Source organism: Arachis hypogaea, chromosome 3 (genome assembly GCF_003086295.3).
Source record: "Arachis hypogaea cultivar Tifrunner chromosome 3, arahy.Tifrunner.gnm2.J5K5, whole genome shotgun sequence".
Taxonomy (NCBI): Eukaryota; Viridiplantae; Streptophyta; class Magnoliopsida; order Fabales; family Fabaceae; genus Arachis; species Arachis hypogaea.
The window spans coordinates 135710904-135781350 of record NC_092038.1 but is presented as its reverse complement, the minus strand read 5'-3'; the positions used below and the strand labels follow the sequence as shown (position 1 = coordinate 135781350).

At 33.5% G+C, this 70447-nt stretch overlaps 9 protein-coding genes across 14 annotated transcripts; 2 read left to right on the top strand and 7 right to left on the bottom strand.

Annotated features, from left to right (window-relative positions):
* Window positions 1-2046: 2046 nt before the first annotated feature.
* LOC112734142 (2-alkenal reductase (NADP(+)-dependent)-like) lies at window positions 2047-4292 on the bottom strand. The gene is made up of 4 exons (XM_025783356.3): window positions 3945-4292; window positions 3319-3496; window positions 2747-2996; window positions 2047-2602 (listed from the first exon to the last, which is right to left on the bottom strand). The coding sequence occupies exons 1-4, from the start codon at window positions 4254-4256 to the stop codon at window positions 2224-2226; spliced, it is 1119 nt and encodes a 372-aa protein (XP_025639141.1). The 5' UTR covers window positions 4257-4292; the 3' UTR covers window positions 2047-2223.
* Window positions 4293-12608: 8316 nt separating this feature from the next.
* On the bottom strand, window positions 12609-17210 carry LOC112734141 (probable WRKY transcription factor 57). Of its 2 annotated transcripts, none has more exons than XM_072228098.1 (4): window positions 16697-17210; window positions 14727-14867; window positions 13030-13471; window positions 12609-12932 (listed from the first exon to the last, which is right to left on the bottom strand). In XM_072228098.1, exons 1-3 carry the CDS (start codon window positions 16948-16950, stop codon window positions 13048-13050), a joined length of 819 nt encoding a protein of 272 aa, XP_072084199.1. In that variant the 5' UTR covers window positions 16951-17210; the 3' UTR covers window positions 12609-12932; window positions 13030-13047. The 2 variants fall into 2 exon arrangements, with proteins under 2 accessions (XP_072084199.1, XP_072084200.1); XM_072228099.1 differs by having other exon boundaries at window positions 12609-12919; window positions 16697-17182.
* An 8985-nt stretch (window positions 17211-26195) lies between these two features.
* LOC112734140 (alpha-1,4 glucan phosphorylase L-2 isozyme, chloroplastic/amyloplastic) lies at window positions 26196-32274 on the bottom strand. Its single transcript, XM_029291785.2, has 15 exons — window positions 31753-32274; window positions 31177-31406; window positions 30987-31088; window positions 30365-30541; window positions 29918-30193; window positions 29385-29622; window positions 29195-29337; window positions 28586-29053; window positions 28350-28502; window positions 28044-28172; window positions 27592-27828; window positions 27408-27484; window positions 27142-27328; window positions 26856-27056; window positions 26196-26773 (listed from the first exon to the last, which is right to left on the bottom strand). The coding sequence occupies exons 1-15, from the start codon at window positions 31967-31969 to the stop codon at window positions 26657-26659; spliced, it is 2952 nt and encodes a 983-aa protein (XP_029147618.1). The 5' UTR covers window positions 31970-32274; the 3' UTR covers window positions 26196-26656.
* Window positions 32275-32639: 365 nt separating this feature from the next.
* Window positions 32640-35671, bottom strand: LOC112734138 (probable inactive purple acid phosphatase 9). Its single transcript, XM_025783353.3, has 2 exons — window positions 34702-35671; window positions 32640-34183 (listed from the first exon to the last, which is right to left on the bottom strand). The coding sequence occupies exons 1-2, from the start codon at window positions 35455-35457 to the stop codon at window positions 32906-32908; spliced, it is 2034 nt and encodes a 677-aa protein (XP_025639138.1). The 5' UTR covers window positions 35458-35671; the 3' UTR covers window positions 32640-32905.
* Window positions 35672-39878: 4207 nt separating this feature from the next.
* On the top strand, window positions 39879-42545 carry LOC112734136 (uncharacterized). 2 transcript variants are annotated; one of them, XM_025783349.3, is made up of 6 exons: window positions 39879-40015; window positions 40285-40373; window positions 40496-40747; window positions 40860-41166; window positions 41249-41330; window positions 41411-42545. In XM_025783349.3, exons 1-6 carry the CDS (start codon window positions 39990-39992, stop codon window positions 41603-41605), a joined length of 951 nt encoding a protein of 316 aa, XP_025639134.1. In that variant the 5' UTR covers window positions 39879-39989; the 3' UTR covers window positions 41606-42545. The 2 variants fall into 2 exon arrangements, with proteins under 2 accessions (XP_025639134.1, XP_025639135.1); XM_025783350.3 differs by having other exon boundaries at window positions 39885-40015; window positions 40305-40373.
* Window positions 41655-42488, bottom strand: LOC112734137 (nodulin-related protein 1). Its single transcript, XM_025783351.3, has one exon. The coding sequence runs from the start codon at window positions 42486-42488 to the stop codon at window positions 42114-42116; it is 375 nt and encodes a 124-aa protein (XP_025639136.1). The 3' UTR covers window positions 41655-42113.
* Window positions 42546-44310: 1765 nt separating the features above from the next.
* Window positions 44311-50888, top strand: LOC112734135 (uncharacterized). 2 transcript variants are annotated; one of them, XM_025783348.3, is made up of 15 exons: window positions 44311-45037; window positions 45289-45656; window positions 45742-45819; window positions 46229-46284; window positions 46774-46893; window positions 47008-47078; window positions 47372-47465; window positions 47626-47829; window positions 48375-48626; window positions 48723-48831; window positions 48993-49060; window positions 49670-49739; window positions 49815-49889; window positions 49965-50056; window positions 50527-50888. In XM_025783348.3, exons 2-15 carry the CDS (start codon window positions 45342-45344, stop codon window positions 50603-50605), a joined length of 1683 nt encoding a protein of 560 aa, XP_025639133.1. In that variant the 5' UTR covers window positions 44311-45037; window positions 45289-45341; the 3' UTR covers window positions 50606-50888. The 2 variants fall into 2 exon arrangements, with proteins under 2 accessions (XP_025639133.1, XP_072084185.1); XM_072228084.1 differs by having other exon boundaries at window positions 44634-45037; window positions 45204-45656.
* A 499-nt stretch (window positions 50889-51387) lies between these two features.
* On the bottom strand, window positions 51388-54072 carry LOC112734133 (pentatricopeptide repeat-containing protein At2g03380, mitochondrial-like). Its single transcript, XM_025783346.3, has one exon. It carries the CDS (start codon window positions 54004-54006, stop codon window positions 51907-51909), a length of 2100 nt encoding a protein of 699 aa, XP_025639131.1. The 5' UTR covers window positions 54007-54072; the 3' UTR covers window positions 51388-51906.
* Window positions 54073-61773: 7701 nt separating this feature from the next.
* LOC112734132 (uncharacterized) lies at window positions 61774-68326 on the bottom strand. 3 transcript variants are annotated; one of them, XM_072233602.1, is made up of 6 exons: window positions 67981-68307; window positions 67814-67885; window positions 65983-66212; window positions 65577-65685; window positions 64866-65477; window positions 61774-64440 (listed from the first exon to the last, which is right to left on the bottom strand). In XM_072233602.1, the coding sequence occupies exons 3-6, from the start codon at window positions 66208-66210 to the stop codon at window positions 62204-62206; spliced, it is 3186 nt and encodes a 1061-aa protein (XP_072089703.1). In that variant the 5' UTR covers window positions 66211-66212; window positions 67814-67885; window positions 67981-68307; the 3' UTR covers window positions 61774-62203. The 3 variants fall into 3 exon arrangements, with proteins under 3 accessions (XP_072089703.1, XP_025639129.1, XP_025639130.1); XM_025783344.3 differs by having other exon boundaries at window positions 64866-65685; window positions 67981-68326; XM_025783345.3 differs by having other exon boundaries at window positions 67814-68267.
* Window positions 68327-70447: the final 2121 nt, after the last annotated feature.

The window sequence follows — 70447 nt, the reverse complement described above, 5'->3', positions numbered from 1 at the left end:
TTCCTATATGGGACAAATCCAGATTCTATTCCCAAATCTGAACTTGACTTGGTCACCTACCAAGCTTTCAACCGCAAAGTGCTAACCCAACTTGTAAGGGAATCCCCACAAGATCATGAAACACAACATACAGATGTACAAAGGAACTCTTAGACATCTATGACTTTTTCTTTAATTTTACTCTCTCTACCTTTTTCCTCTCACTGGCTTTTTCTTACAAACCTCACTCTGTTTGTCTTTTACCATGAGTCTCAGACAGACAAAATTAAAGAAAAGAAAACAGAATGTAACCCATTGAAGGAGAAGAAATCTGTTAGCTTAGGGTAGCTATGAGAACTCTGTGCTTACTCTCCTTGCTTCAACCCTTGGCCGTTCACCCTTATTATAGAAGGGAAAGCTTCCAAGGTTGAAACCGGTTCAACCATGCCACCAACATCTTCTCCAACACAAGGCCGGTTCGGACAGAGAGAAGAGAGAGGAAAAACTGAAAACAAATCAAACGCATGTACCTCTCTCTCATCCCTTCTCATTAAGCTTCATCAATCTGAGCCTTTCATCTTGACTTTGGCCTCAAGAATGAATTCTGACCCTTGATGACTCCTTGATCCTTGACAGCTCCTTTCTTTCCATATTTGCTTCTTCCTCCACGTAACTCCAATAGCTACCTTCTGTCTTGGATGAACAAAAATAGAAACTAACTTTACCACAGAGATCTTCTTCTCTGATCGAGGCCGATTGCTTCTATTCTTGGCATAAAGATCTTGAAGCTTCTTCTTGAATATCTTACCTTTAGTAGCAAAAATCTTAGCAACTCCATGCTTCGGATCTTCCTTTTGCAAAGGCCATCATCCTAGCCTTTTGCTTCTTCATAGCTTCACTGTTTTTCTCTGATAACTTCTTCAATCTTCTTTCTCTGATGGAAGTGATAACCAAAAACAAGAGAGAGAAGAGAGAAAAGAAAGAAAGAAACTTTCAAAGGAAGTAATGAATGATATTAAAACAAATTAATTTTTCACTTCCATTCCTCTATGCATAAAGTAACGTGTGGAGTCATTTAATGCAATCAAATCAATTTTAATTTTTCTTTTCGGTTACCAATGCATGAATTTAATTGAATTAAAATTTGAATTCCATTTCACAATTGGGAGTAGATAATCGAACCAAGCATGCTCTATTTTCTTTCTTTCTTCAATTTCGGACCAAGGCTTGTTGGTCTCTCAACAAAAATTAATTTGGGCTATTCACATGAAACTTGACCTAAATAGTTTTGATGTCCATTTAACTGATTCAGCCATATAGTTTAGAATTATTTTTGCAAAGGCTGAATACTTTCTCATAATATTGGGCTTATGTGACTTTTGGCCCAATGCAAATCTGCACACTAAACAAAATCATTAGACAAACAATTGGAAGCAAAAATTAAATTAACAATTTTTCTTTAATTAATAATGTTTGATCATCATCATATTTCAAGTTTTCCAAATTCAACAATGGTGATTATCGTGATTCAGTCACGACATTAATGTGATAAAAGTTGCGGTAATTCCATATCTAATATATGAGACGGACCAAATTGTTAAAATAATAAGGGAAATAGCATTCAGATGCGCGTATAAAGTTTATAAGATGTGATTATCTCAAGAAATAATATATGTATAGCCCAAGTGGGAGATTGTTAGGAAATTATTTAATTTTCTAATTTGTTTTTGGATAATACATATATTAATTATAATCACAAATTATGCTATTTCAAATTAAATGACTTATATAATTGTTATTTCATTTATTATTATAAATGCTAAATTAAATAAGTCATAATTACTTTTGTTTGGAATTAAATGAGAATAAAACCAGATATTATCTTTGTGGACTTTAGATACTATTTCTATTTGGACGATTTAATGGGTGCTATACTCAAATATAAATAATGACTTTAGAGTTTCGGTTTCCAATATACCAAAGCCGCCTCAACAACTCTTTTTCCATCAGAGGAGTTGCAATTCAGCCAACCTATTAGGAATACAGTAGGTTTTGGTTGAGAAAGACTGAGACAACTCTTCCATTAATTTTTAATTTCTATGAGTAAAGATACATTTCTACACTGTAATATATAATTTTTAGTGATTCAATATGGATGATGTGGATTATAAAACAATTTATTCCAAAAAAAATTAACTTGTATTTAATTTTTTTAACCCTACTATGATGCATGATTATGATTGATCATTGAGGAGGAAGGGCAACAATTTGCTTTCCGAAGTTGCGACCAGTGAATAGTCCAACAAGAGCAGCGGGTCCATTTTCAAGTCCTTCAACAATGTCTTCAACATAGAAAATCTTCTTGTCCCTAATGTAAGGCAATACAAGCTCCAAGATCTTAGGATATAGATGATGGTAATCTCTGTGTGTGAATCCTTTCACAGTAAGTCTCTTCAATGCCAGCAGCATCACATTCCTTAGGAGTTCAGGCTCATCAAGATTGTATTGCGAAATCATTCCACATATCGCGATTCGGCCATGGACCTTCATGTTAAGCAGAACTGCATCAAGCATTTTCCCCCCAACATGATCAAGGTAGAAATCAATGCCTTCAGGGCAGCACCTAATTCATCCCACAAAATTATAATCAAATTTATAAACTCATCTGAAGACGCACCATTATTTAGTAAGTTTGAAACTTATAATCATAAAAATTCTGATACTATGTCATAAAGATATTAATTTTAAATAGTTAATTTAGCACTACCTTTTTAAAGCTGCATCTAAATCAGGCTCTTGCTTGTAATTGAAGGCATCATCAAAACCAAACTTGTTCTTTAGAAGATTAATCTTTTGTTGGGTGCCAGCACTTCCAACCACATAACAACCAAGCAATTTGGCAAACTGTCCAGCTATTTGACCAACAGCACCTGATGCTGCTGAGATGAACACACATTCTCCCTTTTTTGGAAGACCAACTTCATAGATTGCAGCATATGCAGTAATTCCAGGCATCCCTATTCAAATAACTCAAAAGAACTAAGTAAACATCATCAAGTCTTGAACTAGATCGTATACAAATGGTTACTAAACTTAGCCAGTGTTATTATAGGTAAATGGGTCGGAACTAATTAAACCTTAATTGGATCGATCCTTAAATTTGTCAAACTAGATATATAAAGACAGATTCTTTAAAATTTATTTTCTATAAAGACTAGTAAAACGGTTCGAATGTGTTTGGTTTGACATTTTGAAACATTAAAAACACGTTTAAATTTTTTGAACATTTCAATTTCTTGAATATAACCGTTAAAGTTAATGCATAGAGAGATCAATTACCAAGAATTCCAGTGTAATGTGTGAGGGGCACATCAGTGTGGTGAATTTTCTTGAGCTGCTCTGGATTTTGAATGAGACTATATTCTTCCCAACTAGTTGTTCCCCAAACTAAGTCACCAGCACTAAACTCAGCATGCCCTGAATCCAGAACCTTAGCCACTCCAAACCCATTAATCGGCTGCAACAATTAAAATTAAAATAAACATAAAATTTATAAATAAATGTTTTATATTTGTATCAAATATATTTCTGACAACTAATTTTTTAAAAAAAACTAGGACTAATCTAATAATAATACATGATAAATATATTTGATTTACTTGTATTAATGATTATTCTTGTGAAGTTATTCTTAAATTGGTCATTTTTTCTTTTTTTAAAACATTAGTTATTAGAGATAAATTTGATGCAAATTAAAAATTTTAATTCTATGATAAAATTGAAAATTTTTAAAATTTTTAACAAATTTTAAAGATAAAAAATATACTTCTCTCGCTTTTAATAATTTTCGCTTTTATGATTTATAAACAAAATAAAAAAAAAACAGTACTTTCAATTTCATAAATTTCTAAAATAAAAAGAAAAATAAAAACCAACCGATAATTAAAGTCGTTTATAATACTTACAGATCCAGGGACATAAGACTCGGATTGGTGGGAAGGGGAATGGGGATTTTTCCTCATGCGGAATTGCATGGTTGGATCGCATGAAAGGTACAAGTTCTTCACCAACACACCATTTGAGCCTTCTGGAACCTTCAGTTTATTAATGGTACTTGTTACTATGTACATGTCAGATTCTTTGGGATATCCACTCACATAATCTCTCAGTATAACTTGTTTGTTCTTTACTTCCTCTGCTCTCCAATCATTTCTACTCTTCTCACCCATGATCGATAGATACATGATGGTTAATGATATGTAATTTCTAGTTTTCATTTCTATTTATAGGTTAGCACACCCAAAAGCTCCATCTCTAATAAAATTTAGGTATCAAATTAGTCATATCTAATTATATATATTTATACATATTAATTTATATATTTTTTAATTAAATAATCCATCACTAAAATAATAAAATCTATCACAATAAAATAATATAATTAAATTTATTTATAATAATATAATAAAAATTTATCAAATATAAAAAATATATTTTTATACATAATATGATTAATTACTAACTTATTTTTATAGGCATAAAATAATTGGTTAGAAGTTAAAACAAAATACGAGTTATTTTATAATCTCTTTTATCGTGTTTAACTGTTCGACATAGTCTAGGGGCCATCAATTTTTGTATTTTGTGGCCAGCACTTAACCATAAAAAAAAAATGAGTAATCTCTTATCATTAGATGTAATCTCACATCATTAAAAAGATTATTAATAATTAATTGATGATTACAAAATATAAAAGTTGCTGCCTTAACACTCCTCAAAACAAAAAGTAAAAAATTTTACTTCTCATTCTCTCGATAAATTAAACACAAATACCTTACATATCGTAGAATATTCCTTTGTTTTATTAATAAAATAAGGTGCCGCAAGAGCTTACGCTTCTTATCCCTTGACTTCGATTTATAGCTTAATTATCAAAGTTGACGTCAGTGCTTACAACGTAACAGAGAGATAATTAAATTTCTTGATTTTACTTTTATATATATAGAAGCCTGTTGGCAGTCCTAATATGATTTTTCGTTAATTAATTAAGGTCTCAACTTTCAAGTATCCACTTTCAAATGAGACTCGGTTCCGTTGCCAATTTTGTTTGTTAGTTATAAAGAATCAATCATTCAAAGAAAAAAAAATGATACTGTTTCAGTAAAAACCGAAAAAAAAAAGTGAGTTTATTGTACAATCGTTAAACACTACAAGAAATAAAGGGATTTAGCTATGAAAAAAACTGTAGCTAAACTCTAAGATAGGTAGTAATCATATATTGACTATATAAGAATATTTGTGACCAATCAGAAGATTATATTTTTAATTTGTCACGATTTTAGAGTTATTAGCCATATTTTTAAATATTGTGGAGACCTTTGAATAATCACCATTTATATAGGTCAGATTTTTTAACCACAATTTTTTTCGTGGCTAACATCAGGTTATTTAATCACATTATTTTTGTGACTATCTCACACTGTTTTTTAAATATAATCTGTGACTAATTTGTGCTAATTTTTTCTAATTGAACAATTTTATTAAATTAAAATTATATTTATATATAACATTAATAACAAAAATCAAACTTTTTAAATATATAATATTTAATATTTTTTATTAAATAATAATAATAATAATAATAATAATAATAATAATAATAATAATAATAATAATACAAGTCTAAACTTGTATATAATAAAAAATAAAAAAAAATTATCATAAATAAAAAAATTATTATCTTCTAAAATAAATATATTTAAAATTTTAACTATTATTTATTCAATACACCAATTAAATGTTTAGTATATCATTGGATAAATTAGACATTTTATCACCATATTTTGATAACAAAAATTTGTGCAGGCTGCTAACTGGATTTTAGTTTCTTCATATCCATAACTTTTTCTCTAAAGTTTCAATCAGCTTCACTAAATTTATCACATGTTACTGAGATACGTTACTGGAGACTCCACCGGTTACAAACTCAAAAATACGTTGGACTTGCCAAAATTTACCGGACATACAACACTACCAAAACAACGTATACGCCCTATATTTTCAGCACCAAAGACCTTTTCAATTTACAGCGTTGCTGTATGGGCCATTACACCCAAAAATCGTACCAATAAATTCGCGCTATTATCTCGACCTTGTCCATGACCATTAAATTCTGTCATGACTTTTTTATCATTTTTCAAATGCCAAACTTAAATTGCTGTTATTTTACGAGTTGTGATTTATTTCTTAGAAGTGTCTACAACCGAATGCAAAATTGAATAAAAGATTTAAACCAGATATTAGAACTAAAAAAATCACTTAAAAAATTTGAAATTTCATATACATTTGACATTTACAACTAAAGGGTCATTATAATCTTCCTGGTAGGTGCAGTTGGTTGAGACTTATTTCATCTAAACCTTCTCTAAATTCTTCATTGTTGTTGATATTTTGTGGTTGTGGTTGTCGTAATTCTGCTAAGAGGGCCTCTCCTGAATTATTACGTTTTTGCTTCATGAAAAAATTTGCTAAAAAAACTAACAAATATATAACACAAAAATGAAGAAAGAAAAAGTTGGTATTTTAAGTTTGGAGTAGGAGTGGCAAGCGGAGAAGCCCGCCCCATCCCGCCCCGCCTAGTAAGGCGGTCCTAAAATCCCATCCCATCCTGCCTAACTGCAGGCTGGTTGGCTAAGCCCGCAAATTTTTTTTTTTACTATTAATTATTAAATAATATATATAATTTTATAATTATTTTAATAAATTTATAATTTCTAAAAGTATAAAAAATTATAATTTTTATATTCACAAATATTAAAGTATTTGTAATTATAAATATCTAATAAACATAATTATAAACTAAGTTTTCATTCAAAATATAATTATAAATATTGTCTCTAAAACAAAATAAATATAATCTAAAACACAATTATAAATATTGTCTTTAAAACAAAATAAATATAATTTAAAACATTTAATTTTGATCTTCATTCTCTTGTAAGTTGGGTTTGGGGAAGTTAGGTTTTGACAAAAAAATTACAAAAATATCCCCTTGCAAAAGAAAAAAACTAATCCCGGCGAAAAATCCGTCCTGACCCGCCAAAGCCCGCTGTTTAAGCAGTCTGGGTTAGATGGGTTTTTACTATTTAGCGATTCTAATTTTTCGCCCCGACTCGCATTTTTTGACGGGTTACGCGGGCCGATCCAGCGAAATTAGGCCCGTTTGCCACCCCTAGTTTAGAGAATACTAGATCATGATAAAGCTCGTATAGTGTGGTTAAAGAAAGTGCGTGCTGCAAAAAATAGGGCTCATATATAAATAAAGACTAATTTTTTGACTTATTCTCATTTTTTAAAATTCATTAAATGATAAAATAATTTATTTTTAGTAAAAGATTTACTAAAAGCTTTTTTCTACTTAAAAGTTATTGAATTTTTTATTATTTATCCAAATTATATTATTTTAACTAAATAAAATTTATCTTTATAGTTAACTTAAATATTAGAATATTTTTTTATTTTTTTATTTTTTTAATTTTTATTTTTTTATATTTTTTAATTTAATTTCATAAATTTATGTTAATATCAGAATATATAAAAAAATAATATTATAAATTAATAAATTTATTTAAAAAATAAATTTATTCAAGAATCATGACATGTGAGTGTGAGACTAATGAGTACACAGAGAAAATAGAATTAGAAGGGTATAAATTTTGAATTTAAATACTACAAAAATATTATTTATAGTAAAAGGTCAAATTTTAGTCACTGTAACAATATTTTATGATAAATAGAAGACACAACTAATTTATTCTTATCACGATTTAATATTTATAGTTAAAATTTAGTGATTAAACCTCATTTTTGTAGTAGTAAAATGTGCATGCATGCATACATGATGCATAAACATCCATCGCTGCGAATTAATATTACGAATACTTGTCAGCAAACTATGACGAACTGAAACTGAAATGTATGAATAAAGACGAATGAATGAAGTGTTAGGATTTGGTTGAATTAGTCCTACATTGCTTAGGATAGCAAATGGAGTGGGTGGCCTAGGCTATAAATATGAGGCTAAGTTCTTCATTTGTTTTTGCACCAGTCAGAAACACTTTAAGCTTGTATCTGATTTTTCTTTTCCTCTGTACTCTTTGATTAGAGAGTGTTGTGAGGTGTAGTTAGATATTTGCTTTGAAAGAGTGTGGGTGTACTGGGGTGCCGGTGAGAGAAAGAAGTCTATGTGTTGTAACAATTTTCACATAGTGATATTCTCTAGTTGTCATTTGACAACGGCCGTGGTTTTTTCTCCGGTAATTGGAGTTTCCACGTTAAATTCTTGTGTTGTGATTGTGTCTATTTTATTTCTCTGTCAAAGGTGTTTTCTCAAGGGGGAATTGTGTCTTATTCCCAACAAGTGGTATCAGAGCTTCGGTTCGGTGGGATTTATTCTTAGTATGCTCTGTGGTTGCAGCCTAGTCTGACCTTCCACATCAGAAAAGAATTTTGTCCTGTGGCTTGAGGTTGATCTTTGGTTGCTGTTGTTGTTGCTGGAAGGCAGTGTGACTCTGTGAGAGTGCAGTTTGGAAAAGGTTCTGGCTAAGGAAAGACTTGGTATTTAAGTGTGTCCATTGTGACCCACCTCTCTTTCCTGGGGACCCTTCCTAGTGCACGGTCTACAGTTGAGTTATAATATTCCAGTATACGGTTGCAACAATGTCAGGATATTCAAGTGCTGTGAAGCTTGAAATAGAGAAATTTGATGGAAGAATCAATTTTGGCTTGTGGCAAGTACAAGTCAAGGATGTGTTGATACAATCAGGTTTGCACAAGGCGTTGAAGGAGAAGATCTCTGGTTGCTCTCTCTATGAGAGAAGATGATGTTCTCTAGAAGACAAGAAGTATTCTCATGGTATTACCGCACTGCCATGGATAAGGATAAGTTGTGGCAATCGGGTCCACAATTGCACACGGGCATTGGTTGGCGTTGAGATGCAAGGTGTGTGGCGGAGTTAGGTCGATGGCTGAAGAACTTCCAGGAAAAGCCAATTTGGAAGTTGCACCATGAATTTTCAGCAAGGTTTCGATCTGTACCAAGGCGAAATTCTTGGAGTGGTCTAATTCCAAGTGAGTATACTTTCATGGTGGAGTATGATAGTTCTCTGAACTATGATTGTCGGTATAGACAATGGCAGCAAAGAATTGTCGGTGTTGACAATGGAAGCTGAAGATGTGTGACTATTTCAATCAAGGTGGAGATTGTTAGGATTTGGTTGAATTAGTCCTACATTGCTTAGGATAGCAAATGGAGTGGGTGGCCTAGGCTATAAATATGAGGCTAAGTTCTTCATTTGTTTTTGCACCAGTCAGAAACACTTTAAGCTTGTATCTGATTTTTCTTTTCCTCTGTACTCTTTGATTAGAGAGTGTTGTGAGGTGTAGTTAGATATTTGCTTTGAAAGAGTGTGGGTGTACTGGGGTGCCGGTGAGAGAAAGAAGTCTATGTGTTGTAACAATTTTCACATAGTGATATTCTCTAGTTGTCATTTGACAACGGCCGTGGTTTTTTCTCCGGTAATTGGAGTTTCCACGTTAAATTCTTGTGTTGTGATTGTGTCTATTTTATTTCTCTGTCAAAGGTGTTTTCTCAAGGGGGAATTGTGTCTTATTCCCAACATGAAGTACAAAAACGATGGAGATTTCTCGTCATGACGAAGATTCATCATGAGCTAATTAATATTATAAACCAACAATAAAATTGTTAAAAGCGATGTAGCATAAAACCTAACGAACACATATGTTATATGTATGTGTAACGAGGCTAGGTAGCTGTCTTATCAAATTATTCAGAGGAAGGTAGCACTTCAAATCATAATTATTTATGGTTCAGATTAGGCCTAAGTCTATCTATCTTTAATCCACATGTTAGGTGTATTTTAAAATAGGTTTAATTATTTTATTAATTTTTATGATTTTATTAAATTTATAATTAAATTTTTATATTTTTAATTAAAATTTAATATTATTTTATGATTTTATAATTAAGTATTTTTTATGTCAAAAATATTTAAATTAATAAAATATTTTTTTCAAAAAAATATATGATCAAATATTTAATTAGATTTTTAATTGTGTGTATCTTTAATTTGTTAAAAAATATTATGTTAATTCTAACATTTTTTACAATGATAAGAACCTAATTACAAAATTAAAAGTAGTGTAGAGATTCAATTGAAAACGAAAAGAGTATAAAGATCTAATTATAAATCCGGTGAAATTATAAGGATTAGCAGATTAATTAACCTTTAAAATAGTTATTAAAATTAATTATAAGTATAAAATAGGGCAATTTACATAAATAAATTGTTTGTCCTTCAAATTTACGCAATTGTATTGTTTCAAAAATGAAGACGCAAATACATTATTTCATATATCTATAGAAACCGCTACTGCCAGTAGCGGTCCGCTATAGCCAGCAGCAGCGGTTTACACGCAAATGGGGGAACACAGAAACCGCTAGAAGCTATCGCAGTTTCTGTTTGTTGATGTTTGGCCATAAACCGCTACTGGCAGTAGCGGTTTATGTGTATTGGGACATGTGCGTAAACCGCTAGAGGCAGCAGCGGTTTACGTTGATTAGAAAAAATATTTGTTTATGCTATATTAAGTTACAAAAAGATTGAGAGAAAGAAAAATGGAGTATATATTTTTTGCAATCATATGATTTATATGGATAAAAAATGAAGTAATTTTTAAAGAAAAAGTGTATGCTTTAATAAATTTTTTACTAAAAATAAATTATTTTATCATTCATGAGTTTTAGAAGGGATGAAGATAAAAAAAATTAGTCTTAGTTTATATATTTTAGTATTCTGTGAGTACTCACTCTTTGATTTGCTATTTAGTCTCATTTTAATAATAAATACAAATAAAAAATTATTACATGCATATTTATATTTTTTATTTTATTCATCAAAATTATGATGCTATCACTATTATTTATCCAAGAGTGAGTACTCACAGAGTACTAAAATATATAAACTAAGACTAAATTTTTTTTTATCTTCATCCCTTCTAAAACTCATAAATGATAAAATAATTTATTTTTAGTAAAAAATTCACTAAAGCATACACTTTTTTTTAAAAAATTACTTCATTTTTTATCCATATAAATCATATGATTGCAAAAAATATATACTCCGTTTTTCTTTCTCTCAATCTTTTTGTAACTTAATATAGCATAAACAAACATTTTTTTTAATCAACGTAAACCGGCTGCTGCATCTAGCGGTTTACGCACATGTCCCAATACACATAAACCGCTACTGCCAGTAGCGATTTATGGCCAAGCATCAACAAACAGAAACCGCGACAGCCTCTAGCGGTTTCTGTGTTCCCCATTCGCGTGTAAACCGCTGCTGGTTATAGCGGATTACGTGTTTTGATAAACCGCTACTGACAGTAGCAGTTTCTATAGATATATGAAACAATGTATTTGCGTCTTCATTTTTGAAACAATGCAATTGCGTAAATTTGAGGGACAAACAATTTATTTATGTAAATTGCCCTATAAAATATACATTAAAATATAAAATATATAAAAAAAAGTTAAATTATATATATATGAATGACTAATTTTTAGCATGTACATAATTTTTATTTTTAATATTGTGGCAACTTGACCATGTATTATAACTAAAAAAAATTATGTGCACATTAAAAATTGGTTATCAAATTAATTATTATATATTTATTTTTAAATGTATATATAATTTAACTTAATTTTAATATATATATTTCATGTTTTTATTGGTGACTAATTTTTTGTATACATTTAATATGGTTTGTATAATAATAATAATAATAATAATAATAATAATAATAATAATAATAATAATAATAATAATAATAATAATAATAATAATCTATCACTCTTAACTTTGATCATTAACATATAGTAATGGTGCATGCACGTTAATCGTATTTTCATGAGTAAACTCGGCTAGGTAAAATTTACTCTGAAAAAAACTGAGATAGCTAAAAAAGAATGAACAGTGAATACACAGAGTTTAATTTTTTGGGTCATGCATGACTTTTATTGGTCTGTTAGACTGTTACTTACTTGAAGGGAAACCATACATCTAACCATATAACTCATTCTTGGATCATGACTTTTATGGTAGCATGTCATTTAATGTATTTTCTCTTTGAAAGGGACTAGTCTTTTATATTTTTAATTTGTAATGTAAAAAGCAATTATAAGCACTCCATCTCGGTTCATATTATTTCTCATGTAAAAGATTTTATTTTGAATGCATATATATAAATTAGGCGTCTTAAAAATATAGGAATACTTTTCAATAGAATATCTTCATAAAGATTTTACATCCATTAAATAACAATAATTCCAATTAACTTCGATCTAATACAATGATAGAACTATATATTGGTCAAATGAATGCAGGTTTTGTTGTAAACGATCACTTAAAACACACGCTACTTGGCATCAAATCATACTTTCGGCTAAGATGTTTTAAGTGAATGGGTGGTTAGCATCATGAAGTGGGTTCCAGTCAAGATAAGGTTGCTAGGCCAATCGCTTAGATTAGATATTAAAAGAGCGCTAATTATGTCTTCAATAATCTCAATAATATAATTAATCACCCCAATAATTAAGATTGAACTACCATCAATTATATGGTGCCTATCCAAGTATCCCCATATATATAACATATTATGAAAGCCTTTATTACCATCATTATTTGGAATATATTGGTCTTTTGTCTAATATATATATATATAATCTATATATATATCTACCATTATCTACTTATAAAGTTTAGAGATTCTACTTACTTTCTCTTCAAGTTGCATTGAAATCTTAAAGCCATGTTGTCGATCTCCCGAAATTAAACCCACCTATCCGGCCCCCAACTAGCTAGTAATAACAACTAACACGCACAATTAAAAATTGTAAAATATAGATAATGTGAAATATATACTCTATAGGATATATAATAATGTATATATAATATAATATATAAATACCATTCTATATTAGCCTCCTCATCCGTTACGCATTTGCCTAGGCAGAAGAATATCTCCAAGTAGTCCATCATCTGTGGGTAGCTCTTCTGGGGTTGATGAATCTGCCAATGTAATGCTGCGTCTTCCATTGTAATTATCATTATTGTGTGATTGACAATAAGGATCATCAGAAACACTACTACTAATAAGTGTGTTTTCTTCAGGTAATTGATCAATTGGATAATAGAAGTGTGACATATTTCCAAGAGAAAATTGAGTTGCAAATGTGGATTTTTGATTACTACTAAGCATGCCACTTAGTTGTCGGTGGTGGTGGAATGTCCCTACGGAGTGGTGGCAGTGTTGGCCTTCATATGTGGTTATCACAATAGTTGGGTCCTCCGAGGAGCGTTCCACCCTTTTCTTCACACTGCAGTTGTTGTTTGTGCAACGATAGTAGCTCCTGTATAGGATAGTTGTTCATCTTCAAGTACATTGTTTATCACATTAACATGATCAAATTATGCTACTGATTTTGCTTTTAATTTGATTGCAAACAAATACGTGTTTATATATATGCTTTATATGTATTATAGATAAATTGACTTGCTGCATGTTGGTGATAACTATATATGGAAGGAGAACTGCTAGGGAGCAGCTCACTACTCACTCATGTGGCAGTTAGTAACCGTCATAGGAAGTTATTATAGACGGTTAGGAGTTTGTTACTGATCTAACCAATATATAAACGAATTAACACAACTTAAATGTTGAGGACTGAGGAGAGTTAGAAAGAATCTTTTATGAAATTAATAAGTGTCATGTCCATAATTTTAATTTATATGACCTTCAGATAGAGCATTTTGTTTATCACTTCATTTACAGATGGAAGATTAAAAGATAAATAAAGTTAAAAATCAAGACACATGATATGGGGCTAGTTAAAAATAAACCTTACTTGCAAGGCAATTTTAAAAGTGATGCAGGACGGGACAATGGATTTAAGATGTAACCGCCGTACTATGGTATTCATACTTAGCTTCTAAAATATAAATAATATATTTGTCTTTTCTTTTCCCCCCACCCTATTATTACATATTCGATATTATATGACAGATACCACCTTTCGATTTATTGTTTTATGTTTGTTCTTCTTACACTTGCTTCACTTGATTATTGTCATCATGTTGTATATGTTGTAATTAATATGGTAATGACTTTGTATTATACAACATTGGTCATATACTCGTATGATTATTGTATAATGTAACAGTTAATTTTGTGATATAATTTTCAAAAGAATTTCTTAGCCTATTTAATTGGGAAAAAGTTTAAAACGGATATATAGATGATTAGGATAGTGCATGCTCTAAAGTTTCTTTGCAGTAGGTGAGGTGTGTTGTATTAATATGGTTCCTTCTAAAGGTTGTATTAGTAAGGGTTTTAGACTTACCCATCCTCGTGCTTGACTACTATTGATGATATAGCTTTACAAAATATAAGAATATATAAAAAGCATGTTTAGATTAGGTTAGCTTTAGAAAAGTTTGATTTTCTTTCAAATCGGAAGAAGTCTTTTCATCATAACAACTTTTGAACAAAAAATATATTAAGCATGGTTCAGTACTTGTTTTTCAAACAAAAGATTTGGAGTTATTCAAAACTTTATCCTCGTGTGAATAATAAATTAAAAACAAAAAATGAATGTTCATACAAACCTGGGGAATGGACTATTTTTAACTGCCTTCTGGCCGTACTTTCGCCATCTGTAGCCATCTTCAAGATGATCGGTTTCACTCTTAGTCATAAAAGCAAACCGTGGCTGCTTCATTCGTTTCTGCTTCTTCTTACTTCTACTCCTGTAAATTAAATTAAAGCTAAGTAGCCATAAATTAACCACCATGCACCCCACAAACATATATATACAAGGGAACAGGTGAACGGCCAAAATGATTAATTGAAGTACAAATAACCATATATATGATTAGGGAAGTTATGAGGAACCAATGGAATATTTGTACAATGTGTACAATAGAGGTTTATGGAGTATTAGAGATATAATTATTAGTGTTACCTTTTTCCATCAGCTGAAACTTTTGGGATGAGTGGTATCATGATATGGTATTAGAGCGCTAGATCCGAAAAGTTAAGAGTTCGATCTTTGATAAACCCCAAAATCAGTTTAAGCTTTTGGAAAGGTGTTTATTATCCCTAGTACGTCGATGGTTATTCTAGATAGTACGGGACATATGATTATTCAATGTTGGAAGTTCCGGTGACGATAGTTAATTATCATCATCCTTTATTTATTTTTTTCTTTATGATATCTTTAAATGCTTCGATGGAGTTAGCGTCACTTCAAAAACTCCCAAATCAGTAGCAATGCACCAAAACATGACTCGAGTGAAGAAATTAAATGTGACCAAAATCTTTCAGTTATAAATTAATGATTTCACGCTAATTCCACCACAATAAACCTGACGTTCAGGTTAAAATCATACCAATAAAATTAAAATTTCTGTTTGTATAAAATTAAAGTAGCCTGCACGGAAAGGCCAGAATATTCAAATGTATATGTAAAAGCTATAAACCGTGTGTATTGCATTATTTAGGGCCGAAAGACACATAATATAATAAAATAATAACCAATAAATTGTGATTTGTGTCCATGGCAGCCATTATGGCATTATCTACTTATTATATATTGGTGCCATCTATAAAATAAGAAGCATGTAAAATATGGACCACAAAAAAGGAAAAAGTAGAAGTAGAGACCCCCCTTATAACTATGGACACAAGCAAGCATTATTTATTTGGTGCAAATTAACATCATGTACAGAATATAGCACACATAGCATAGCATAGCATATCTTATATATACCTAGCTAGAAACTCGTCCATTCATGCAATCATGCACATACATACAAATTATAAACAAATAATGATGCAATGCAACTACTTGGAATTAATCTGAACAATTATATATACAGTGCAAAACTAGTTAGCTAGCACAACAGCATCAGGAGTGAAAGGAGGCCCAATAATGAATTAATGATTAACTAAGCTGCGCTGTTAATAATTAAAAATGGAATAATAATAATAATAATCTATCATAAATTGTGAAATCACTAAATCAGCAAAGTTAATAATGTATAAAAGCATGAAGTGGAGTGGTGGATGGCTAGCCGTCAAGTACGGCACTCCCGCCGCAATAATCGCGGTGCCCGTGATTTTGAGGACGTCATCATACCAAAAAGCATCGTCCCTTTTTCTTTTTCATTTTCTTGCTTTCATTTGAAGCCAACAACAATTTCAAATAATGATAATAAAAATAACAGTCGATCTACTTTCAAATTCAATCAGTAATACTCTTAATTATTTATATGAAGTATATATGAAAACATAAAATATATTAAAAAATATAAATAACATTTTTATAAAATGAATAATTCGGAACAAAAATCAAAATCAGTATGAGCAGTCAGTGAACTACTAGAGCGGGTGGCTAGAACATGTATTTGTACGGACGGTGGCTGCACTGCTTCCGAAAAAACAAAACTAATTAATTAGATTCCGATTTGGTTAGTTAGTTATGTGTGCATAGCATTTTTCGCTTGCGTTTAGACCCCTAAATTTTAGGTTAATTACAACTTAACCTCAGTGAAGAAAGGAATTAAAGGCGACTTACGGTGGTTTCTCTTTGTCGAGCTGTTTCCCGTCGGAGGCGATCGAACTCTCCGGCGGATCCTCAGCTGAGCTTGAAGACGGCGATTGATTATTGTTGTTGCTGTTGTTCTCCGGCGGCAGACACATGGTGTCGCCTTCTTCTCCTCCGATCCAGTCAAAGTCGGCGAGCATGTTGGTGCTGTCGGTGACGGCGGAGAAAAAATAAGAGGCGTCGGATTGTTCCGGTGGCGGCGGAGGCTTTTGGCAGGGTTCCATGCGTAAAGTAATACTGGTCCGTACGTGTGGTGTTGCTATGTATGTAGAAGAGAGAGAGAGAGAGAGAGGAGAGAGAAAATTAGGGTTTTGGTTGCGATTGGTGAGGGAGCAATGAGGAGGATGGGAGGGTGTATTTTAAAGAAGGTTTTGAAAGCTTTGTCTCCTTAATTAGTACAGAGGCCAAACATAAAGGAGAAGAGTTATCTCTCATATGACTCTTGATCCATGAGATAAGATGTTAGCTAGGCTTTTAAGACAACAATATCTAATTTGTTTTTAGTGTATGTATATATTCATTAATTAATCACTGATTATTTTAGGGTCATAGATGATTAAAAACGAAACTCTTTCCCCGAAATTAAAAAACTTAATTACACACTAGTCATTAGTCAATTGTATTGTAGTGTTAAAGTGGATAGAAGATGCACGACGCCAATATATATGGCTTAGACAAATGAAGAAAAGAATATAAATATATATTATAATTTTATATTCAGCAAAACTATTTAGCCAAGAAAATTTGTTGTTATGTGCCCTTTAATTGAAATTATGTCATATTTAATGGCTATATACCTGTTTAAATTAGTTAACGATGTTCAAATTTTCTAAGAATTAATTGGCAATAATAATATCTAACCATGATATATATTTTTATGTGGATAAAATATTTTTTATTTTAAAATTAAATTTAAAAAGAAAGACTTGTATAGTTGTATTATATGAGTAATAAAATCAAATGTTAAAAATTATAAATCAAACGTGTGAAAGTTTGTAAGCTAATGAAATCAAAGACAAGAGAACCGTATAATTTAGATTATTTAATTTGTTCCTATGTTGTCTGTATTAATTAGAATCACTAATTTGTTATTTCAAAAATATTGCATGCATATTTAACAATAAATCATTAAATTAGTTATTATATATTATTTTAATATATTTTTAATAAATATTCTATATTTTATATAAATAATTAATTAATAATTAATTTGTTATGTACTTAAAAGTTGTTTTAAAATTAGCGCTATACTCTCACCGGCCGCTTAGCGGGCTAATGTCCGATGAAGCGTCTTACTAATTCTCATTTCTATATTATTATTATTATCTATACAGTAATTATTATTATCCATTGACTCTAGTAGAATTCCTAATTTTAATCTCAATTTTACTCTCATTTATAATAAAAATAAAACCACGATTTTTTTATTTTCTCTCTTACATTTTTTAGCCGCACTGTTTAGTATCATTTCTAACTATCTCAATTTCTCCGTCACTCGGTCATTATATGATTTGTTTATTATACTCGAATTTCCGATGTTTAAATTTTAGAATGATTGGATAATAAAATAAAATATTTAAAATGTAAGAAAAATAAACATTCAAAAATTAAAAAAAATCTAAAATTATTAAAAAAAAACATCTAAAACCTAAAAAAAAATATCTAAGACTTATAAAAAAGACACATCTAAAACTGTGAAAAAAAAACATCTAATACCTAAAAAAAGAAGAACGTGGATGAAAAAGAGGAAACGCCAAGGATTAGAAAGCGTAGTAGCAAGAGGAGTTGTATGCGAAAAACGCGGCAGCGTGACAAGGGGAATTAGAGGAGAATGTTGCGGCGTCACAACGAAAGGACTTGGATGCGGAGGGTGTGGCGGTGGGGCAAGAGAAGTTGAAGGAAGAGGACGCAGCGTCGTGACAAGAGGAGTTCGATGAGAAAGGGCGTGGCGAGACAAGTTAGTGGGAGACGTCGCGGCGTGAGAAGTTGGAAAGGGAGAGTACACGTTTTTTTTTTTATCGCAAATCTAGTTTTTTTTTTAATTATATTTTTGAAAAAGTTAAGTATATACTTTATCTACAATAATATATTCACGATCGGAGCTTAATGTTGAACAAAGAAACAATGCCCCCAAATTAAAAATTTTAATGTATAAAGATTACTAACTTTTATATTAACCCTCCTTTAATTTTAATTTTTTTTAATTATATTTTTATATTGGTCCATCTTAAGAATTATGCTAACTCTGTCCTAAATATAGTAATTATCTTATTACTTTTTTTTTCTTTTAAAACAAAGATAGAGAGAGAGAGAGAGTATTATTATGTAGATATAACTAAAATATTAATGTGTCTATTAATTTATTATTATTTTTATTAAATAATAATAATAAATGTAAGATTAGTTAACCTAATAAGTATTTTTATTTTGAACTAATAATTTTGAGTCTAAATATTATAAATAATAAAAGTATTTATAGTATTTTAATATAGTACTTAGAGGGGGTGGTGGACTGCGGATTGGTCCAACCAGCTATTACATATAGACATGGTCACTTATATTATGAACTTATTATTGGTCCATCCTGTAATAATTAATTAACTACTATACATCCCCGCCATGCACATGCATGATACATGCACAATAATAATCCTTCATTTCGTGGAACTTTTCTGTCCTCCCATATTAACTTCAACTTTATCCTTCGCCGACATAAATTAACAATATATAAGTTTGGATCCGTAATATATCATGGTATGTACAACAATATATTTATGCTTTGCTTATATTCATGTGCAATTGTAAGTTTAGGGTGTTCAGAAGAGAGTGATTATGATGAGTATATGCATTAAATGATTATTTAAATAGGAAAAACGTGATCACGTCGATGTATGGTTCTTCACTTCTTCCATAACCTTTTAACACAAATTTTTTCCGGGTTAGTTGAAATAAAGTTGCTTAATTTTAAAGTAATATTAGAAATTTTAAATGTATTTAGAGTGTTATTTATTTTAACTTGTTTGTCTGCAATACATCCACCGTCGAATATGATAATTTATTTCTCGTTGAATTATAAATCCCTAGATAAGTGAGACATTAGTCATGACTTAAATCCTAGTTCTTATATAAATTAAAGTCCTAATAAATCAAGGTACATTATTTGATTTGAACTTAACAGTATTGACAGTTGACAACATTTAGTGGTTATTAATTGATTAATTAAATCCATTTACCACTACCACAATATGATGCATGCTTCCATATGGGTGGTCCAATTCATTCTTGTCACACTTACGGATGATACATTATTATGGATGATGACACATTAGGGCAACAGCCATGGACGTGGGCCAACATCAACTTGTTCATATCTATCAACTTGTTTGTAATCTTAGCTTAACGGAAGCATTCATTATCTTAGCTAAAAATTTTGGTAACTATATTTTTACTGGATTGTTTTAATTTATAGATATAATATTAAATACTTGAGTCACTTAACCTCTAAGTTTGATAATAAATAGTTAGAGTAATTTAAGTTAGGAGCTGATATGTGCCTGATCAGTTAGTCATGTTGATAATTATATTAGATGACACCTCAGCAAATTGGTTACTAGTTTGTTAGAAGGGTGCTGATCTAATGCAGCTAAGGTGTAGTGTAGGTGTTGTATATATATGTATTTGCAACTCACCTGTAAAGTGTGATTCACCATTTTATGCTATTAGGTATTTTGCAATTGTGCCTTTCTCTCTGGTTTTCTCTCACAGAAAGTGCAGCTACTCACACTTGCAACACCTTCAACATGGTGCGGTGAGCGTGGAGTGTGGCAAGCACTGAGATTCAGATTGAGGAAGGTGCAGCCTAATCTGAAATCTTGCCAATTTTGCAAGAGCTCAGTTATGCGAATGGTGATCCAAATTCCTTTCTTCTCGATCCAGATTCTGTATCTCGTTCCAAACTGAAATTTCTTTGAGTTCCTTTTCAATTCAGCGTGTGATTCATCTAATTTCAATTTGAGTTTAATCCGTTGAATTTCTTTCTTTCTCCATCTAATTTCTCAAGTCAAATTCATTCTCTCTTTCTGTCTTTCTTCTCTTCCTACAAACTTATACGATAGAGCTTGATGAGAGTGCGCCGCCTCACACTCTCTGTAACTGTGAGAAGGTGACTCCGATCAACGAGATTGTAGGAAGAAGGTTAATCACTGAGGCTTCTGTCAATCGACGTTGCTGGAAGGTGCGATGGAAGGTGTAAATGCAGAAGCGTTCATGAATTTTCTGAATCAGCTCACAACATTTCAAGCGAGCATTAGCAAGAAGAGTACCAAACCGAATCAGGATCCAGAGAGCATCTATTACCTTCATCCCTCTGAGAGCACTGGTATTCCTCTTACTACTGTTATTCTCGATGGTAAAAACTATGGTGATTGGAGTAGATCTGTGCTGTGGGGACTGAAAGGGAAGAACAAGATGAAATTTATTGATGGTAGTTTGCCTAAGCCTAATAAAGATGATGAAACCTTTGAGGCATGGGATAGGTGTAACACTTACGTCGTAGCTTGGATAAACCTTTCCCTTAGTCCAGACATAGCTAGAAGTGTTGTTTGGAACAATGTGGCCAGCAATCTGTGGAGTGAATTGAAGCACCGATACTATCAAGGAGACAGATTTAGGGTGGCAGAGTTGCAAGAAGAGTTGTTTGCTATCAAGCAAGGGGACCTAGATGTAACTAAGTATTTCACAAAGTTGAAATCCATTTGGGAAGATCTTGACAGTTTTAGAGCTATACCCGATTGCGAATGTTCAAACAAGTGTAATTGTGGCTTAAGTGTGATGCGACAATATCGAGTAGAGGATCATGTAACACGATTCTTGAGAGGGCTGAATGAGCAATACTCCACCGTTAGATCTCAAATCATGTTGTTGGATCCTCTCCCTGATGTAACCACTGTGTTGTCCATGTTGACACAGCAGGAACGACAATTTCAGAATCCAGATGCCGCTTCAGACATCAAAATTGCATATGCTGCCATTCCCTCGAACACTGCAGGATCCTTTCAAGGCAGAGGGAGAGGGAGGGGCAGAGGTGGACGATCCCAAGGTGGTAGAAGTCAGGGAGGGAAAGGCAGACCACAATGCTCCTATTGCGGAAAGCTTGGCCACAGTGTTGACGTATGTTATAAGAAACACGGATTGCCACCACATTTAAGAGGTAAAAATGCTGCAGATGAAAATGGAAGCTTTGCAGCAGCAATGAACACTGAGAGTGAATCAAGAAAACTCAGTGAGCACGACAATTCATCGCGTTCCTCCCATTTAGAGAGAGTTGGAAGTGACACACTGGAGTTCACCCTTGAGCAAAAGCAAGCATTGCTCACTCTTCTCAACAAGATTCATGGAGAGCAGCCTCATAGCATCAACGTGACAGCATCAAAGGTTTCACCCGAGTTGCCTCATCAAGGTAATTCGGTGCATACACCAATCCTTCATCTAGGAAAGTTGGTAACAGTCATGCATTTTAAAACAAGCATTAATGCATTGAATATTTCTTCAAACAAGTTCTCATCCTGGGTAATCGATACTGGTGCAACTGACCATGTATCCCATTGCCTTAATGATTTTTTCACATATAAAGAAATAGCTCCTGTGATAATTAAATTGCCCAATGGGGCTTGGACTACAAGTAGAATCATGGGAACTATTGTTTTCTCAAACAAACTGTTACTGCACAATGCCCTTTACATCCCATCTTTCAATTTCAAGCTCATTTCTGTTTCAAAACTCACCTCTGCATTGCATTGCCAAATGAACTTTACTGACATAAGGTGTGAGATACAGGATCGGAGCTCGATGAGGATGATTGGAGCAGCTAGAGAAAATGGTGGTCTCTACATATTAAATAAAGAGGCTTTAAAACTCCCCAAGCCAAGTACACACGTATGTTCGGTTGTAAGCAATAATCACAGGCAAGATCGCTGCATTTGGCACTACAGGTTGGGTCACTTGCCAAATGATAGACTAATAAAGATGAAGAGAGACTTCTCCTTCATCTCATTTGATAAGGCAGCAGCACCATGTGATGCTTGCCATCTAGCTAAACAGAAAAGACATCCTTTTCCTGTAAGTAGTTCTGACCCAACTCAATTGTTTGAGCTTGTACACATAGACATTTGGGGGCCACTTAGAGTGCCATCCACCAGTGGACATCGTTACTTTCTAACCATTGTAGAAAATAAATCAAGATATACTTGGGTGTACTTGATGAAATTGAAGTCTGAAGTATGCAATTTAGTTCAACATTTCATCACTTTCATACAAACTCAATTCAACAAATCTATCAAAATCATTCGGACTGACAATGGTCCAGAATTTCTCATGGAATCTTTTTTTGCTAAAACTGGAATTTTGCATCAAACTTCCTGTGTTGAGACTCCTCAACAAAATGGGATAGTAGAACGAAAACACCAACATATTCTTAACATCACCAGAGCTATACTATTTCAATCTCAAGTCCCACATTGTTTTTGGAATTTTGCTGTTAAGCATGCTGTTTTCTTAATGAATAGGATTTCTTCTACTTTTCTCAAGGACAAGTCTCCTTTTCAAATATTGCATCAATCTTTCCCTGATCTAATGACCCTAAAGGTCTTTGGTTGCTTGGCCTATGCCAGCACCATCAATGCTCACAGGTCCAAGCTGGATCCTCGAGCCAGGAAATGTGCTTTCCTTGGATTTAGGGAGGGGACAAAAGGATATGTTTTAATTGACTTAAAATCCAAAGAAATTTTTGTTTCTAGAAATGTGGAATTTTACGAAAACCATTTTCCTTTTGCACAAGATAAAAACAATCATGCATCAACATTAGAATTAGAAATAAATAAAACCATTGCACCACCTGCACTAAGACCTGAAACATTGGAATTGGACCATGGCCCTTCTTCCTACAAGCACACGAGTGACTCATCGAGAGTCACTGAAGGTGACTCAACAAATCAAAGGGAAAATACCCAAGAACTAGCCAGGGAAAACTCACAACTAAGATACTCTGAACATAATGTACAAAGGAAATCCACAAGGGAGAGAAAGCCACCAGCTTATCTAAAGGATTTTGTTTGTATGAGCACCACCATTGACAAAGCTAATCCAAATCAAACCATCAACGATAAAGTCAGGTATCCAATGTCAAACTTTGTGTCTTATGAATCTCTTTCTGCATTACATAAAGCATATTCACTTGCACTAACCAATGATATCGAGCCAAAGTGTTATGAGGAGGCGGTGTTACAACCCTGTTGGCAAGATGCGATCAATGCTGAGCTTAAGGCTCTTAAAATGAACAAAACGTGGAGGCTTACAACTCTGCCTCATGGGAAGAAAGCGATTGGAAGTAAGTGGGTCTTCAAGATAAAACACAACCCGGACGGTTCGATAGAAAGGTACAAGGCACGGTTAGTAGCAAAAGGGTACACACAGGTGGCCGGTATTGATTATCTAGACACATTTAGCCCAGTGGTAAAACTGAAAACACTAAGGATTGTGCTAGCCTTGGCTGCCATGAAAGGTTGGATGCTTAAACAAGTTGATGTAAATACTGCATTCTTGCATGGCGTACTCAAGGAGGAGGTTTACATGAGGCCACCACAAGGTTTGGAAATTGAAGATGGGAAGGTGTGTAAGCTGGAAAAATCGCTGTATGGACTCAAGCAGGCTAGTCGGCAATGGAACCACATGCTACATTCTGTCTTGGTAGAAGCTGGATACACCAGGTCAGCATCAGACCATTGCTTGTTCACGAAAGGGACAGAATCTGGTTTTACAGCACTGCTGGTCTATGTGGATGACTTAGTGATAGCTGGAAATGATGAAAAGGAAATCGATCGAATTAAGAGGATCTTGGATGAGAAATTCAAGATCAAGGACATAGGAGATTTGAAGTTCTTTCTAGGGATGGAAGTTGCAAGATCAAAGAAAGGTATTGCTCTCTATCAAAGAAAGTATGTGATGGACTTGTTAAAAGACACAAGATTTGAAGGTTGCAAACCAATAAGAACACCATTGGATTATATCGTGAAGCTGTCCAGAGAAAGAGGAGAACCACTGAAGGATCATTCAGCTTATAGGAAGCTAGTTGGGAGGCTCTTGTACTTAGCTAACACCAGACCTGATATAAGTTACGCAGTTGGAAAGCTCAGTCAGTTTTTGGACTGCCCAACCACACAGCACATGCAGGCAGCACATCATGTGCTCAGGTACTTAAAAGGAGCCCCAGCAGCAGGGTTGTTTTTCACATCAGAACCAGATTTCAATCTGACTGGGTTCTCAGATTCGGACTGGGCAGCATGCCCAGACACTAGGAAATCAATTTCAGCCTATTGTTTCTACCTGGGAAACTCACTCATAACATGGAAGAGTAAAAAGCAATTGACAGTGGCTTCATCATCCTCCGAGGCAGAGTATCGAGCATTAGCGAGTGCGACTAGAGAGGCACAATGGATTAGTTACATCTTGAAGGATCTGCATATCCCTCTTACCAAGGCTATCAACATCTTCTGTGATAGTCAGTCAGCAATATACATAGCATCTAACCCTGTGTTCCATGAGAGGACGAAACACATAGAGGTGGATTGTCATGTGGTGAGGAATAAAGTTCAAGAGGGACTCATTCATTTGCTACCCATCTCAACCTATGAGCAAGTGGCTGATTTGCTTACCAAAGCACTTGCACCAACCGTGTTTAGTAGGCTCCGAGATAAACTAGGCATGCTGAACATATACGCTCCTAACTTAAGGGAGGGTGTCACTTAACCTCTAAGTTTGATAATAAATAGTTAGAGTAATTTAAGTTAGGAGCTGATATGTGCCTGATCAGTTAGTCATGTTGATAATTATATTAGATGACACCTCAGCAAATTGGTTACTAGTTTGTTAGAAGGGTGCTGATCTAATGCAGCTAAGGTGTAGTGTAGGTGTTGTATATATATGTATTTGCAACTCACCTGTAAAGTGTGATTCACCATTTTATGCTATTAGGTATTTTGCAATTGTGCCTTTCTCTCTGGTTTTCTCTCACAGAAAGTGCAGCTACTCACACTTGCAACACCTTCAACAATATGCAAAGAAAAAGGAAAAGAAATAAGAAAGCGTTCCACTAATGTTGCAGCATGAAGATAATCCAGGTGGGTCACCTTATTTCCGAAAGCATATAAATTTCGTGGATGAAAATACTGAACCTAGATTTTTTAAAAAAAAAAATGATAATTTCCATTATGAATTATTTCTCTTGTGTGTTACTAGTAAAATAGAATGATTACACTTACAAATATAGTGGAGACAAAGGCCAAGAATCTTCAACAACCACGCCATGTTCCCTTTGTGGAAGGCCTATATGAAAATGACATTTGGAACCGTTTGCTATTAAAAGAAGTAGGTCTTTGCAAATTGCATTACAGTTACAGATATAAGTCATCATGTATGTGTGTATCTTTTCTTTTGCTGAACTATTTAGCTATAGATCATACTGATACAAGTTAGGGTCTTAGTTTTGATGGTGCTTTTAATAAATTATACCTTGTCCAAGTTATAACTTATTATAAAGTTTTGTTTACATGACTAAATTTACAAAGTGTAATAAAAAATCCCTATGTAATCTAGTAGAAACTTACATATAGTTATTTTTATATGAAATTGATACTTGAGAACCGTAGATGATTTAACAAATTTGACTAAATAATCATCTAACGATTTTCAATTTTCAACTTTACAGAAAGATAACTGTACAAGTCTTCACCTCGTGTAATCTTTTCTAAAAATTGTTAATTACAAAAGTAATAACCATTATTTTGCATCAAAATTCACCCTAATTATAAACAGTTTGAGAGCAACAGAAACCAAAAATAACCCAGAAGGAAGAAACAATTAGGCACATGAAACTTTTCAAGGCAGGAAAAGTGGTTGAATTCTCCAAATGTCTCTGGCATATTGATGAATAGTCCGGTCACTGCTGAATTTGTATGAACCGGCTGTGTTCAAGATTGACATTCTTGTCCACCTCTGCATAATATAACATCAAAGTAAATTCACACAATTACATTAACTAGATGAAAAAATGTTATATATATCAGTCTTAACTAACCTTTTGATCTCGATATGCTATGTCGATGGCGTCTTGGCAGTCCAAGTAGCTAGGGAAGTCCTTTCCAACAAGGAAGTAATCAGCACGACCATACCCTTCATTCCCTTCCAAGGACCCAATCAATTCTTCATAGTTGTAGCTTCCAAAAACACCACTCCTTACATATGCCTTTACTTCTTCAAAACGTGGATCTGCTACAAACTGCATATAGTGTGCAAGAGGATTGTGATTATCAGAAACTAATAATGCATAGCATAGCAGATTGGCAGAGTATGATGATGCTTACCTTTCCCTCTGCTCTTTCTTTTCGCAGCGTAGAGATTTCGTGAGCACGCGCGCCAAAGAGGAAGAAGTTATCTTCTCCAACTTCTTCCCTTATTTCAACATTAGCCCCATCAAGAGTTCCAATAAGTAAGCATCCATTCATTGCAAACTTCATGTTGCTTGTTCCACTGGCCTCCATACCAGCCGTGCTAAACAAGAAACACACACAGAATGATGATAACAATAAGGTATCATGTAATTTCAATTGAAAAGTTTGTTATTTATTACCTGATGTGCTGCGACAACTCGCTGCCAGGAATTAGCATTTCGGCCACACTGACATTGTAATCAGGAACAAATACAACCTAAACATTAAGAAAAGCTCCAAGATTTAATAATGTTAGTTCTTGATTGTTATTTTAGCATTTACTTGGGAAGGACTATGTAATGAACAGTACATATTTACATATACCTTTAATAGGTCTCCAATCTCTGGATCATGATTGATTGTGGCTCCTACATCTGTGATGAATTTTACAATTCTCTTGGCTTGAACATATGTTGCAAATGCTTTCCCTCCGAAAATACAAACTCGTGGAACAAAACTTTGTTTCCTTTCCTCATCACTCATTTCTTTCATCTTTTTGTAGCGATAAACGATTCCCAAGATATTCAGTAACTGCCGTTTGTATTCATGAATGCGCTTCACCTGAAAATCCATGAATTGAAGTGTGAAACTAGACATTCTGTTGGAATTCTAATGGCCGCGTCAATAGTCCAAGTAGGATTTCATTCAATACATACAAATCTCTGAATTACACTCAACTTGTTTTAGATTCAACATCTGTTACCATAAAAAGGTGAAGATAAACATTCCAAAACAGGACAAGAAAGAAACAAAGTGGTTGGTGGCAGAAAACCAACCTGTACATCAAACATTGCATTTGAACTAACATCATAACCAGTTCTTTCCTTGATAAATGATGCAACCTTAATCTTGTTCCTTCTCTTTGATTCCATCCATTCTGATTGTAAATCCTCATTATCTGCAAACTGTTAAAACATTCATGCATAAGAAAATACTGTTATTCAAATTGACTAGTGACATCTGATCAATGAATCACCCATCTATAATGCTTTGTTGTCACCATGATGTTATGAATACTAGTCACGCATTTACTTACATTCATTAACATACATTATTCATAACACTTAGCTAAGTTAATTTACCTTGCGAAGTATAGCCAATTTCTCAATATCTGTGACCCAGTCCTCTGTTCCAATCCACTTGGTTATGATTTTACTAAGATCAGGATTGCAAAAGCGGATCCATCTTCTTGGGGTCACCCCATTTGTTTTATTCTGGAACTTTTCAGGCCACATCTGCACAAAAAGTAAATAATAAAGAAACATGGTGATTGTAATTGTTGACAAACACAGAGAGAAAACTCTGTTTATATTGTTACCTCGTAGAAATCATTGAAAACTTCCTGTTTTACAATCTCACTGTGAATCTCAGCTACTCCATTCACAGAAAAACCACCTACAACGCATAGATTAGCCATGCGAACCATTTTTGGCTGTTTTGAATCAACTTTGAATGTCCATGTTGTTTTCTTTTCGGTATCCTCTTCCACAGATGGCTCTTCTTCGCCATCATCTTCTTCCGGTTCTTCTTTCCCTACTTCGTCTTCGTCTTCTTCCACTTCTTTGGCTTCTGCTTCTTCTTCCTTCTCTTCTGTTGCCTTTATATCAGTATCAATAACATCTCTTTCCTCTATAGGATCAGTATCAGGAATCTCTATTGAGCTATTAATCAGCTCAACCACTGAGTTAGGCAACTCAATGTTCTCCAGTATTCTCATCTTTCTGAGCTTTTGATCCAACAAGTCAAGGTCATTCATCCCATACTCAGATATAATTTCATGTATGAACTGGTTAAAAACGTATAATTGCATAACATTAGACATAGATTTCGTAAAGAATTATGAAATGACATGTGTGTAGGCACAAGAGCAAAGAACTATATAAGTATATAACATGATAAAAAATTACCATAAGTTCTAAGACATTACCACTTCATCAGTTTTTCTTATTATCTCCACGTGTCGAGGAAGCAAATCCTGCAGAAGTTTCAAACTCCATTTCTCTAGTGCCTCAGGTAGAACTGTGTGATTTGTGTAAGCAACGGTTCTAACATAAGAGCCATCAAAACAAAAAAAAATAAGATCAAATAGTAGTCAATTCGGATATTTAGTATCAGCTTATATCTTACATCCATCAATATTCTAATCAACTCTGGAATGCAGAGTGTTGGGTGAGTATCATTCATTTGGACCACCACTTTATCCGGGAAAGTATCCCAATCAATGGCCTTTCCTGATCTCTTTTCGAAACGAGCAATAATATCCTGGAGAGAGGCCGAGCATAAGGTATACTGTTGCTTCAATCGTAGAGTCTTCCCTTCAATCGATTCGTCCCCAGGGTATAATACATAGCAGATCTGAATGCAATATAGCACAAAAGCTCACTAGTTATTTATGCAGACAGTTCATTTAACTTGCTGTATATAGATGAAACGAAACTTTTCGGATGAATTGTACATGAGTTTGAGATGCAAGAGCAATTCAAAACAAGCAAATATGATTTTCCTTATATCTATGTGCTGCACTTCTCAGTTAACTTGTGGACAGATAGAACTTTCAGAATGCAACTTTGAATTTCACAGGAGGATATTCACTAAGCATAGATGAATTGCAAGATTATAAATTCTGAACAGAATAAAAGCTTCCAGAGACCTTCTCTGCATTCTTCAGAGCAGTATATGCTTTGTCATGATCCCCAGCATTGTAAGCTCGCAAATCGAACTCTTCAGGTGAAACTTTAGTGGACCACAACCTCAAGTTTATAGTGGTTCTAGTTTTGTATCCTGGTATTGGAACATCATAAGCAACTGCCATGATATTTTCTCCTCCAATCCATTCTTTTCTTCCATCTGGCCCTGAAGTAATTTCTCCATAGAATTTAACCGGATAAGAAACATCGTTTCTAGGAATTTCCCAGGGATTTCCCATCTGTAAATAGATACTTTCTACATTAGAACTTGTGACTTACAGAAACTAATAGTCCTGCACTGCATATATCCCTTATTATATTGATAAAAGAATTCAAGAACTGTGAATGCATTTTTCTTACACAAATATGATAAATGAATCACCTATGAATTGACGCATATATGTAAATACCTCGAGCCAGCTTTCAGCAACTTCCTCTTGACCATCCTTTGTTATAAGTTGTTTGAACAAACCATACTTGTATCTTAGCCCATAACCCCATGCAGGGTAATTCAATGTTGCCAAGGAGTCCAAAAAGCAAGAAGCAAGGCGGCCTAATCCTCCGTTCCCAAGGGCAGCATCTGGCTCCTGTGGATTGGATTATACATCAATTTACTCTATAATAAAGCCCAACAAATTACTGAATACTGACAGTAGGCAGTAGCTCCATAAAAATGCAAAGCTAAAGGCCTTTACGTGGTTTAGTAATTACTTGTTTTTTTTTTTTTTTTTTTTGTGAATAAATTTCCATACAAGAATATATTTTGACTTATAAATTTCTATATGAAACTGTTCTTATTGTCTTGAGAAGGCCATGCTTATAGATAGCAATTGAAAGTATATTGGATAATAACATCTGAAATCATCAGAATGACATGCAACAATTTTGTGAAATGGGCACAATGAAGCATTAATCCTTGTCAAATTACTCTTAATGCTACCAGAAAAGCTAAACTGATAAGACTCAAATCACTTGGACTTTCTAATGCGAAACAAAACATCACAGCTATGGAGAGAAAAAAGATTTTTAGACCTGATTAGCCACATTCTCTAAATTGTGTCCCAGCTTTCTTAGAGCCTCAGAATAAGGGCCTGAAAGTTGTAAATTTCCAATTGCATTTAGCAATGCCCTACCCTGCACAATTATAATAGCTTAAAAAAAGTTGGTTAAACATCTTTGCTGAAAAATGAATCTGCCTCAACAGTGAAAATTCAATATAAACCTGTAGATACTCCATGGACATATAGTAAGCTTGCTTAACATTCATCCTCTCATAATATTCATACGTTGCATTCCAGTTTATGATGAGGGAATCACGGACACTCTCTGCAGTCGCATAGAATGCTTTACTTAGCTGAAACTTCTCCGGAGAGAAAGACGGGGTGAACTCGGCATGATACTTAATGCTTGCAGCAATAGATGCAGAATCTGGCACAAATTTATCTAAAGTTTCTGCAAGTGTTAAGCATGAATGAGTTAGCACTTTAGTCATATATGCATAAAATAACAAACAATGTTGTAGCCCAGTATTATAAATTGAAAAGTTTTAGTTCATAGAAACATAAAATCTGAATGAACAAACACCTAATGCCAACATCTAACAAGAGGTTTCAACATTTGTACCATCAAAATACTATATCATTTGAAAAATTTGATCACTATTCAATGCAAATTGATAGGGGAAAAGATAATATGAATTCTGCATTTTCCGAATATTGTATTCGGAATGAAAAGAGCTCAACCGAAGAAGTAAAGCAAGCGAAAAAGCATGAGAAAATGACAGCAGGCAGGAAGCAACCTTGTTCAGTGAGTGGTTCATTCTGTTCCTGCTTTTTATCACTGGCAACATTCTTCACACATAATTTTCTTACTACCCTTCTGGAACTGCACTTCCTGATGAGAAACAAGTGGCCAATATTGTTTCTTTGACTGAAACCAGTGAAGCTTGATTTGGAATTGGAGTGTAAAGATGAATTGGAATGCCTGCAGATTGTTGAGAAGGGTAGAGCTGCCATAGCTGCAATGACTACAAGGCTTTCATTAAGTGAAAGAGGAAGTGTGTTTGTCTTCTTATCTTTATTTTAATATCTTGGAGTTTGAAGACAGTGCTTACTTCATGTTGAAAACGAGCCAAAATATGAGCTTTGTCGTTATCCCTAATTCCCTACTACTTTTGTGACAATAGTTGGTTTGATTGGTCCTTCTCCTTCAAGATTATGAGGCATCATGTCCCTGCTTTGAACCAGTTAATTACCAAATGATCCCTCAGATATTTCTGGGTTTCAGCCTCAACTATTTACCAATTTGGGTGTTTTAGCATTTCCTTGTCCACATATGATTCTACATAGCTTATTGTCCGAATATGCAAGTTGGACATTCCTTCTGAAACTGTTGGAATTCATGGATATCATGTCAGTTAATCAATGATCTGAGAGTACTCTGTAAATACTAAGCTAGCCAATTTGAAGAATAAATTTTCAACTTCCAAAATTTTCTGTATTCATTCCTCCTCCATTCATGAACATGGATGCCGTTGTGGTTGAAGTACCCTCACCATTTGGGGTTTGTAAAACTACCACCTTTCAGATGTCGCCACTTTTTGTGCACCCAAGAAACAAAATTAATAAATAAAATAACAAAGAAAAACTTTGAAAAGTGAAAAAAAAAAAGGGTAAAAAACAATGGTTTCACTTGAGAATCGATTCGACCCAAAGAAGGGCAGACACAAAATCCCTTTATTTTTCATTGGCATCATTATTCATCTAACTCATTTTGAATATAATACAAACACAATCCACCAAAGGTTGCCTTAAATGGCACACTGCAGTAAAATTACATATGTACAAGCTTACGTGTATAATCAAACGAATAGCATCGAAAAGGTATCATCTCACAATTCCAAACCTTCATGTTTCATCTAAAAAGTGGAAAACACAACACTAAAATATGGTTCAACTTTCCTCAGTCTTCAAGGGACTCCAGTTACTCCTGGCACCAGGCTTCTTCTTGGCATGTGAAACAAAGCCAACGATGTAACCCATAAAGGCCCCAAGCACCAATACGCTTCCTCCCTCGACATACCACGACAGTGGCGATTTCACAATCTCACTTTTAACACCACCAATAGCTGCATCCTTATCCTTATCCTCATGACCACTGAAAACTTCACCAGATGCCAGAATTTCCACTGTGTCATGCACCTCGCCATCATGATTTCCGACGTAAGAAAGTACAAGCTTTTCTTTTGTAGCTAGTAGTCTAGTGTATCCAAACTCCCCACCACGGTATAGAGATCGTGCCGGCTGAGGAAAGATTGGGTCATTAGGATGGTCTGGTCTAGGTTCCCATATGGGTTGCCAATCTTGCCCTGCCATGCCGATCACGATGTGAATGGTAAATGCTCCTTTGTTCCCTTCTTTCCGATGCACACTGGTGCTACAAGTGAAGTTACTCAGCGGACAAAATCTCTCGTATCTATGAACATGACCCCAGAGAGCAAGGGTCACATTGTTATTCACAAGCAGTGGCTCTAAGTGCTCGAGCATCTTTCCTCTTAATCCTGCATCCCTAATTTCATTGCTTGTTGTGTACATGGGTCGGTGCCCCTGGACAATTACGAAAGGGGTCTTCTTTCTGTCAACAGATTCCAGATCACGCTTTAAGAAGCTATATTGTTTGCTCCCAGGAAGGAAATTTGTCTCTGTGGAGATATATACAAAATGTACTACCCCCATATCAAATGAATAATAGAGATTCTGAGTTGCAGGGCTAGCCGTTCCTGTTAGTTCCGAGGAGTTTCCAGGCATATTGAACCGCAAACTGTAGGGTACCCCGCACTCACCACCTCCATCTGTTCCATAAGTGGCCCAATCAGGTTTCCACGGCTGTAAAGGCCAGTCATACTCATGATTGCCAATGCAAACATGGTATGCCAATTTGCTAGCAACAGGTTCAATCTGAGTGAAGAAATGATCCCACAACCACGCATAACCTCTTGCATAACTAATGTCCCCAATGTGTGAGACAAAGGCAGGCTTGTCGCCTAGCGCTTCAATATCGCGTTGGATCCACTTCATGGTTGATATGCTTTCATCTTGCGTTCGTATAAATGTACGATATGAAGTAGCCGTTCCCATGTCTCCAAAGAGGAAAGCTATCGTTTCATCTGAATCACTATTCCTTGACACAAAGCTATGAGTTGCACTCCAACCTCCCTCATCATTTCCAACCTGATACAGAGAAAATACCATGATGTATTTAATAATGAGGTTCTGCCTGCCACATACTATAAGGATTTGTCTCCAAAAGACAGTGCAAATTCATGAAAGTGCTGCATAAATACCCACTACCGACTATGATAATTACCCTATTGGTTAATAATGGATAGAAATTATCATCATAATAATGTAATGCTCCCCGAATTTGTGATAATCAATTGCTATTGGAGAAACTCCTCTAAAGTGCGGGATTAATCAGCATTGTTATTACCCATTTATATCCATTTCCAAAACTAAACGTTCTTGTTAGTAATGGAAAGAATAGAATAGTAGAGAGCTAAAACCAATATTCGTAATAAATCAAACGCAATAATTCAACTCATAAACCTCAAACACTACCATTATGCACCATTATAACTCATCTCTTAAACTACGTATCTATAAATAAAATATCGATCAATTGCAGCAAAATTAATTAAATTCTCAAATTTAACAGAAATCAGAAAAGTGGAAAATTTAAAAATAAAAACCTTGTAATGGTATTTGACCCCTTTCTTCAAACCAATCATGAGAGCATCGTGGATGTAGCCAGGGTCCCTCCAGCCAACACTGGTGTTCGCCGGCGCGTGGCACATGTGCTCCCTCTCGTACCTCCTCACGCGCGCAACCGCCACGCGCTCCAACTTCCCCTCGCTCTCACCGTACTTAACGTAAGTCTCCCTCGGCTCCTTAGTCACATACATAACCCTCATCGCATCGACCTCATCGGCGAACGACAAATGGATCTGCATCGGTCCACGACCCGCCCGGAATCCAACCTCGCCGGAGAACGCCATCATGTGCTTCGTCTGCGGTAGCGGGTTGTGGTCGTGGTCCTGGTGCTTCGGGTTGATCTCTTCCCTGGTCCACCGGAAGATCCGGAAGGAGTAGTTGGATCGGAGGTCGACGAGGGGGAAGGTGAGGGAACCCTCGCCGGATTGCCATGAAGGCGAATCAGAGAGGAATTGGTAGCCAATGAAGTTGTCGTGGGCGGCGGTGGGAGGGGAGTAGATGCCGAGCCAGTCGAGGTCGGAGGGGGTAGGAACGCCGGACCAGCGGACGGTGATGTTGTCGACGGAGTTGGAGAGTGTGGTGGGCGTGGCGGTTAGGGTTGGGGCGGATCGGGTCGGGTCAGAATTCGATATTAGGATTAGGAACGGGAAGATGATGAGAGAGAGTGTTGTGTGGTGAATCATTTTTATTTGTTTTTTCTTTTCTTTTGTGTGTTTGCTTTGGATTATGAACATGCATTGTTTTCATTCAATGGATTAATTCATTTTATGAATTTAATGATTGTGATTATGTTGATGACTGCATCATTGATGATTTTGGTAGGAGATAAGATACTTTATTTTTCCGAAAGCATCGTTCAATGGCATATTCTTCATGTCAAAACTATGAAAAAAGGTGCCACGTACAAGCAATATCATAAGAGTTTTTCAACCAAATAAAATGAAAGATATTTTTTAAGATTTTTATCATTTTATGTAGTACCTTTCTCTTCTACCAATTTAGTAAAAAAGTAATACAAAAATAAATTGTGACATCTTGCCAAAAATTTAGTACTTAACTATTTATTGCATGTATTACACATTAAAAAAATTAAATTATATATAATATATATTTATACACAAATATATAATAATTATATATCAAATTATACTATTTTACTGAGATTTAATATTGTCGATACATCAAATTGTACTATTCTGTTAAATTTTAAAATATATAGATATCTTTTAAATATTTTTTTTTTGTAGATTGTATAATTAAATTTTTAAATAAATATTTTTTGAACTCTATAAATATAACAAATATGTCCAATTAAATTAAGAGTAAATACCATTTCCGATCCTTAACCATTTGTCCGATGGACTTCTCATCTCCTAAGAAATCTAAACATCCAAATCGGTCCCTATCTACTTTGATATATGTATATTTCAATCGCTGGTTAGGGACCGAAAATGGCATTTACTCAAAGTAGATAGGGACTGAAACGTACATATATCAAAGTAGATGACTGATTTGGATGTTTAGATTTCTTAGGAAGTGAAAAGTTCATCGGACAAATAGTTAGAAACTAGAAAAGACATTTACTCATTAAATTTGCTTAAATATTTATAAAAAAAATGCTATATGCACATTATTAAAAAACAACTTCTATATATTTGTATATTATATAGTGTTTAATTTATATATATATATATATATATATATATATATATATATATATTTTAATATAAATTTACACAAATAGTTAATCTAATGATTGATTTTTAGTATATATATATATATATATAGTATGATTTAGAATTAAAAATTAACTATAAAATTAATTATTATATTAGTGTTTAATTTATTTTTTATATGTATTTTATATTAATAGTTGATTGAATGGTTGACTTTTATAATATATCTTTCAGCATTTTTTTTTTTCTCTCTTGAGGGAACCAAGTCGTTGTATTACTATATCTTTCTAAAAGATATACTATAAAATACACCGCTTAAGTCCTTTTTTATAAGAAAGCTTCCTAAACTTAGAACCTTGAAATAAACTAAATTTTTGAAATGCAAAAGTGAAACCGTATTACAATTTACGCATGATGGGATATTAATATTACTAGCAAAGAGCTATATAATTTACATAAACATATAAAGTTCGTGACTGAATTTGATTCGAGATGTATTGTATGGGTCACATATTGCTGACACACACAATGAATTAATTAATTAATTAATATTGAGCCGAGAAGAGAGGTCCCTTATTAGCTTTGTCACACTCAAACAATTTATATCACTTCATGTGTCTCTTGCTCCTCCCCATTGCATTTAATATTCTTTTTCTTTCTCTCTTATTCACATCATCACTCTCCAATTTTCTCCATTTACCATTTACTCTCTTAAGTCTATACTCATACAAGAGATACAGAGCAACATCATCATCATCATCATCATCATCATGAAGAGGTCTCTTTCTTCTTCTTCTTCTTCTGATCTAGGCATCATTTTCACTTCCAACTGCTTCTTCAAGTTGCATACTATCATCTTTCTCTTCTTATTTGTCTCCTCAGCAAACTGTAGGCTTCAAAGCACTACCCCTCTTGTTCCATCATCATCACCACCTCCCATAACTTCATCAAGAAACAACCTTTTCCACCGCCCATCAAGCTATTGTGATTCTTTTTCAAGAAAGTCACGTTCTTTGTGCATGGAGCTTCAAAGAAAACAACAACAAAGCTTCCCTCCACATAATGGGCTTGACCCTTTTATATATGGTTCTGAGAAGAGACGAGTCCCTTCTGGACCAAACCCACTTCACAATTGATTATATATGTATTGTTCACATTTTCTCGAGCCACCTAAGCTCATCAATATAGTAAGATATATATATACATTACTACTACTAGCTACCTACTTCAATATATGATCTCATTTTCATGCACCACCTTTCCCTGTGTTAGGCAAAACCCCATTTGCTTAGCTTTTTCTTCTTCACATTGTTCTGTATTCACTCCTTTTCTTGCTATATATGTCTGATTTTTATGGTTCTTATTGGCATCATTACTCTCTCCATATATATACACTAGCTTCTTCTTCTTCAAGTGTTGGAACTTGGAATAACTACGATGCAAGCAAGAATTGATGAAGAGCAGTTATGGCTAGCTACTAGCTAGAGAGAGGGAGCTACCTTGGGATGCTGAAAGAGACAATCTTTGGCTCCTCAGAATTACATGATCTTAGTTTGACTACTATTTCCTCAATTCTTAGTCTTAGTCTATTTAATCTTGATTTCTTTTTCTTTCATTTGTTACCAAAGTTGTTCAATGTTATAGAGTTCATTATTTATATGTAACTTTTTATATTATTTAGTCTTGCTCTTTAGTAAGGGCAATGAATTTCCCATTTCCATGCTTGTTTTTGGTGTTTCTGTCTCATTATGGAGCAACTTAAAAGGAAAGAAGAGGCTGAATCTGAAAACAAGCATGGAAATGGTAATAGTACTATATATGGTTGGAGGCAAAGGAGACTAGGGTATGGATTTAACACTTTTCAGGAGGACCCCATGAATTTCATTAATATGGAGGTTACCCAAATACTATAGGACCTTTTCTATTTATGGCTGAGGTCAATGTAACAATGGGGTTCATCATTCTCTTCATGCCATGCACCTCATCACTAGCCAACAACATTTTTTAATTTTTCTTTTCTTTCTTTAGATTTAATATAATGTATAGTTTGGACCTGCAGGTACTTGAATTAATGACTATAGTATGTTGTTGCTTTTATCCTATCATATGATTCTTATTATTTGTTTATTTTTATTGTACGGTTGGTTCCATTCACAATACGCAAACATCACCCACATACATTAACATGCTGACAAAAACAAATTAAAACTGCTTCTTTTGATTCATGATTCATGTGCACTTGTCTTATATCTTAGTACTACACCACTGCTTCATTGGTTCAATTAGTTTCTACCGCCACTAAAGTTATTGCAAATTTCTTTTATAATAAGTTTGAAATGGCCTCTGTTTTATGACTTTATATAAGGTCAAAATAACTTCATGGATTTTCATCATGTCCCGTGTAAGCTTTTATAAATTATTTACATCAGTTTTAACAATCGAGTTTAACTTATCACAACTGACACAAATCTCATTAATTACCATAGTGTCACTATAAGACTTATTAGGTAAAATATTAATCATATTTGTTCAACAACTAATAAAAAAAACAGAAATATCTTATACACATTAAAATTAAGCTATTATATGTTTATGTATATTTATTTAAATATTTTTTAATTAAATAATTAATTAATATAATAGAGATTTAAAATTAATATATATAATAGAGATATTTTAGTTATTTTTATAATAAGAATATTGTAGTCATTTTTTATATAAAAAAATATTAGTTTAAATCAGTTCAAAATTTAATTTATTAGTTTTTCGGCTAAACTAATTTGTCGGGTCTAATTTTAATAAAAATAATACAGTTTAATCGATTATATGTGTTAAATTTACTTATAAAAAAACATCTTTAAAAAAATACGTTTTTGACATCTTTATCTAAGCGATTCCCTTATTCCTAACCGTGCTTAATGTGTAGATGCCACTATTATATCCCAAAACTTAGCAAATGCAAACTTAAAACCTTATTAATTTCCTTTTATTTATTTAATTAATGCTCTAATGCATCGTTCCCATGCATGGATGTTGCCTCCTTAGCTTTCATTATCTAATTATTATTTTATTTATAAATAAATAAATATATAACTGAAGAAAAGGTCTGCAACACTTTCTAGCCGCAACTAGATCATAGATCCTCAATAAATTGTTGAAACCAAGATGGCTTATTCCCTTTGGAATCTTCCTCAGGCTAAAAAGAATAGCTGAAAAATATATGCAAAGTGCTACAAGTAACTTGAAGTGGAAAATCTGGCATCTATTCTTTTACTACAATATTCAATTTGAGGAGACTTTTTCATTAGATAAATATATATATATGGATCAAGATCAAGTAATATAAGGTCCTATGCTTAATGATTTGGTGTCCAAAGAACAAAAGAATACCTATCTTAATCCACAAGGCACTCAAAATTGAAGCATACACACACATGCAAAGTATATTATTGACCTTGCTTGCCCAATAAATCATAGCAAAAAGGGTTCTTCTCTTTATTCATCCAAATAAGTACCAACATTTTGCCATTGGATAAGAAAGCATTCCTCATTAAAAAGGGAAGCAAGAACAACAACATTCTCCACCAAGAATGGACACCGTACTGAATAAAATAAGGTTGGTATGTAATTAGTACTTAATTAATCCTTAATCCTTCTTCAATGGTAACTTGTATATATATCATATCATATCATGCATGAAAATTTTCATAGCACTCACACATTTGGTTTAATTAAGGGACAATACATGAATGGATCCTTAATTTAGTTACCATGCTGCTACCATATGCCAAGAAGAAAACATAATCCACTTATGAAGGCTGTGCATATATAGAAAAGTAGTTTTTCATTCCACAAATATTGTTTATACTTAACACTTTGTGTTAGAGAGATATTTACTGGTACAGAGGAGGAGAACAAAGCTGATTTGAGTAGCACCAGGGATCACAAAATACCAAAGACTCAATCCTTTAAAGGTGATGTAACTCTTTTTTCTCTTTCCCTCCCCTGCATCCTTTGTTATCTCTATAGGTTGATGCTTAAATAAGGCTAGTTAGTTGATTAACATTTGAGAAACTACGGTGACAAATTTCCACAGAGAAGAAAAAGGGACCAAGTTGGTTGCAGAGACAATTTTCAAGGAAAATGAGTCATGATTATGAGTCAATTGAGCATGTGACAGCAGTAGCAGCTGCTGCATTTGCAATCAACTCACAAGAGTTCTCAGAAATCCCTCAGGAAAGGAGAAGGACTACGCCCCGCGAGATCTCGCTGACAAGGAGTAAAAGCAAGGTGGATGGTGCAAAATCTCCAATTTCGCTTCCTCATCCTGCATCCAAAACATTGTCAGGTAAATAAGTATTTATTCACCAACTCAACATAACTTGAGCAACAAGTTACACCTTTTTTTTCTGTGAAAACTAGTTTCAAGGTGCCTCGATTCGCAAACCGTGTATCTGTAGGTTCGTTTAGATCCAAGAGTGATCAAGGTGACAAGATAAGCGAGCCACATCAAAAGGTTTTCACCCCTCCGCCGCCACCACCACCGGCGAAAAAGAGTAGCAACCTTGGTGATCAGATCCAAGAAGAACCAAGAAGGCCTCCAACATTGAAGACTTCTGAGCCTGAGCCTGAGCCTTTAAGGCCGCCACCACCTCCTCCTCCTCCTCCTCCTCCGCCACCACTTCCTTCTCTTTCTAAGAAGCAAAGCATTAGAGATACAAAAGCAGATGAATGGAAGATAAAGCAGCTCCAAAAGATCAGAGATAGGTAGGTCCTCCTCAAAATTGGATCATAATCAAATTCTTGTATCAAAGAACCATCATTTAACAATATTGAGATGACTTTTCAGGTATGAGAAGTTAACGGAGACAATAAATTCCTGGGAAAATCGAAAGAAACAAAAAGCAAAACACAAGCTGGATAAGCATAAGGTTTGTTTTCGCCTCTCGGCTTAACGATGTTATGACATTCATGGAATACTCATTATATTAGCACATGTTGAACATTCCAGCAAAGCAAAGATAAGCAAAAAGAGGAGAAAGCGTTGAAGAAATACGAAGAGAGGGTGAAGTACATAAAAGAAATCGCATGGGAAGCAAGAAAAGAGGCAGAAGAAAGAAGAGCCAAAGAAGTACGCAAAGTAGAGGAGAAGGCCATTACAATTAAGACCACAGGGGAGCTTCCAAAAACATGCTTGTGCTTCTAATTAACAACACCAATCATATGTCATGTCATGTCAATACAAACACATATTATACATCTTTCACTTCTCTATATATTCATCATTTGTTCTGAATTTGTACATATATTATATGCATACATACAAAGGCTTCTTTTGGTGTGAATCAGTTTTAGCTGCTCAAATCACAAACTAAACCGTTTATCAGAAACAAAGGACAAGATTTAACAATATCATCAAAGAAAAACACACTTAATTACATACATAAACTTAGCCATGGTGGAATTTTGCTACAAATGTTAACAAAGTAAGCTCTCCTTTTTCCCCTAAGAATTCTACAACATAAAAAAGTGACAGCCCTTATTACACCATAAACATATTTTGTGTACTCAATTTTGTACACCGAATCAACACACACTTCTGCAACACATAACAGAAATGTATATTGATTCGGTGTACGAGATAAAATAAGTACAAATAACATATCTTTGGTTATTATTATTACAACATGGCGGCGGCTTAGTAGTGGAAAGTCCTATTTCAAGAAGCCGCCAGCCAGCTTTGCAAAGTCACCAAGGCCGCCGCCGCCACCACCGGACTTTGGTGCTTCTCCTTCAGCTTCTTTAGGAGGCTCCGATGACGGAGCTGCTGCCTCCTTGGACTGGTAGTTGTGAAGATAATCAGCAGCTTTGTCAACATACTGCCCTATGCCCTTCTGATCATCAAGCTTGCCATACTGCCCGGCGGCGTCAAGAAGGTCTCCGGCTGCGTCGGCAGCTTTTGCCTTGTCCACTTTGTCTGCCTCCCCCCTGAAGTTGGCCTGCGCCGCCTCTGCCACCAACTTGGCGCTAGAGAACAGCTCGCTTGTGGAGTGCTGCTCCTCCTTCTTCTCTGGGATCTCGGAAGCCATTGCTGATGAGTAACTGTTCTTTTCTACTGAGATGCCAAATGATTTGGTTTTTGTGATACTGTTGATGCAGGAGCAGTTATCCGAATTTATAGCTGGGAGAAAGATTTTTAAGATGGAAAATATCTCTGGAAATTGTGGTTGCAAATAATGGCAAGATTATTTGCTTTTGATTTCATTTTTAGTTTATTTTGATGAACAGAAAATTTTATACTATTTTCTATTTTAAAAACTTTGTGAAATTTTTAGTTTCTCCTTTCACAAAATTATAAATATTTAAAATATAAAAAAATAAAAATAAAAGTTAATTTCAAGTACATGATAGATATATTTAAAAAACATGCAAGAATTTTTTAGAAATGACGTGGGGCCAGACTTATCTTAATCAACATATCTGTTTTGGACATATGCTTTGATGTGTCGGCAAGGCGAGGGAAGTTAAACTGTTGATTTTCCGCAACAAAATTAATGGACACATAATTGGTTACGAGTTGGCCACGCATTTCTGTTTGTTCTAACTTGTCTTCTATGGTGACGGATACTTTATTTTAGGCATAACTTTCTTCAATGTTGAAGACTTATTAGGTAGTTATTAACTAACGTTTTCAGTAGATACTAATTGTAGATTTTGTGCTTAACTAATGTTTGTGATTACATAGTTTGGGAAATTGAATTTGCAGATGCTGATATTGAATCCTGCAGTTATGTGGTCCGGATTACACCATTCATATGCTATCTTTTAAGAAAATAAATAAAAAGGAATAACGATAGTATTTGCGTCTAATCTAAGTTTTTTAATTTTTAAAGTGAGAAAATTAATAAAATAAAAAATAAAAAATTTTATTATTCTTCAATTAAAATCGTTAAATTTGCATGTAATAAAATTTATAAATTTAATATTAATTCATTTTCACTTTTTTACTTTTGAATCTCATTATATCTACTTTATTTAAATCGGAAAAAAAAATTTGGATATCTCAACATAATTGAACAAATTTTTTTCATTTTTTTTATTATACACTACTCGCACCCATATCCACTCACACAGTTTTAAACTACATCCGGTGTTAATTGAAAATTATACTCGAATGCAGTATTTAAGAAATATTTTAATAAATAAAAATTAGAGGACCATAAAAAATAATTATTTTTTATTATCATTTTTAATTTAATAATTTAATAATATATTTTATTCTATATTTTTAAATATTAATAATTAATTAATAATTTTTTTTATAAAAGCTAATTAATTAATAATTAAAAATAATAAATTTCAATAATTCTCTAACAATTTTTTTTTGTCTTAATATGCCATTTGAATTAGGTCTCAAGTTGTATTTTTTATCGGAACTAAAAAAAGAGTTCTTTGGTATTTAAATGGGTCAGAGGCCCAACTCCAGCTTCTTTTGGGCTAGAACTACACTATAAGCAGCCCAAAATAGACTCAACCCAAAAGACATTTGGGCTATGTTTAAATGAAAGATAGGGGCCAATGAGCCATAGCTCACACGGCATTCCGTCCCTTCCTCATCTCAAAGGTCTCGGGTTCGAGTCCTACCAACTGCAACCGAGAAGAAAAAATTGGTAAGTATATGAGGAATGTGTGGGTGTGTAATGTGTACCTAGGATTGGGGGTTGTCCAATCCATTGGGGTACCTAGGATTGGGGGTTGTCCAATCCACCGACCAAAAAAAAAAAAAAAAAAAAATGAAAGATAGGGTTGATGACTTGGTTTATTTGGCATCTTATATGCCTCCCAAACAAATTCCACTGGTGGAAAAAAGAACTCATGTAATATAGTGTGAGTGTGTTATCTGTTATGTTTGTGAGGGTGTGTTGTGTTGTAAAAGAGACCAAAACACGATATGGGATCATTTGTTTTAAATTTTTAAGAGAAAAAATTTCAATAAATACCATGTATAATTTTTGTGTTTTAGAACTATTTAAATATTAAAACAAAAACGAAGTCCTTTTATAAGTTTAATATAGTATCTGGCCGTCTATGTCAATATTTCGTTAATATTTGTGTATCAAAATTATCTCAATGACTAACATAAATTATATTCACAAAATTTAAAAATTAAATTGAGGCTCGGGATGGGAAACCAAATTAAATATTATCCACATTATTCCATGTCCCAAAAAAACAGGTCAAAGATTCCATTGGGCATTGGCACGAGTACAACTGTACAAGTTAGTCGCTAAAATAACGTAGATAATGTGGAATGAATATTGAGGGTGTTTCTGAAATTCAGTTAACTTGTTATTAACGGTGAAAAGAATGTGAAAAAATTTAGAAAATTTGAGAGAGGAGTATGATTGCATTGTAATCTGTTTGTTGTGGTGCGGATCTCGATCAGCGAGCCGTAAAGCGGCAGAAAATAGAAAAAGACGAAAGCTGCATTTTCGTTTTCCTTTTGTCGTAAGAACACGACCTCTCCCATCTCCAACCTAATCGTTTCACTTTCCATCACAATCATTCAATTCCTCCCCTCTCTTCATCACCTCCACACCCCACCATCCCACCTTCAATTATTTCCCGTCAATTTCAGGTTCGATTCTTTCTCTTCTTTTCTCAATCTAGGGTTCTCTCTTTTAAATTCCCCTTTTATTTATATCTTTTTAATTTCTTATTGCGCATAACGCGTGTCGAATTTCCTTTCTTTATCGATTCGGGATGTCCTTATGATTTTGGCTTTGAATCTCGTGTTTTGAAAGGAGGGTTCTTGCTACTGAATTGTTAATTATTAAGTATCGAGAGTGGTAGCTTACTTTGCTGTGAACTTAATTCATGTCATGCCAGCTGAACTCTAACTGGTTGTGGAGCTTGGAAGGAGTTCCTGAACTGAAACTGAAATGTATAGGCCTGTGCCGGTGGCTGCTTCAGCCACGCCCCGAGGTGGATTGCCTACTGACAGTGGTGACTCTGTGGTGACCTTGGATCAAGTTCCGCGATGGAATGATGCTGATCAGTCCTTGGGGTATGAAAATGGAGAATATTCTGCTACATACTTTCCTGATCCTCTGGCATCGCCTTCTGGTGTAGATGGTAGTAGCATCGGTTCTGTTTCAAGATTTCCTGTTGATCATGAAATTAACTCAAAGATATATTTGTGGAGGGGAAATCCATGGAATCTTGAGGTGGATGCTGTTGTTAATTCAACAAATGAGGTTAGCAATTATCTTGAGGTGGATGCTGTTGTTAATTTAACAATTTCTTATTTCTTATCTTGCCTTTGGTTCTTGCGATTAACAGAATATGGATGAAACACACAGCAGCCCTGGATTGCATGCTGCAGCTGGACCTGGCCTTGCAGAAGAATGTGCGACTCTGGTAGTTAATTACTTAATGAAACTGTTTCTTTGTGCTCTATCTTGAACTTTAGTAATATACAATCTTGGAACATTAATTAATTTTAGTTACAAATTTGTATTATAATTTTGGATTTCTTGTGTGAATTCAAGGGTTATTTAGGAGATGGGACTCTCATATCAGTGTTTCATCATGGTTCAATATTTATATTCAAACTAACGTTTTGGATTTCATGTGTGTGTGTAAGTTGGAAGATTGGGCTAAGATGTCAACATTGGATAGGTTATTGTATTACATGTTTAGTAGACTTGCCCAGAAAATTTATAGATAAATTTTCATATGTCAGTACTATCCTGGAGAAACAGTTATTTTGAGAAATGATGCACAAACATATTAACTGATATGCTTCACACGACTTTATTGTTGACAGGGTGGATGCCGAACGGGGATGGCTAAAGTTACCAATGCATATGACCTTCCCGCCAGGTTTGTACATAGACTCCTTTTGTTTTGGTTGTTGAAGGGAATGCACAGTATCTCTTTGTAAGAAGATAAATACTACTATGCACTTGTGATTATGTGTTGTGCGTATAGTGGCAGGCAAGTTTTGTCTCTAGGGAGAAAACTAAATCTCAAATCATGAAAAAGACAATTGTTCATTAGTTTCATAGTTATGTCTATGGTCAAAGCTGCTAAAAAGGGAGCATTCTTGCATATTCTTTGAGGGTCTTTTAAATGTTGGATGTTGACTATGTAAATCTCAAACAGCATGCCTCTCTAGTCTCTGGATTTGGATCTGATTTCGGAGATCTCTAAATCATACTTTATGCTGCAAAACTTTTGTTGATGCATGCTACATTTCTACAACTTTGTGTTGTAACTGATGTATATTTCAGCATTTGTTACAAATTTCTTGTCTATAGAGTGTGGACTCTCTGCTTATCATGGTTTATTCCTTTAATAAAATTCTGGCAGGAGAATTATCCACACTGTTGGTCCAAAGTATGCTGTGAAGTACCATACTGCTGCTGAGAATGCTTTAAGTCATTGTTATCGTTCTTGCCTGGAGCTTTTAGTTGATAATGGACTCCACAGGTTTGTTTCTTTTCAAAATTTATGAGTTCTTTTCCTACCAGATTTGTTGTGTCAGGGAGCCTGTAGTTATTTAAAGATATATGTCTTACTTGTCTTTGGTATATATTGATGCAGTATTGCTATGGGTTGTATTTATACAGAGGCAAAAAACTATCCCCGAGAACCAGCTGCGCATGTAGCTATAAGTAAGATCTTTTTTCCCCTTGCATGGTTTTTACTTTATAGGATGACAAAATATTCTCTCTCCAAGTTGTTAATCCCGTTTGTTTAAGTTGGCTTACTACCATAGCAAGAGTGTTTAGATTAATGTATTTTTTTAAGGAAAACAAACAGTATATTGGGTGCAGTTTTTTTTTTTCTTTTGCAGATTATAATCTGCTATAGTTTTCTATTTTTCCAAAGGTTGCATGTTAACATGCACCTGCTGAACGCATTGAGTATAAGGCTAAACCTTATTCTTCTTCCTTTCTGTACTTAGGAACTGTTCGGCGGTTTCTTGAGAAGCAGAAAGACAACATAAAAGCTGTTGTCTTTTGCACTACCAGCACAACCGATACAGAGATATATAAACGGTATTTTCAGCATTTGATGTTGTTTCTCTGTCTATATGTGCAATGTTTAAAATCACATGAAAAATTGTGGAGTTAAACAAGTGCGGTTGATCTTCTGCATAACCTTGTCTTTGGATTTTCTCTGAGTGTTTATTTTTACCTTTTGTATTGCTTAATGTAGGTTGCTTCCACTTTACTTTCCACGAGATAAAAACGAGGAGCAGTTTGCATTTTCAAAACTTCCTGCAGATGTTGGAGATGAAAATGGTGAAACCATGATAGATGAGCGTAAAATCAGAATTAAACCTTTGCCTAAAAAGAATGTTTCAAAACCAACTGAAGATCCAGTTGATCTTCCTGTCAGTGATGCTGGCTTGGTTCGCAGGTCAGTAGATTTTTTCAATTTTCAAAACTGATAATATAATATCTTTCTGGATTTTCATTGTAATCCAACATGAACAAACACTAGTATGAGCATAATCAATTGGATCATATATATGTAGGCTTCTAGGACCAGTTAATATAATTTAACATTTTCCGTTACAACTTGATAAGTGATGTGTGCTTCACCATAGTTTTGAAGCATTTCTGTTTCTGTGCAGATTTCATTGGACTATTTTTCTTGTAAGCTAAAGTTTAGGATTGATAAATCACTAAAGAACTCGTTTTTTTTTTATGCCCTTTATCAGCCCCTAAATGTTTACGTTTATGAAAAGATATATCAAAATTCTGCTAAAGTGTAAATCCAAACAGAAAAAGTCATTTACCTAGGGTTTTTGTTTTTGTTGCATATGTTATGATCAAAATTGCCATTATTTGGAAGTTTTATGCTGTAGTGTGTTTCTTTATGTATTCTATTGATATAGAACAAATCCATTTAAGAAATTTTACTTCTCGTGTAGTTTTCCTGATCCATTTGCCTTTATCTAGGAATTCATCATATTTAGATTCATTTCTGGATCCTGCCTTCATGTCTTTGATTAAAGACCCTGACCAAAGGCGTTTGGAGCAGTGGGAGAAAACTGCTGAAGCACAAAGAGGCTGGAATTGTACCAAATTGCTTGGATATGGTGACCTTGGTGGACCTCCGCTGTCTGCTGCTGAAGAATATTCTCTCCACTCTAGATACCTTTCTAAAGCAAATTCTTTAAATCTTTCTGAAATTGCAGAGATGAAAATTGTGTATGTATCCATCTATTTCATCACCCATTTTGCATGCATGTCCTGTGATGTAATGTCGTCTGCGGTCTTCATATTAGCCCTATTATGTTTTTTCAGTTATCGTGGAGGGGTAGACAGTGAGGGTCGACCCGTCATGGTGGTTGTGGGAGCTCACTTTTTGCTCAGATGTCTTGATCTTGAACGATTTGTGCTTCATGTGGTGAAGGTAATCCAGTTATATACCTTCAGCTCTATATCTTTTAATGTTGGCAACCGTGAAGCTGGCTCTTTGAAATTTTCATCTTCAGGATATTGGGAAGGCATACCCATGTTTAAGAGTTAACCAATTTTTGCCCAGACATTGATGTTTTTCTTTTTTAATTTCAGGAGTTTGAGCCCATAATACAGAAACCTTATACTATTGTCTACTTCCACTCTGCTGCTTCTTTGCAGATGTAAGTCCTAAAATGTTTGAATTCTAGGATGTACTGAACTACTAATTGGTTCAATCTTTCCAAATGGAGGTTTACAATTTGCTAAGGATTGTCTTTGTTGAAAAATACGATGCTATTTGTTGAGTAAAACTTGCTTTTCCAACTGAGTACTTTCAGTTATGTAAACATGTATATTAGGACTTGCTAGCTAAACGTATTGTGTTGCTAGTACATTGTTTAGTTGCTGAAATAATTGATCATTCCTTATGTGGCATCATGAAACCACTTAACCATGTTTACATAGTTATTACCCTTGACATGGCTTTGCACTATGTTTTTCTTGCTATTCACATTATTAAAACACTGACACCTAGCCCCGTGTCAAATCTGGGTAGTCCTCTGGCTTGATTCAAGGAAACTTAACTTACCTGTATGCTCCTTGGGCAGATATGCTTAAGTGTAGGTTTTATGACTTCACACTTGAGAGAGACAGGGTGCGCCATGAATATCCATTAGCAAGTTGCATTTGTAAACCTTGTGTATATCCAACTGCAATCATTGGATGCTTCATATTTATGTGCAGCACTCATGATTCCTTGTAACTTTTCTGTCCTGTTTCGATTTATTTAGGCAGCCTGATCTAGGTTGGATGAGAAGATTGCAACAAATACTTGGTAGGAAGCACCAGCGCAACCTGCATGTGAGCACTCTTTCTACTGTCTGAAATCATCATAATTTGAGTCTTTGTTCTGATTTCCCGATTTGGTATTCATAGGCAATATATGTCCTTCATCCAACTTTTGGGCTTAAGGCGGCAGTATTTGCGCTACAGATGTTTGTGGATAATGTGGTATATTACAGGAACCTCAACCTATATGATGACCTCATATTGTACATGTTATTATCATTAACCATTTATTTTCAGGTTTGGAAGAAAGTAGTATATGTTGATCGACTTCTGCAGCTCTTCAGATATGTACCTCGCGAACAGTTGACCATACCAGATTTTGTGTTCCAGTTGAGTCTTCATATTTACCTTTTTTCTTCACATTTTGTTATTTTGTCCGATGTTTCACTTTTAATCTCTGGCTTCTGAAAGTATCTGGGATTAAAGCAGTTCTAGCACATTGGGGGGTGCCCTTTGCTAGCAAAGGGGATCCTCACTTATTCAAGAATTTTTCTATCTTAGTTGCAAGGTTATCAAATTCTAGAGTTCATCTATACTCGTAGAGTTATGAGTTTAGGTAAACTTGAATCATAAGACTCAACTTGTAGAGTTCAGGTAAACTTGAATCGTAAGACTCAACTTGTAATCTTCCTTGTAAATTCGTAAACTTGTACGCTTAATTTGAGGACCAAAATTTGTTAACTCTTAATGAGTTAACTTGAGAGTATGATAACTCTACTTATATGAACTGCTAATTCTTCCATTGCAGTCAAAGTTAGATCATAGACAGGGACCTAATTTGTTTTCACTCTACTCGCAGGCATGACTTAGAAGTTAATGGAGGGAAAGGTGTTATTGTGGATCCAAGAACAAAATATGTTTACCAAAGACCAACATGAAATCAATTAGATCGTTGGCTGCAGTTTCTTTATTAATTGCTTTACCCCTTATTCTCTCACTGGTAACGGGAAAGTAGGAGGGGATATGTATGTGTTTGAAATGTGAATGGAAGCATTTTTTGTTTCTTTGAAATTTTTGAAGCCTTGATAAATTTCTGTATTTATGTATGTATATGTAATTGATCTTCGAAGGTAGATAATTGTTGCTTGGTTCTTCTAAGTGTCTTGTACATTCAATGAAAGAACAGATTAATAAAATTAGATTATTCTTGATTAATAAAAAGAGTTGGATGTGTAGTATTATTTTTTAAGATTATTCTTCTCATTGTGTTCTTACTGTTGCTCCTTGATGTCCCATCGTAAGCTTTAACTCTTCAATGCAGTGTTTTTTCGTTGTTATTTTCTTTTTGCGTGCAAGAATTATGAGGCGTGCAAGGATCGTGTATTATCCAAAGTTCTAAAAGATTGCAATGTCACCGGAATTGTGCTGCCAAAGGAATATGAAAAAGATTAGGATTTTGCTATCTAAAGGACACATTTTAAGATTATTAATTTAAATTTTTTTTATTAAAAATATAAAAAAATTTAAATTTTTTATATATTTATTTTATATTTATTCAAAAAAATTAAAACCCTTTTAGTAATTTTATCATGTGTTTTAAACAAGAGGCACATGTTAAATAAATTCAAAAGATTATAATATGAATTGTCCTTATTTTATTCATCGGGCAAAATTTTGCGTATGCGTATGTTAGGTTTTCTTGAATATTTAAATAAAAATATTTGGCAATAATTCTTTTAAAATATATAAAATAAAAGGATCTGAACCTTTCACTTGGATCAACACTCTATTGGTGCGGTGTTTAAAGGAGAAATGGGAAATGACTCGTTGAGTCAAGTGGATGACAAATAAAAAAGTTAGTAGGGTTATTTCGTTTCCTCCCTATAACTATGCTTTATCTTCTCTTGATTGATATTCTCCTCAATAACAGAATAGTCAACCATTCAACCCGGCTGCTGCTTAGGCAAAATGGATCACACCAGTTTTTGCGTGCAATGCCACTTTTTATGATCCTGTCTAACCTTGGCCTTTATCCAAATTCACCCTTACCTTTAGGCCACTAGCCTCTTTTGCTTCTGCCAATTGGCATATCCAATCTTCTAATCCTCCTTTGAACTTTTTCATTCTAGTTCATCTCGGGATTGCTGATAAAATGTTACCTTGCCTTCATGGAACCACTAGTATGAGCAACTAGTTTGACTTCACCATCACTTGAACTTGCAAAATGAAAGCAATATGTCTAAGCAATAGCTGCTACTTTAGCATATTGATGATTGTTAATACCAATTTTCACTGAACTACAACCCGGGACCTTGCTCAATCCACTTTGCTTTATCATCTCTCTTACCTCCTTAACCATGCCCCATCTTCCATCTGAAGCATACAGGTTTGACACAAGGACATAGTAACAAGCTTCATCAGGGTGCAATTCCAGCATTCTCCTGATTGCAACCTCTCCTAAGTCAAACCTCGAATGGAGTCCACAACCATGGAGAAAAGCTCCAAACACACCAACGCTAGGCTGAACTGGCATCTTGTCCATGAAGTCTAATGCTTCATCAAGGTTGCCGGAACGCGCCAAAAGATCAACCATGCACGCGTAATGCTTCATGGAAGGAACAAAGTTCAATTCACCACACATCATATCAAACAGCCTTGAGCCTTCTCCAACCATCCCTGAATGGCTACAAGCTGCTAATATAGTTGTGAACAACACATCATTAGGCTCAAATTCTTCTCTCAACATATCCTTAAATAGAGCAAGAGATCCACTGCCATCGCCTTGCATGCCGTATCCACCAATCATTGCACCCCATGTCACAGCATTCTTCTCCTCCATGCCATCGAACACCATGCGAGCCGATCTTGCATCGCCGCATTTTGAATAGAAATTGAGGAGTGCAGTGCCAACATAGACGCTGGACGACATGAGACCACACTTGAAGGAAAAAGCATGAACAGAGGAACCAAATTGGAGGGCACCAAGGGAAGAACAAGCCGAAAAAACACCAACAATTGTAACCGCATCAGGGGAAAATGACTCCAACCTCATCCTTTGAAACAGCTCAAGAGCTTCATAAGCACAACCACACTGAGCACTACCGGAAACAATCGAATTCCAAGAGACAACATCCTTATCAAGGATGGTTTCAAACACACATCGAGCATCCGACATGGCACCACACTTGGCATATACATCAATAAGAGCATTCCTCGCAGCATGATCATCGTCACACCCAAGCTTAACCGCAAGAACATGAAGTGACCTTCCCAAAAGGGAATCCCCAATCTGAGCACAAGCAGAGAGCACACTCGAAAGGGTAACGGAATTCGGCAAGAGTCCTTCCCATCTCTTACTACTGAACAACTCCAATGCCATGTTAGGGTGATCCCTTTGGGCATACCCCACAATCATAGCAGTCCATGAAACAACATCAACGGCTAAAACATCATCAAACACCTTCTGTGCATCCCTCAAGTCACCACATTTGACATACATATCCAAAAGAGAACTTGCCAAGAACGAATTAACCTCAATCCCACTCTTAATCACATACCCATGAACCCACTTCCCTTGATGCAAAGATCCCAACTTTGTGCACGCATTCACCAAACTCACAACAGTGAACTCATTCCCAGACATAAAACATTCCCTCATCTTGTTAAAAAGCGTCAACCCTTCTCCGGCACACTCGTTTTGCACGTAAGCAACGATCATCGCGGTCCATGACACCACATTTCGTTCGGATATTTCGTCGAACACGTGGCGTGCACTATCGACAAGGCCGCACTTGGAGTACACGTCGACGAGGCACGTGAGGACGAAGCTGTCGGGATAGCTGGCCTTGATGACGTGGCAGTGGAGCCGCTTCCCCGAAACGGCGTCGCGGAGCTCGCGGCAGGCTTTGAGTACGACGGAGAAGACGACGTCTTCGTTTAAGGCACCGAGTGTTACTCTGGCAAGGTCGTAGATTGAAACGACGTCGGAATGCATGTCGTTTAGGAAGTACCAACGGATCATGACCTTGAAGGAGTACAAGTCAGGTGAAGGGAGCTGGTCGAAGAGGCGGCGGGCGGAGCCAACCAAGCCGAAAGAGCCGTACAGGCTGAGAAGCTTTGTGGCGGAGAGGAGTTGGTCAGCGCCGCCGCACAGGCCGTGGACTATGAGGGTCGCGTGGAGCTTCTTGAGAGTATCTGCGTTTTGGCACATCCGAGCGAGGTAGAAGGTTGGCGGCAGTTTATGCAGCGGCGGTTGGTGGAATGATGCGTGGTGGTGAATGGGCCTCCACCAAAGGCGTGGTTTCGGTGTACGACGAAGGAATCCTGAAACGACGACCATTTTTTAACATCTTTTTGGGACAATAAACGACACGTTTTGTACTTCGATTAAGTTTTTGTTTTCGTTCTTTTAATAGTCCGTTATTATTATTATCATTATTATTATTATTATTATTTTGGTGTCTTAATAGTTAATAGTCCGTTATAAAGTTAAGCATTATTAGATATCAGGCAAAGATAATCATTGCAACCGAATTGTTGAAATCAGTTTGATTCAAGATATATTATTATCTTGTAAACTATATCTTTACAGTATCTTGTCGTAATAGTTTAATTTACTTCATGTATATTTAAATCGAGAAAGATTGATTTCTCTCTTAATCAATGGCTAAATTATTTAATCATATCTTATCTTTATTTAAAGTTCCTATCCAGTTTAATTTGAATTGAATCCAAGATAAACTGGTAATCTATCTTAGTATAACGCTTGATAGCTTGAATCCTAAGTAAAAACCTTCTATATAAGAGTGAAGGTAAAAAATTCTAATTTGTTTCTCTCATTTTTTTAGAAATTGTTTCTTATTTAAAATCGAGAGATAAGGAAATTTTGAAATAGTTGTTGAAGATAGACATGAAAAACTTAGATTTTCTTAGGGCCTTTAACGTCTTAGTGTCTAGGGAAGCTCCGCAACTCTACAGCGAAAAAAAGCTGATCGAAATTAACATGTTCTTGGAACGGTTTTTGCTGCACCACAACTTTTCATCTGAGGTACTTCATATCGAAGAAAATGACAAGAAAGAAGCAATAAAGAACGCTCATCAAAGTGAGACTAACAGTGATGATGAAATCAAGAAACCAAACAAGAGTCCTAAAAATGACAAAAAGAATGCATTTTCGTCGGGATCAGGATCATCAAGTATCGTTATTCCAGAACTGCCGGAATTTTTTAAAGCGATAATCATTTCATTGGGGGGTACGGACGTAACTTTTGTGATGCAGAAGGAAGTAAACAAAACTGACCTGGAGCGCAACAACAACCGGTTGGCGATGCCAGAGAAGCAGATAAACGAGGAGTGCAAGTTCTTAGCGCTCAAAGACCCGGCAATGATGAGGATTTTTGAGGCAAGGGATGAGAACAATCGGCTAATTGGAATGGAGGTAGGGCTCATAGAACCCTGTGGCGAAGTGTGCGATCAGGTTCTCAAGAGGTGGAACATGACCTCTGCCTCCACCTACAATCTTGCTAGCTCTTCTTGGATCCGTATTGCTCAGAGGAATCATCTCAAGATAGGTCATCTTCTCAATATTTGGTGCTTTAATGTCAACACTAAATTTTATTTTCTTCTCCATCGTATATAGACTCTCAGTCTAGGTCTAGATCTTTTCTATTTTGTGCGAAGACAAAAATATGTATATAAGGGGATCATTTAGGTATGTTTAGTTTAGCGTTGAACTAAAGTAGAGAGTTACATTGGATAAAGACATTTAAAATATATTTTTTTAAATATTTTTTAGTAATTAAAATTCAATACATATAACTGATTAAATTATTTTATTTTTGTCAAAATTAAATCAGACAAATTGATTTAACTAAAAAATTGATGAATTAAATCTTGAAATTGTCTAAATTAATACTTTTTATAGAAAATAACCACACTATCTTTATTAAGAAAATGACTAAAATACTCTTATCCCTAAATTATAATGAGTATTTTAGTCATTTTCTATAATACGAGTATTGTAGTTATTTTTATAAAAAAATATTAATTTAGACTGGTTTAAATTTTGGTTCATCAATTTTTTGGCCAAATCAGTTTATCTGATCTAATTATAACAGAAATAATACGGTTTAATCGATTACATATATTAAATTTTAATTGTTAAAAAATATCTTTAAAAAAATGTTTTAGGCATCTTTATTTAAATGTCTCCCTACAAAGTATGTTCAAGTTTTTTTAATGTTTCAATTTTTAGTTTAACTATCTTTTTTTTCGCTGAGGTTAAAAGTTTTAACTTATGCGTTCAACAAAAAATTTTATTTTTTTTTATCAATCCTACCCTTTATTCTCTTCTTTACAAAGAGACACAAAATACAATTTGCTTTAAAAATTATTAATCTCACTAAAAAAATAAATTAAATAAAAAATTAATCATAAAACAACACAAGAGTTATAAGTAATAAAAAATATAATCTAAAATAATATTAAATAAAAAAATACTAAAAATATTAAGAAAAATATGAATTTTATTTTTTTATTTGGTTTTATAAAATTTATTATTGTAATTCTTTTATAACATGAATGATGGATCTTATTAGAAAAGATAAATTAAATAAAAAATTAACGGTAAATAATAACAGAATCTGATCATTTAGTCACTCCAACTATTGATGTATCCAATCAAATGACGCTATAAATTCTAACAAAATTTCATATCCTTCTTGTCAAAATTATGGGTGAAGAGATCTTGAGATGGACATATAATTTCATAGTTGTAGTTTTTGTATATTATGTTTATTATTGGGCAATTTACATAAATAAAATTATTGAAGGAAAACATTACGCAAATATAACATTGGCAAATTTCAGACGCAAATACAATAAATGCAATTATATATAATCCACTATATCCTGTAACGGAACCCAGATGCACGTAATCCGTTATACCCTATCGCGGATTACGTTGAGAGCATGCATAACATAAACCGCTACACCCTGTAGCGAATGAGGAGAGTGGCTTATTAGATAAATTTGTGTAATAGTAATAACCAATGTAGCAAAATAAACAAATTGATACAAAATATAATCGTCATTTATAAAAATAGATTGTAAAAGTTAATTTTTAAAAACTAAGTTTTTAAAAGTTGTAGGCATATGTATTTGATAAATTAAATTAAAAATAATTTTTAATAAACACAAATATCAATAAAATAACTTTTAAACTAATTTTGTTGAATTATAAGATTTTTGTATAGAGAATGAATAATATTACTCTTTTTTATAAATTTATATAAATATAAAATTAAAAAATTTATATATAAAATAGTATATTTTAAAAATAAAAGTAACAATATTTTTATTTTTATTTTAATTTTAGAAATATGTAATAATTTTATTTATTAATCTTGATTTTTTTTTGTTTGAAGAACCAGAGAACATCTTATCTGTGATAAGTAGAGGTGATGACAACTAACAAGATTTTTAATGCTGCAATATTTATACATATGAATTGGCATAAAGTAGATTTTTTTTTTAAGAAATGAGCTCAACACAACTAGGTGGAGCAATAAGGAGAACAAAATAACTAATAAAAAAAGAAAAATAGAGAAACAAAAACAAAAATAAATCTAATATTATTTTCGGCATTGTCATCAACAACCATTAGGATTAATTCTATTCTACTAGTAGTAGTTCGTACGAGACCTATTAATAAATCCTAAAATTAATATATCTAAAATTTATATATTTTTTAATTAATTAACGAAGTATAAAAGAAAAGTAAAAAAAAAGTGAAGAAAAAAATATAATGGATTACAATTGAATACTTATAAATTTAGACATGTCAAGTTTTTTTTTTTAATTTGAATAGATAAAAAATCATATACATTATAAGCTTAAGAAAAATAGTATAGACGACATCAAAATACGTTACAAAATATTATAATTTAAGAAAGAAAAAGTGAAAAACATATCATTATTGGTAATAACAAATACTGAAACATAAAAGAGAAAATTTAAAAAATTAAAATATAGCAATCATGAAAACTTTGAGTATGTAAAATTATATTGGTCGTACGAATTTATTGCAAACGACGATTACATTTTGTATCAATTCGTTCATTTTGCTACATTGGTTGTTACTATTACACAGGTTTATATAATAAGTCATTCTTCTCATAAGGTGTAGCGGATTATGCTTTCATAAAATTTGGTCATAAACCGGTTGTAGCGGGTTTATGTTATGCATGTTCTCAACGTAATCCGCAAGAGGGTATAACGGATTACGTGCATTTTTGGATTCCGCTACAGGGTGTAGCGGATTACATACAATTGCATTTGTTGTATTCGTGTATGGAGTTTGTCAATGTTGTATTTGCGTAACGTTTTTTTTCAATCATTTTATTTGTGTAAATTGCCCTTTATTATTGTTATCTTTTTATAATATGAATTGTTGGTTCCATTAAATAAAGTAAATTAAACAAAAATTAACCATAAATAATAATAGTAGTAAAAAATTATATGATAGTAAAAAAAAAATAAGAATACTAAAAAAGAGACTATATAAAAAATAAATTAAAAAAATATCAAAAGAAATGCTTAAAAGGATAGCATTGTAATTTAATATAATGCCTTTTTTATTAATTATCTATCCAAAAATAATTTTAACTAAGATTATCTAAATAATATCTATTCTATCGAAATCAATTTGTATAGAGTTGCCAAATATAAATCGCACAAACTTATTTTGAAAAATCATTTTGAGGCAAACTCTAATTTACACATTTTAATCCAAACACACACTATATCATTGGTTATTTTTGTCAAGTTTCTAGTATTTAATTTAAAAAAATATTAAAGAGTCATCAGAATTTATTATTTTTTGCCATTACTTTTAGCCATTAACCTTATTTTATTTTAGGTTGAGTTTAAAAATAAGACTAAATAAGAGACAAAGACTAAGACACATAGACTAAATTAAGTTTATATATTATATTGGGCAAAACACATAAATAAACCAAAACTAATCCAATATTTCGTGATTCACCCAAATAAAAAAATGTTACGTTGATTCCCCAAATCATATTTCTATATAAATTGAATTAGTAAGCTTTGAATTACATGAAAATGTTGTTTTATGCATGATTTGTGACATCTAGTAATTCGAATCAGGTTGCTTCGAATTATGAATTTTGATATATTTCATATGCACTGTTTTTATTTTTCTAAATTTTTGTATATTTTTATTGAAATTAATTGTTTAAAAATAAAAAATAAAAAATTTATCTTTTATCCATAAAAATATAAAAAAGTATAGACAATAATACAATAATAAGGATAATTACTTTAGACAAATTAAATACGTTCTTGTAAAAAATATAAAAAAAAAATTGCTGATACTACAAGTAAATATTTGTATACAAATAAACAATTCCTAATTTTAAAAATTACACACGAAAAAAAACACAGAATTTAGGAATCTTATACTAATAGTGGGCCATATGACGAAATGTACAACGGAAAGAAGACTTTTCTACTCAAATGTGATCGGATGGATAGATAATTTTAATGATTAAAGTAATAAAAATCATAATATATTCTGTCAGAGTGTGTGTGGGGTAAGAGAGAGAAACAGAAGACACACTTAAGTGCCAATCAAAAAAGGAGTTTCTCTTTCATACACACAAAACACCGACACGCCGACGCATAATCTTCAGTTTCCTGCCACTTCGTACTGAACCAACATCCAAGATCTCCTTCCCTCTCTCTGTCCCACTCAACTTCCCCTCCCACGCGCCATCTCCTCGCGTGCTATTCACGCTCGCTACCCTTATTTTTCCCTTTCTTTAATTTCATCATATCAATCATGAATCATGATATCTCCTTTTGAGCCAATTTGTTTTGTGGGTTAACTGGTTAAAATATTCTTGAAAAATATATCCATTAATTTAATTTTAAAATAGACGTTTTAAATTAATTTTTAAAAAATATATCAATAAAGTGAATTGATTTTTTAGCTAGCCAATTAAAAAATTCAGTTCCGGTTCGGTTCATTCCAATAAACAATGAATTAGTGAAAGGTTGAAAGCATATCTGATGTCTGATATGAGGACCACTTTTTATTTTCCGCTTTTGTTTTGTTTTATGGTTATGGGTTAAGAAATAAGATAGTTTGTCATGTGGACTTTTCATTCTCTTTTTGATAGAATTACTTCCTTTTCTCCACTTCAGTTATTTACTTGTGCATGCATATGATTCTCTATATTCATTGTTAAAAGATTGGTGTTATTCATTTTACTTTACATACTTCTCACTTGTGATTAAAAAAGAAGGAAAAAAGGCCTTGATTAATATCTAAACATTTTCTTTTTTATGAAAGAGCAATCCTAATAATATCCGAATTGGTTGTACCAAAGATAATAAAAAGTTTTTAAATATACATGGGAATAATGGATAGTTGGACAAAATTAAAATAATAAATTACTAAAATATTTTTATTATATTTTACCACTTAATTTGAAGAAATACTTTTATTGCCACCCATTACAATATTACACTATTACAGCTAATTTACCGTAACTCCCCACGATGATTTATTACTTCCATAAATTTTTTGGGGATAAAAAAAAACACATTTCAATTAACTTTAGCATCTCTTTTAGGATTGACTCTTATTTATTACTAGTGTAGAACTCGTACAATATACGGGCTCATATTTAATCACTTGAAGACATCGTTTGAGAAAAAAAGTTGATTGATTTATTCAATGTTGTCGTGTTGATATCTCGGTTGTTTTGATGGTCGAAATATTTAAACATTGCATCGTTTATTCATTTATGATGCCAATATTTCAAATTTCATTGATGTCACTAATTAACTATTAATATTTAAAAATTGAGCAGCATTCTTTGGACAGCTTTAATGTTTATAGTTTTTTACGAAGTAAGAACATTTCGCTGAGTTAATATGTTTGCATGTCGGATATATTTTGAACATGACATTCACCGACACTCGTTCGACTGTTGTGTCCAACTATAAAAAAATTTTTTTCAGACACGCTTAGACACACCAAAATATTATTTCTTATTTGTTAATATGTATTTTTAAAATAAATTTAAAAATAATATATATTATTATTTATTGAAACAAAAATATTTTAAATACTTTATATAATTAAAATAAAATATTAAAAATAATTAAAAATTATTTTATATTCTAATATTAACAAAATATTAAAATATCATTACAATTTATCGAAAAAATATTTTATATTTTATATGTATGCATATTCTCATATCTTATAAAATTTTAAAATTCATATCCCGTATTTCCGTACATCATAGGTGGTTTCCTTTTTATGTATTATGTCTATATGTGTATGTTATAGTTAGTTTCAAAATTTTTATTTAAAAAATGTCCCCCCAAAAAAAAAAAAAAAAACAAGTGGTGCTACCTCAACATCATAAACTGCATGAACAATGTCAGTCCGGCACATAAGCCAAAAAATCAAATATGGCTTCCTCTTTACTTCTTTTTCTTTTGTCATCATCTTTATTTTTTTAAAAAAAATATATAGGTAAATAATTCTTAATTAATTAATTTTAAATAATTATAATTAATAATTATTAATTTTATATTAAAAAATAAATTTTAAATAATTATTAATTAATAATAATTAATTAATATAAAATATAATTTAAAAATATTTATTAGTTTATTATTAATTATCTAGCGATTTTTTTTTCTCTTTCTATTAATTTTAAAGGTTATTCATCCGTTAGAGTATTTTTTTTTTCAATATATTTTATATAAACATTCGAGTAAAACCTATTCAAAAATAGAATTATAGAAAAGGATATAGCCGGAGTGATCTAAAGAAATTAATTAAAAAATAAAATTCATTTTTAATTATTCCAATATATAAAAAAATACATTTTAATTTATATTTTCTATTAAAACTTTCTACTTGTAAGTTGCAATAGCAACACACCAACACCCTAGTACTTTTATTCCACTAACAACTACAAAGTTATGATTCTAGGGGATTGCGAATTAATATAACTAACATACTATGATAATTGATTCCTTAAAACAACTATAAAAGACTGAATTTCAGAACAATAATGTCATCTACTATTATCCATTTCATAAGCTAAGGAGCCAAAAAGTCCTTTTTGGTGGAGGCTATATAATTCAAGCATGCATCCTTGTATGCAATGCAACTAAAAATCACTAATTAAGAATCCAAGTGAGAACAGAGAAGCTACTCACTGGTATACATCTCAATATAGAGTCAGACATTAAAAAAATAAAAAAAAATCATGCAACATTATTTAAGAATAGTACAAGTTGGTATCTATCACAGCATGACTAACAAGTCACACTCAAACATATAATACCCAAATACGGGTTGATGAAATGTACAAAGAGAAATACCCGTGCTTGAGAACATCATGCGTTCCTTCTATCCATCAATACAGGAAAAGGGCCTGCTTACCCTCTATAATTCTCATCTATATATTTAAAGACTCTTACAGTGATTAGATTAACCGGATCGTTGGAGGATTACCCGCCGGGCAACGCTGTCTTCGCGGCCTTCTAGTTGTCTTGCCCCAACCTGTTAAGCTTCTATCCTCCAATCCCACTTCAATAGTGTTAAGTTGATGTATCAGTGGGGTACAATTTTCAATTGTCACCATTGGTGGAAGTTGGGGTGGGGGTGGGGGTGGGGGTGGGGGTGGAGGTGGAGGGGGAGATGGGGGGACCTGTACCCGCCGCCTTCCCCTGCCACCTCCATTCCTAGAAGAGCTTCTCCTGGTTAACCCTGATTGCCATGAATGACCCGTTGCTCTCATAAGCCCTCCAAATATCTGAAGATCTTCCGTTACTTCATGCCTCGACAAAGTTGTGAGGCCTGGAAGGATGTCCCTTTGGAAGTCCCTCCGCTGCCTTCCTCTCCTTGCCGCCCCCTTTCGCGTGCAACTAGGTAACGATGTTGTTCCAGATTCTTCCACTTTGAAGTCTTCCGGAACAAGAGGCGTGGGCATGTAGTCCTCTTCTTTAGTCTCTGCCAGTTTCAATGTCATGGACTCAAAGTAATCGATTTCCCCTGAGGAAGATTCTTCATTATCCTCACCATCTTGTTCCCTTGAATTGTCAAGCTTTCTCTCCAGATCATCTACACATGACGACACGAAATCCACAAACCAACTTAGTGGGTCCTCCATTGGACTTCCTGATGGAATACTGATCACATCATCCACCTGACTGCAGCAAAGAGTTGACATGACAACGATAGCCTCTGCTGCACACTTTATAACTTCATCCTGCTGCTGTTCGTCCATGTTTGGTGGGCCTGGTCTTAATACTTCAGGAGTTTCAATCTGCCTTTCTTCAGGAGTGGCATCCTCCTCTGTCTCAGGAAGAGCAGGGACCTCAAGATCTATTTCTGCCTTTGTATTTACATTGGTGGTTGGAGGTGTCACAAATTCTTCATCCTCACTCATACTCAAGTTAAGATCAATCTGATTTCTAGAGCTGCCTCCTGTTGCAGGAGATCCTTTCTTACTAACAAAAGTTTCAGTGACAGCTTCATCGTCCAACTCAATAACATCATCGTCGCAAGGCAAGTTAATATCAAGTAGCCAGTTTTTCCCATTATTTTTCAGTAATTGCAGTCCAGATGGCTTAGGAACTGACAAGGAGGGAGAAGTCAGTGAAGTTGGTTCCTTAGGAGAAACTTGAGGCGTATCAAATATGGGAACACCGAGAATTTTCTTAACAGTAGAGCCCTCACATATTTCTGTCCCCTTTCGCTCAATATCATTAGTACGCAAACCTGATGCTATATTGTGCAAAAATTCTCCACCAGATCCCTTACTAATTTCATCTTTGTTAGATAAAGAAGCAACATGGGAAAAACTTGATTCTCCAGCAGTTAAGCTTCTATCAGCATTTTGCACCTCATTCTTACATGTTGACATGGCTCTAAGCCAAGGCAACACTGCAAGCTGCTCCTCACGTTTCTGTTCACTGTTCCTGATTCCAAGACCTGACTGGCTAACCAAGCTGTTGGATGAGCTGTTTGAAAGCATTACATTCAAGTTAATATCTTTTCCAGATGTCATGTCATTGCACTTTGAATTTGAACTCTTAAAGTATTTTGCTGAACCATTGTTGAAGTGTTCAGGAATTCTCTTGCAGTCATTACTATGGTTGAGATAGTCATAGCTGATTGAAGAGATGTTCACTGAAAGTTCCTTGGACCCAGATGCAGACCCAGGGTAAAACCCATTCTGAACAGGTACATCATATTGAAAACCTGGATTAAGCTTTGAATTAATATTTGTATGCCACCTATCTCCCAGAATCCCATTGCTTTGTTGTGGCTGGGAACTCCTATTCAAGGCACCGGATTGAGATGGCGCAGTCTGAATAGACACCAACTTCTGGCCTAGGTTACCACTTGCCATTTCCAAAGAAGGTGAATGAGACCAAGACCTGGATAAATCAGAGGAAGGGGTGATTGCAAAGAAACCAGGTCTATGCGATGATCCAACAGGCTCTGGATGTTTATTAGTGGAGTATGCAAAACGTCTCTCACTGGTATCTAAATCACTTTTTACCCTCCAAAACTCAGCCTTGCTTTGATTAATTTGAAAGCCATATGTAGGCTCATGAGTTTTTCTGAGTGCATCTTTCATTGTTTGGGAAGATAAAGGGGAATGCTCTTGTTTGTGGACTTGGGGGATGTATTTTGAATCTCCTTTAGCATGCCCTGTAAGCATTAAAAACAAAATAGTTATGGCACAAGTTATCATATATCATATGAATACCCTTTTTTTTAATAAGAAATCATAATGATAGTGATACTTGATTTCTACCACATACTCGCAAAGAAAATTTAGTCCAAAATATAGTCAAGAGAGAGAAACTATATGCTTCCTTATAATTTACTAAATCCCTGTCAGAGAAAAAATATAAAATAACTAGCAAAAAGAAATATTTGCAACTTTAAATGAGGATAAAGGTAACAGTGCACTCATCCATCAAGCTATAATAAAAATCTAAATTTTCATTGGGCTTCCAATCTCTTTTATCAGCCTAATTTAATGTCAGTTTCTTATAAATTACTATGATCAGCTGCTAAAAAAAGGGACGGGGAGGAAAGGGGATGGAGAAGGGTTCAATGGAAGATCTAACCTGCCTCCAGTACTGAAGAAATCCATCCTTTTCCATTCCCATTGTTCTCTGAATATCCATTATTTCGAGCCCAGCTGTCAGTTCCATGATGTGAGTTTAGCAATTCTTCCCTGGACAAACCAAAAAACCTTGACTTCTGTTTGGCAGATAGATCAGAACACTCAGGTGCCTCTTGATATTGATTATGGTTTGAAAATGGAACACATGAAGTCTCATTTGTTTCTTCCACTTGAACAGGCTCATTTAAGTCAGCCAAACCACTTCTGCTCCTTAAAAACTGCTCAGATCTTGAAGTGTCTTCTTGGCTACCAGTGTTTCCACCATTGCCAAAAAAAGGTTTTACATCGGCTCCCTTTCCATGTTTGGAATCTCTTTCAGGAAGAAATATTGTCGTACCACTTATCTTCTCATCATTCAGCTTATCATTTTCCTCAGTATCAATATACTCATCAGCAGGGAGATGAAGGTCAAACATTTTTCTCCTCGCCTTTGAGGGTCTGGACTCCAGCACCTCAACATCTTTTGAACTACTCCCATTTGGGGACGGAAATAGACTAGCTTGCTTATTTGCTCCTTTATTAGAACTTGAAGGGGAACAAGTACCCTCAATGCCTGAAACAGATGTTTTGGCACAATTAGAACTTCCTGTGGGAAATCCAGGAATATTCCATCTTTTACCATCTTCAGATGTTATTCTAGATGCCAATGGACCTGCGGAAAATGATGTCTCAACAGGTATCTGGTTCCTGTGTAATGCTTTCATTTTAACTTCATCCATCAAATCCTTTTGTATTCTGTATAAACGGTGAAGTTCAAAGACCTGGTTGACAAATACGTAATTTAAATATATCAAAGGTTCACCAATTATGGAGTATAAATAAAATTAAGCTGAATGCTACTGCCACTTGAACCATGTCGACAGAAAACTAGTGCTAATAAGATTAAAAAGATTTAAGTCACACTTAGCAACCATCCTAGAGATTGAAAAATGCATGACCATTGGTATTTCTAAATTGATTAATAAGACTTTGTCTTTAAACACCCTAAACACTAAACACCTGAACCTTTCCAAAACATAGTATTTGAATTACAGGCCAAGGGGAAAATGGAGCCACACCTGATTCTTAAATACGGCCTCATGCTCAAGCATTGTCTGCTTCACAGCATCCTTTTCATAAGCTGAACATGCATCTGTAGTAGCACTTCGCATATAATCATGATAGTACTGCCCATTTACCAGTGCTTTATTATCCTCATAAAATAGCGGCCAGCCACAACTGCTGGATTCCTCATTAAGATCTCTCATTGAGTAGTATCCTGGGAGATTCTGAACTTTGGTTCCCATCCCTGATAATTGAGCACAGTTAAATTTAAAATTATTCTCACACATTACCTGACACATCTTACAGTTCCCATCCATATCCCTTGCATCTCATACATTACAGGAAGATGTAAATATGCAAGTATGAATGTATGACTCTGATCTATGTATTTTAAATTAACAGTTCAATAAAATCCTTCTGGCGCATGAAAATAAAGATCCCACACCCAAGTTATGTGAACAACTACTCCTTTCAACTCTGTATATCACCTTGTATTTAAGAAGAGAAACAGCATGCATTTAAAAAAGGATTTATAACAAGCAAGGAATTTCCTAAGACAAGTTTTTGCTATCAGCCCAAGCATTTAATTACAATGACTAAAGTGAAAAGATTAAATTCACCACACAAAAAAAAAAGTAAAATTATTTACCTAAAGAGAGGATGTAAAACAAAATCAACGTGTTAGAGACATGGACTAGATGAAAGTGAGGTTACTGCACGAAGTACTCAATCAGTAAGAACCTTAAACCAAGAAACATGACATGCAAAAAGCATCTATTGCTGGCTGAAAACGTTGGTTACAAGAAGGATTAATATTGCTCCTAGCAGTTACCATGTATTTTAATTTTGGAAAGCCAAAAAATGCAACTGACTAAATTCACAAGTCCCATGATTCGAATTATGGGTAAAATATACATGAGAAATCTGGCCATGTCTAACCCTAGCAGAACAAAACAGAAACTACTTCAGATTACCTAGTCACAAGAATGGTTAAGGTGCAGGAAACATTATCTTAAAAGTAGGACTTCAAGTTACACTGTTGGGGAAAAAAAAAGAAAGAAAAACCTATTAACTAAATCCCTTTTCTTTAGGCAAAGTTGACCCTTTCGGTATTTTCAAGCAAGAAAGGAGATTCAAATCAAGCTAATCATAGCTTAGGCAGTAATAACCACATTAGAAATAATTAACTGAGAAGTTACAAATTCACAATTTCACTGCCTTAACAAAGTGAGGTAGCACCTAAAACAGCTAGAACACAGTCACTGTCAGTGAAGTAGCACAAGCATGAGTGATCCCAATAAAACTTCGGCACTTTCTGCAATAAAAGATTTGTACATGCTTCCAAATGCATGAAACCCCGTTCAGACTCGCCCAATTAATCTTGAAACAGCCATTTTGACCAAAATCCTTTTCAGAATAATGAGAGACTGAATAAATCAAAACAAAATCCTACTTGATTTCGAGTTGAACTATGCGAGTCCTACCTCAATGCAATTAGAGAAACAAAACAATTCCCCGTATTTCTTCAATAGCCAAAGAGATGAAAAATCACCTCAAAGAAAAATATTGAACAAAACAGATCCAATACAACAATAATCTGAAAAACGAATATTGCCCCCTCAAAGAATCTAACACACCGAAATTACACAATTCAACATCCCAGTTATACGAACCAACAAATAAAAATAAAATTAAGAAGAAAGAAAGTAAAATAATTAAGTTGAAAATCCAAATTAATTAAGCCAGCGAAAAAGCAACAGGGGGCCGAGAACTGAATTCCATGTGTAAAAACAAAATCAGAAAAAATTAATTAATGGAAAATCACTGCGATTAATGGAAAATTACCTCAGAGCCACATCCTCATATGACCGGCACTTAAGAATCCGCCATGGATTCTACCATTCAACACTCAAGAATCTAAGAAAAAAAATTCAATTAAAAATTGAGAGGCCTTTTGACTCGAACTATACCAAAAATACAAAAAAAAAGGGTTAGCTGAAAGCAGCAATTACATTGAAGGAAGTTAGATCGTTCGATTTCGATCTATTAAGTCAGAGTGGGTAACTCTCTCTTTCTCTCTCTGATACGGAGTAGAAGCAGAAGAGAATGAAATGAAGGTTTTGTTTTTTTGGGAGAAAAAAAAAGAAAAAAAAAGGGGGATTTTGAGAGAAGAGAGAAGAGAGAGAGATCCCAGATAAGAAATCTTCACACAAACAAACGACCTTCTAAGAACAACAGTGACATGAAATTTGTCAACATCCGGTCTCTTTTTATTCTCTGCTTTTTCTTCACTTCTCTCACTTCTCACTCTTCTCTCTCTTGTTTCTATAAATTTGAATAAAATAATTCCATTTATTTCTGCCTTTTTGAGGATATCAATACCAAATGCCCATTTCTAGATTCTCTCCACCTTCCTTGCTTTTTGGTGCAAATATATCATTATTATTATTTGCAATTATATTACTCTAATTATTATTATTGTTAAATAAATGTAACCGAAACTACTACTAATAAATATTAATGCTTTCGTAACTTCTATTTTTAATAGTCCTTAATTAGAAATATTTTTCTATAAAAGAAAAATCAATAAAATTTGAATTTTTTTATGAATTAATTTTTTTTAATAATATTATCTAAATGAATCAAGATTTTGTAAAATAAAAAAATTGGTAAAATAATAAATTGAGAATCTTAAATTAAGATAGTAAAACATATATTTTATAGAAATTACAAAATTAATAGTGATTAACCCTCTACTCTACTATTTGTCTATTTTACTATTTTACTAACTTTTTCACTTTATACAGTCTAAATTCTACCTTAAATACTAATAATCAAAATTATATATATAATGAATTTAATGAAACTTTTACTTTTAAAAGTAGTTTATTACAATTGGTTTATAAAATATGATATTTTAAAAGCTATGAAGTCGATGTTTGATAAATAAAACTAAAAAAAATTAATAAGTATAAACAACAATAATTATGTTTGACAAAATTATTTTAAAATTTAAATAATTATAATAAATATAAATAATTTAGATATTTATTAATATATAAAATTATATTAAATTTTTATTTTGATAAATATAAATTAATTTTACAAAAATAATTTTTAAATATTTTTAAAAATACTTTTATTTTTTTAAAATTACAAACACAAATATACGACTTTTTTTATTTATTAAACACGTAATATAATCGTTGTAATACTAAAAAACACAAGCATGTGTCTAAAAGATTTTACTAAATCAAACCTTAATATTGATGAAAAAATTAATTATACTGTTATAAGTTATAAAATAAATAAATAATATTACATATTCAAATTTTTTTTAAAAATTATGTCTAATCAAGTTAAATAATAAAATTTAGAATAATATTAATTATAATTAATTTTATTATATTAAATTAATTTAATTAGATTTGATTAATAAAAAAACTTAAATGTATAGTATTATTCTAAATTATATTAATCAAAAATTGATTTTATTTTTTTATGTTATCTCTAATAAATTATATTATCCAAAAACGTCATTTTTATTTTTGGTTGTCCATGGTATTCCCTAATCCGACAGGTCAAAGACTAATCTGTCGCGAATCTGAGTTCCATTTAAAAGTCTGCGCGGGCCAATGAGTTACTGCATGCATAAGACAGAATTCGAACCCCTAACACTTATTTAAGCGAACGAGTGAGCTGACTACTCGACCAACCCAAATTGATTAAAACCTCATGTTTATTAGTAAATATTAGTTGGTTTAATCCACTCATCACATTAAATTCGGGGTACACTTTCCAATTTAAAAAAACATTTATAAGAGTCTTAATCTCTTATACAATTTCCTACTATTAACACAAAAGTTATCGTATCATATATATATACAGGAAGAAAATCTCATACCTTATTTAAACTGTGATATTGATGATTTGATTAAAAAAAAAAAACAAAGATTGAGAGACAAAAAAATGACTTATTTTCATTTTTTAAAATTTTATAAAATAAAAATATATAAGTTGTTTATTATGTAATTATACTTTATATATTTCTTATATATTTTTATTATAATTAATGATAGTCATATATTAAATAATTGATAAATTAAACTAATTTATATTTTAATTGACATATACTAAAGTGACTAATTAATTACAATTGAACCTACATCTACTACTAATGAAAAATGATTTAAATAATATTTAAAATTAAAATTAAATTACACTTGTATCCGTGTAAAAAACTACTATGAATTTTTATTTTGTTTTCATTCATTGTATTGTCAAATGTTGAAGTAACTCTATAGTTTATACTCTATTTATCTACTGTTCTTTGTTATTATAAATACAGAGTAGAATAATCATTAATGGCGTCAGCCAGATGAGAATACCACCGATTGAGTAAATTCAGGAGCAAAATTATCACATTTGAAAAAAAAAATTAAACCATTAAAAATTGTGAAAAAAAATTAAAACTCTCAC

Bases quoted from the DNA above. Each gene is read 5' to 3' on its own strand.
- LOC112734142 (XM_025783356.3), bottom strand. From the start codon at position 4,256: ATGAAAACTAGAAATTACATATCATTAACCATCATGTATCTATCGATC. The intron at 3,497-3,944 runs GTAAGTATTATA...TAATTGTTGCAG, and splicing joins AGTCTTATGTCCCTGGATCT to CCGATTAATGGGTTTGGAGT. The intron at 2,997-3,318 runs GTAATTGATCTC...TTATTTGAATAG, and splicing joins ACATTACACTGGAATTCTTG to GGATGCCTGGAATTACTGCA.
- LOC112734141 (XM_072228098.1), bottom strand. From the start codon at position 16,950: ATGGAACCCTGCCAAAAGCCTCCGCCGCCACCGGAACAATCCGACGCC. The intron at 14,868-16,696 runs GTAAGTCGCCTT...TTTAATTTACAG, and splicing joins CTCGACAAAGAGAAACCACC to GAGTAGAAGTAAGAAGAAGC. The intron at 13,472-14,726 runs GTTTGTATGAAC...TATCCTATACAG, and splicing joins AAAAATAGTCCATTCCCCAG to GAGCTACTATCGTTGCACAA.
- LOC112734140 (XM_029291785.2), bottom strand. From the start codon at position 31,969: ATGGCAGCTCTACCCTTCTCAACAATCTGCAGGCATTCCAATTCATCT. The intron at 31,089-31,176 runs GTTTATATTGAA...ATAATTGTGCAG, and splicing joins TGTCCATGGAGTATCTACAG to GGTAGGGCATTGCTAAATGC. The intron at 26,774-26,855 runs GTTAGTTAAGAC...TATATTATGCAG, and splicing joins TAGCATATCGAGATCAAAAG to AGGTGGACAAGAATGTCAAT.
- LOC112734138 (XM_025783353.3), bottom strand. From the start codon at position 35,457: ATGTTCATAATCCAAAGCAAACACACAAAAGAAAAGAAAAAACAAATA. The intron at 34,184-34,701 runs GTTTTTATTTTT...TCTCTGTATCAG, and splicing joins GGGTCAAATACCATTACAAG to GTTGGAAATGATGAGGGAGG.
- LOC112734136 (XM_025783349.3), top strand. From the start codon at position 39,990: ATGGACACCGTACTGAATAAAATAAG. The intron at 41,167-41,248 runs GTAGGTCCTCCT...ATGACTTTTCAG, and splicing joins CTCCAAAAGATCAGAGATAG to GTATGAGAAGTTAACGGAGA. The intron at 41,331-41,410 runs GTTTGTTTTCGC...TGAACATTCCAG, and splicing joins ACAAGCTGGATAAGCATAAG to CAAAGCAAAGATAAGCAAAA.
- LOC112734137 (XM_025783351.3), bottom strand. From the start codon at position 42,488: ATGGCTTCCGAGATCCCAGAGAAGAAGGAGGAGCAGCACTCCACAAGC.
- LOC112734135 (XM_025783348.3), top strand. From the start codon at position 45,342: ATGTATAGGCCTGTGCCGGTGGCTGCTTCAGCCACGCCCCGAGGTGGA. The intron at 45,657-45,741 runs GTTAGCAATTAT...TGCGATTAACAG, and splicing joins TTGTTAATTCAACAAATGAG to AATATGGATGAAACACACAG. The intron at 47,830-48,374 runs GTCAGTAGATTT...GCCTTTATCTAG, and splicing joins GATGCTGGCTTGGTTCGCAG to GAATTCATCATATTTAGATT.
- LOC112734133 (XM_025783346.3), bottom strand. From the start codon at position 54,006: ATGGTCGTCGTTTCAGGATTCCTTCGTCGTACACCGAAACCACGCCTT.
- LOC112734132 (XM_025783344.3), bottom strand. From the start codon at position 66,210: ATGGGAACCAAAGTTCAGAATCTCCCAGGATACTACTCAATGAGAGAT. The intron at 65,686-65,982 runs GTGTGGCTCCAT...TTTGTCAACCAG, and splicing joins AGGCCGTATTTAAGAATCAG to GTCTTTGAACTTCACCGTTT. The intron at 64,441-64,865 runs GTTAGATCTTCC...TAATGCTTACAG, and splicing joins TTCTTCAGTACTGGAGGCAG to GGCATGCTAAAGGAGATTCA.